A 72,089-nucleotide genomic window follows, 5' to 3' on the forward strand; every position below is an offset into this window, starting at 1 on the left:
ATGACGGGTGGTGGGTGGTAGCGAGTGGGTGGTGGTGGTGGTGGTGGCGGTGGTGGCGAGTGGTGGCGAGTGGTAGGTGGTGGTGGTGGTGGTAGTGGCAGGTGGGTGACGGATGGCAGGTGGAGGCGGGTAGGTGGCTGGTAGTGGTGGTGGTGGATGGGTGGGTGACGGTGGCGGGTGGTGGATGGTAGCGAGTGGGTGGTTGTAGTGGTAGTAGGTGGTGGGTGGCGGGTGAGTGATGGTGGTAGTGGTGGTGGTGGTGGTGGTGGTGGTGGGTGGTGGTGACAAGTGGGTGGGTGGTGGGTAGTGGATGGTGGTGGCAGGTGGGTGGTGAGTGGTGGTGGCGGGCGGTAGATGGTAGTGGCGGGTGGATGGTAGTGGCGAGTGGATGGCAGGTGGGTGGTGGGTGGTGGTGGTGGTGGTGGTGAGGGGTAGGTGATAGAGGTGGCGAGTGGGTGGCAGGTGGGTGGTGGTGGCGGGTGGTGTGTAGTGGTGGTAGGTGGGTGGCGAGTGGTGGTGGCAGGTGGTGGTGGGGATGGGTGGTGGTGGCAGTGGCGGAAGACGGTAGTGGAAAATGGTGCGGGTGGTGACTAGTGTTGGGTGGTAAAAAAAAAAAAACTCAAAACGAAAACACATTTTTTGAGTTTGCATTTTTTAGCCAAATTTATAAACTGAGACCACTGATTTATAAATCAAAAATTTACCAAACAAGTTTTTATTTGAGTTTTTAAAATTTTTGTAAATATAAACAGAAAACTGAAAACGTAAGTGTTACCAAACGGCACCTTATAATTCTCTCCGCCTTATTTAATTGATTATACTGTGCTGTTTCGTTCCTATCTTTTCCATTTTCATTGATGTAATACAATCTGGTCAAAGATTACAAAAACTTGTTCTAATCTGTTGTAATAACCCTCACCACTGTTTACTGATAAGCCATTGATTACTGTTAAACTGAGGCTAAATATATTAATTGATTGACTGACTGAAAACTGAAGCCGAATTGATTGAGTATATTAGTTAAATTGCAATTCTATCTGTTTGCCTGCCAAATTATCTGTTCATGTCTTTGTGTTTAAACTGCTAATTGAAGGCCTTATTGGCGGCCGGATCTGAAATTGATTGATGTTTTGTGTCAATTAGATTTTATGTGATTTTATGGTGTATTTAATTAAAAAATGTGTTTTGGTATGATTAAATTGGATCAATATTGATAAATGGCATAAGTTACATTATTTACCAAAAAGCCATATTGGTGGGCCACTATTTAAGACATATTGAAGCTTCATTACACCTAAACACAACATTTGCTCTGTCCATTTGAGAGACAAACCGACTGAGAAAGAGAGAGTTAGGAGATTGAATTGTTCTTGAGGGTTTTTCTTGGAAACTTGAGGAAATTGTAGAAGACTTGCAAAATTGAGCCTCCATACCTCTAATTCAAGACTTAAGTAGAATAATTGCCATCTTAATTGTGTATTTAAGTTCTATCTAGCATGGATCATGATAGTTTAAAGAGCTAAGTCAAAAATTGGAATAGATTGTTGAATTAAGGCTTAATTGTTGCATGCATGTCTATATCCTTGCATTTTGATGTTCATTTCATGGCAATTGGTGCATGCATGTTCATATTATTGTTATAGACCATGATTTCATCTTGTTTTTGTAAGATTTGGCTCACTAGAGCATGTATTTGAGGCTTGGAAGTTATTTAAAGTCATGCATGTCCCATGTTTATCTTGTTCATGATAATTGATTTGAATTTAGATTTATTTGAACTACCTTTGGGCCTTGATTTTACAAATTGAGCTTTGAAATATGTTATACTATGGGTTTTTAGGTGTTTTCCAGAAAATTGGCCCAAAAGGATCGAATTTGATACATTAAAACTTGATTTGAGCTTGAGGTTCAAATCTGGGAATTCCATATTTTGAACTCATGCTCGAGCGGGGTGACTGGCGCTCGAGCGTGAAATTCGTGCTCCTAGCACTTTACACTGTTTTGATGTCCGTTCGAGCGGAAGAATTGACGCTCGAGCGGTACCTTGTGTCTTACGTTCGAGCGGTTGTCGAGCACTCGTCGAGCGTAAATTTCAAGCATCCAACACTTTTGGCATGTTTTACAGTCCGCTCGAGCGGATTAGTCCACGCTCGAGCTGGTATCCTTTGTCTACATGTCTGCTCGAGCGTAGTAATCAACGCTCAAGCGTGACCCCTATTTTTCGAAAATTTTAAAAATGCTTTTAATGTGCATCTTTGCAGCCTCATTTCATCCTAGGCATTTTTAGGCCTAGTTTAAGGCATCTTAATGAGGATATAGATATAGAACCACAACGAGGCAAATTAGGGACTAAGTTTATATTTTTCTCAACTGTGTAGCTTAGTGTGTGTTCAATCTGTAACTGTGTAGGGTTGGCATCTGGGGACGCGCTCTAGCTTAATTGTAGCCTAGAACTCTGTGAGTAACAACTGCGTAAAGATATGTTCAAAGATGAATATTTTCTGACTGTTAACTGAACTGCTTTCTGAACTGTTACTTTTAACTGAATGAATGTATGTCCTCTATTCTGAACTGTATTGTGGCATCCATAGCAAATACTGTTTACTGTTACTGCTATTGTTACAGAAATCTCTGTCAGTTCCTATCTTGGAACTTCTGTTTACTGTTATAATGGCCATCATTGACTGCTCGGTCTTTTAAGACCTACTATTTACTGTACTGCTATGCTAATGGATGTACCACATATGACTGTTATGACTGAATGATTGAAATACTGATTTAATGAACTGTTTTCATTACCGTAAGAACATTCATTCTTAACCTCTTTACGCATTATGTTATTCACTGGATTTTAGCTCACTGTTTATATATATATGTAGGTGTACAGGCGCCAGACCGGAGCTAGGAGCGTGGGTTAGACTCTTTTTTTGTCAAGCCAACCATTGTGCCTCATTGCGAGGTTCCGAGCCTGTCAAGCTATGGCTTAGGGGTGTTTTAATTTCCCCCGTCTGTCCCTGTATCTGTTTTGTAATAACTATATAGACTGATAGCATTGTACTGTACTGTTTAACAAGGATTAGGTCTCTGTTCTGATCGACTGTAAATGTTGTACATACTGTTCTGTACTGTTCATGTATATACGTATGAAAAATCTTTTTGCATACAGACTCACAGCTCATTGGACATTGTTTATTTACTGTTTTGGCTTCCGCCATGCCCCTGTACTCTGTATTACTGTCTTACTGTTAAGCAGGCTTTCGGTAATCTCGGATTACTAGCCGGTTACGGTGCTAAACCCATAGGGACGGGTTTGGGTCGTGACATCTGTTCATTTAAGAGGACCTAGATAGGTGAACACCATCCCCAGTTAATCAAAGAAGAAGATGAAAAACTGAAAGAATATGGAAATAATATTTTAAGAAAAGAATAGGGAGTTTGTTGAGAGAAATAGATAAAAAATGATTCATGAAATAGGGAATGAATTTTTTTAATAATATTTTAGGATAAAATATACGGGAGCCGATAAGAATGATCTAATAATATTTGAAGCCATCTAAAAAATATCACATATACTTGAAGAATCATAATGAGACTTTTTTTAAAATATAATTTCTTTAATGATATTTCAATCAAAACATGAAGTAATAAATAAACCCACCATAAAAATGAAAAAAATGGTTATTGAAATAATTTATTTTTGATTAAATAATTAAAAATTGATAAAAATAGTGAATATTATCCTAATAATTAAAAAATAATATACTAGTAATTATATAGTAAAGATAAATTATTATTTTTGACTTCATGTAATTTAATTAATTTTGAATAAAAAATAAAAAATAAAAAAATGAGGTTCAATGAAGCAATAATTTTTTTTTATTTATTTATAATTAAACAAAATTAAAAATTAAAATTTTACCTTAGGAATTTACAGCCAAGTCACCAAGCCGTTTTCCGAGAATTATATTGGAAATGGTTATAAAATTCTGAATAAAATTAGAATTTTTTTTTAAGTTTAGTCTATTTTTTAGGTGGGCCCCGTGCGTCGATTTTCACGGGTCAAAGTGGTAACGCGTTCTATGCCGCGTTGTGATTCACGTGGTATATTTGGTTGCTCAAAACCATTACCGAGGGAATGAAAAATTGAAGCCAAAGTATGCTCCATGGAAATGAAGTTTTAGTGAAAAATCCTTAAAGGTATTGAATAAGGCTTGTCCCACATTAATTTGGTGGGAAGTTTTGAATGGGTTTATAAAGCTTGGGTTCGGTACTTGGGGTGTGCCCCAAGGGGTACTCAAGTGTTTTAGATGGAGAGGTTATAGGGAAAATGGACTGGACCCATTGGATCCAAAAATCACCACACGCGCGGCGCCATCCGTCCGGTCGGACGGTCTTAAGGCTGCAAACGAACCGAGCCGAGCCGAGCTTTGCTGAGCTCGAGCTCGGCTCGGCTTATTAATTTTAATAAAACTCGAGCTCGGCTCGGCTCGGCTCGGCTCGATAATTTTTTTTAATATTATTTATATTATTTAAATATAAATATTTAAATAAAAAATATTATTTATATTATTCAATATATAAAAAATGTATTTATATTATTATTTTTATAATATATTTATTATATAATTTAAATAAAGATAAACGAGCCAAGCCTAACGAGCCGAACATATGCGAGCTCGAGCTCGGTTCGTTTACTAAACGAGCCTAATATTCGAGCTTGAGCTCGGCTTGTTTACTAAACGAACCAAGCCGAGCCGAGCCGAGCCGAGCCGAGCAGCCGAGCTTGTTCACGAACAGCTCGGTTCATTTGCAGCCCTAGGCGGGCTAGGCTGGGCCTGGGTGCGTGGTGTGTGGTTGGGTTGGGCTTGTTCGGCCCAATACTAATCTTTTTTGGCAAAAAACATTTGAATTTAATTTTATTTTTGGTAAAATAAAATCCAAAATTCAAATTAAATTGGAAATAAACTGGTCTGGTTTTACTGTACATCCAAACAGGGCCCTTCCCGTTTTTTATCTGTTTGAATTATAAACCCAACAGATTCAAATCTGTTTGAATTCAAAACCAACAGGTTTGCACCTGTTCAATTCAAAATCTGCAGCCACCATTACATCTGTAAATAGATCAGCCCCTCACTTGGATTTATTAACTAATTTTCGTCCATAAAATTCTGCATACATAATCTTCATCTTGCTGCATTATTTTCTTGTCATAAAGAGTATAAACACTTAGTGTGTTCGACGAACGAATAAATTGTAGTGTTGCTTTTATTCGTTGATAGATCATTTCATCCTGGAAGATAAACGTCCATATTCTGAAAGTACCGAAGAGAGAACGAATCTGTCTTAAGGACACAGTGTCAAACACTGGACTTGATCAGATAATTATTCAAAGAAATTAATCAAGTATGTTATTTAATTTATTATTCTGCTTTATTTATTTGTTTAAATCTGATTTTAATTTTGTTTTTGTAACAAAATAAAATCTGTTTTTATTTATTTTATTTTATTTCTAGTTTGATTTTTGTAATCAAACAAATTCCCTTATTTCCTTTATTTCTTTATATTCTCGTTATTATTTAGTACAAAACAGAATTTAATCTATTTAAATACAATAAAAATTGTCCAACAAATTATTGCATCATCTTCGCATGAAGATCTATAATGATGCAACTTGCAAGTAATACATGAGCATATTTATGAAGTTTATTATTGAATTTATGGATAATTACATCAATATCATGTCAATTATATTAATCGCTGTCTTCTAGTGAAAAAAAAAGAATATATATATATATATATATATAATAACATTATCGTCACCAATATAAAAGATGAAGATCTGTACGATTTTAAAATTAACTGAGTGAAATGTCATTTCAATAATAACTAAGAGAGTGTTCATGTAATTAATCTTTAAATTTATAAGTTTTATATAAATAAATATTAAATATAATAGTAATATTACAAGATGGTAATAAAAATTATTAATTAAATTAAGAAGAAATAAGAATAATACATTTTATTCCATTTATTATATTTTTTTATGGGTATTGCTAATGATAACCTTGGGAACGGTCAAAAAGAAACACTAATAAATGACAAAATATTTATAATTTTAATTCGCCTTTTACATATTTCAAAATATTTTTACATATTTTAATATATTTTTTACATTTTTTTTTCAAAATTAACAATAGCTTAAAAATTGTTTTTAACATTTTTTTAACTAATTAGTGATGTCACCTAAAATTTAAAAAAAAAAAAAAAACTACGACAACTTTTAAGTGAGTAGGATTTGAGTCTAAAATCTTGAGGAAACTTGCATGATGGGATGGATGGGAATAAAGCTTTTTGATTGAATGATGAAAATGTTTTTTTGAGCAAAAAATGATGCAAATGTTGAATGAAGAAAATCTCCACAATGTCAGCCAAAAATCTCTAATGTTTGGAGGGAAAAATCAAAATGCTTTTTAGTCTGTATCTTTGTCTTTGTTGTGAGAGTGAGAGTGAGTGAGCCCATCTTGAGAGATGAGAAAAGACACCAAATAATCACAAAAAGAAATGTCCTTTTTCTTTTGGCTACTTTTTGGAGCGTCACTTTTCGGGTTATGTAAAATCAAAAAAAAAAAAAAAGTAACTCAATTTTTTTTTTATTTTTTTAAAAAAGGAAGAAAATCTACCAATAAATTTCATGAAAAATGTTTGGGGGCCCTAATTCTGTGGCTCAAATGTGGCTCAAATGGCCAAAACGACGTCGTTTTGGCCATTTTGATGTTGTTTTGTACTCAAAACGACGTCGTTTTGGCCATTTGAGCCACATTTGAGCCACAGAATTTGGGCCCTCTACCATTGCTCAAATTTCATATGGCAAAATGATTATTCATTTAGTCTTAATAATTTTTTTTATAGGCTAATTAGTCTCATTCATTTTGGTAAGATTATTTTGACATATTTATTGACATGTGATGTTACGGTTATACTTTTAGTAATAATGTGGGTATCTATCTTTGCTCTTTATGCTGAGAATGTAAGATTTATAATATATTTTTTTGGAAATTTAGAATTTGAATGATTTCAAATTGTGTTGGGCGGTTACCTTATTGGGTTTTGATGTATCAACTACTATCAATGTCAATGTGAAACTTAAATGGAAATTACATATTATTTTCAATACTGTGTAAGTTTAAACAATATAAACATCTACACCAAAGATTGTGATATATATATATATATATATATTCAGATTAACAATCCCCACATCCACATTAACACAATATAAGCAACATAGTAGCTAATGGTACATTCTGATAAATGTGACTTCAAAATATCCGAATCCACCTGTATATATGTTCACACTATGATCATATCTAGCAATTAAAAGCCTCACCAAAACACAACCTACCAACTTAGCCACTCAACCACATTTATCCATTGTCCCACATTATGCACATTGCCAAAAACCTGACATCAACTCCAAAATAACATCATAGATATAACCCCATAATGTCACCGCAACATGTCAATATAGAATTCTACAATACACCACCAAAACAAACATGTTCACCCATAACCACATTAAACATATGTTACCCACATTCATATTATTCGAACCATGAACAACTCACATCTTACTTACCCACATTAATAAACCCAACATGCCATCACAATAGGGATAATCTGGATTTGTGTGACCCATTACAAATTAAATTCAAAATAAACAAATTGTGCAGGGTGTCACATTGATGCAAACAAAATAAAACAAATCGTCCAATATTAGGTGTCACATTAACACCAACATTACGACAATCATTGACGATCCAAATACATATTAACACTCAAACAGGAAAAAATAAACATTACATCAACCTTACAACATCAGCCACATCAATAACGATGAAGGGACACACATACACCTTAAACATCAAAACAAATATTGCGCATAAGCAAAAGGAAAACCTACAACATTCTAATAGGCACACACCAACCCTAACATGACATTCACATTATGCTGCCAAAATCACACATTACATACGTTCTCATCTCATTGTCATAAATCTTTAACACCAACACCGGCGGCCACTGTTCAAATCTACGTTTGGCTACGTTTGTCCAATTTCATGTGTCAACGATATATGGTGTGCATCCCTAATGTTGAGTGTGAATCGGTGGTTCCAATTGACAATCCCACGTTTTAGAAATGTTTGAATAATGTTTGCATCACTGTGACTATTGGATTAAGAGTCTAGGGTTTCGACAATGTAGGGTTTGTACCCAAGATTTGAATGTTTAATCGGAGATTAGAAGCGGAAATCCCTCGTTCCATTTATGATTTTATTGAATTCACAAGGAAATCCAACAATGTCACCGTGGGGTTGAGAATCTTTCCATGTTCATCTCTCAACACAATAAATATGCTTGTTTTATGATAGCCCTTTTGTGTAATTTTTACTATAATATGGGACTTTTGAATTCATAAGAAAAAATAAAAGACTAAACCATTCATAAGATTACTAATTAGGATTACTAATTAGGATTTATTGGTGGTTCACCCAAAAATAAAATCTCATCTCCCCCAAGCATTCAACAAATACTGTTTGATTAAGATAGTTATGATAAACTTTTCTAAATTGTCCATTTGCTAGCAATTTGAAGATGATCAATCTAAATTATGGTGGAACTTTTTTAATGACTCGTCATACAATTTACTCAATAACATTCTATTTGGTTTTGATTGGTTTTGAGTTTTAAAATTTTTAATTCGTACTTCTGTAATTTTTTAAAATATTTTAATTAATTTTTTTACTTTTTAGCTCCACTTAATCATTGAATACAACAAAATATGAAAATATACTGAATTTATATATATATATATATATATATATATATATATATTTGTATTTGATGATTTTTTTTTTTATAAAAAATTTCACAAATATTTATATTTTTAAGTATACTAAATTAAGTGTTTTTAAAAAATTTGCATAAAATATTTAAAATTTTTACTAAAAATAAAAAAAAAAAACAGAAAATAAAAAATTTAATTTTCGAAAAAACAGTGTAAACTTAACAAGTTTGTTTTGATTGTATTTATTGTGTTAATTGAGTGTCTCCAATATTCAACATGTGTGCGGATAACCTTGAGAGAAAAGACGGGAAGTTGAAAGTTGTTTAGGGAGTTAGAGGGGGGATTGAGATTGGTAGTGAGGTGGAATTCATTAATATTGTGTTTGTTTTGAAAGATGGAAAGGGGATTGATAGTGAGTTCTGGATTAGGATGGGCCTCCCCAAGGGGATTCGGATGGGCCTCTAGGACTTAGTATTAGAAAAATAATCGGGCAGACTAGAAAATTTTTATTTTTATTTATTTTTTATATGTCAAGCATTTTTTTTGAACATTAATCTTTAATTTTTTATATTTTTTGTTAAGTAAAAATCATTATTTTATTTGTTTTATATTTTGGGGGAAATTTTTTATTTTTAAATTTTTTTTTACATGTTGGGCATATTTTTTTAAAACATTAATGTTTAATGTTTTTGCATTTTTTTTATTTGTTTTATTATTTATATAAAAATAATTTAACAATCTTTATACTAACAACTATCATCAAAATAAATATAATTTTACTCAATTTTCTTACTATCAATCCCCTCCATTCTACCTCTAAAAACAAACGAGAGTTACTGCTTTCAACTGCTCTTTCATGGATTAGAAGTCAATTGATGGATAACACTAGAAGGGCTTGTTACTCTAATTTTATTTCTATTTCACCCAAAAATAAATAAATAGATAAATACAATTTGATAATTAAAACTTGGTGGATAGCATAAATTGTTCTTTGAATCGAGACAAAGGGGTAGGCCAAATAGTAAGGACGTCATTTCTCAATTTGTAAGTCTGGGTTTCTTTTTTTTTTTTGATTCAAATAAAAAGTTTAGGAGGAGGGGAGGCTGTCCCATTTTAGAGTTAGGGAAAGCATTACGCAATATTGTCCATTAACAATAGGTTTCTTTTTTTTTTTTATTCAAATAAAAAGTTTAGGAGGAGGGGAGGCTACCCCATTCCAGGGTCAGGGAAAGGGTTACGCAATATCGCCAATCAACAAAAGATTGTCGGTAACAGGACTCGAACCTAAGTCAAATGGGACGAAAGGAACAAGCCTTACCAACTGAGCAAACCCTTATTGGTGTAAGTCTGAATTTCAAGTCTCATCATTTTCTTTCCTAATTTAGAATGTATCTTTGTATCGTAAATAATATAACAATCCTTAAATAAATAAATAAAATTGTTCTTTGAATCACTACGGCCCGGAAAATAATTTTGTCAATTTTATTTGATGGAAGTGTCATTTACTAGATAATTAGAACTAAGTGATTAACATGAATTGCACTACTTTAAATTGACAAATATTTAAATTTGAAATCACTATTGTGTCTTTTAGAACAGGTGACACATCGTGGATTCGCTACAAGTTTATTTTTATGATCTAAATCATTCACATTAATTTTAGGAGCTGTCAACTAAATTATGCATATAAACTTAATCAAATATCGATATTCACAAGTGGCTTCAAATATATCTAAAAAATATATGTCTAATATAATTTTAAAATAAATTATTAACTTTTTAAAGATAAATATAACCCAATTGGCTTGCTTTCACAAGCTAGCAAAAAGCTAGCTTTTAGTTTTTTTAACTAAAAAATCTAATTTTTTTACCCAAGTCACTATCCAAAAAGTAAACTTTTTTGACTAAAAAAATCAAAAATTAACTTTTTATAAACTTCCCAAAACACCACATTATGGCACAAACAATGACCCTACTCCCCAAATATTTTTGCAGTGTTCAAGAAGACATTAAACCCCCCACCCCCAATAGAATTCGGTGATTCCATATGGACTAGGAACCACATGACATTATTGTTTCACTTTTAATTGTATTTTTTGACGATCTGTTCATAAAGTTTTCTCAATGTTTTGAATTTTGAATATATAGTTTGTGACAACTTGACCACAATGTGCGTAAATCAAATTCCTATGATCATAATTACCGAATTCAACAGTAAAAATAAAAAATAAAAAATTGGACTGACCTGGAAGCAAGTAACCATATGGTTTTTAACTTTGGATGCTTTGATTTCAGAATCATTGATTTAGACATGCTTAAAAATGACTACTTAAAGAGGCTTTTAGGACACAAATCTCAACCCCTTTTTGTTTCAAAATTCTTTGAAATGTTCTTTCTTCATCCCTTTGGAATTTTGCCTACTTTTCTTTTTTTCTTTTTTTCCATCTCTTTTGCAGAGAGTATCACTAGCAAAATTCTCTTTATTTTGTACCAAAATATGAGGCCATATGGACCCTGTCAGGGCCGTGTATGCTTATTGTTACTTTCAATGACTCATTTATTTTACTCTTCTTTCTTTTTATTAGCCAGAATATTTTATGTAACGAGTATGATATATTTTGTCTCTGTTTGAGAAGTGGGTTGATTTTTTAATTTTTTAATTTTTTTTTTGACTATTTTAGTCTGGGTTAAAAAGTTTAGTCTGGGAAGGGCTTTTTGACTTTTTTGACTTTTTTTGTGAGAGAATAGTGTAATGATTATGAGTTGGATGTGATGTTTTGTTTACTATCTATACGTAAGACTTTATCTTAATTAATTTTTAGATACATAAAATCTTTCATCTCATATATGTTAAATAATTAACAAGTCTTAAAGTTGTGAAAAATGACCTCAAACTCAAAAATGAATAAAGAACGAATTTTTAATCATTGATCCACCACTAAATATTTGAATTCATAAATTTTAATACACTCCATTCCTGTTTAATGAAATTTTAACAACTTGAAAACTAATAATTAAAAAATATAAGTTAAAAACATCTCTCCCATTGGTTTCTAATAATCTTATTTTTTTCAATTTATATAAATTATTTATATCTATAAATTACATCAAATACTAACATTAATTTTTTTAAAAATAAAAATAAAAATTAAGAATTAATTATAAACTGTTACATAAAATGGACCAAAACAACCCCACTATTTAAGTCTGGTCTAAGCACTAAAAAGAGAGTCATACTGGTACTATTTGAGATCCGAGCTCTACAGAGTGTCATTGACCCCCACTATCTATATAAAACTTACCTCCTCTTGTTTTGTTTTGTTTTTTTTTTTTACTGCTCCATCCCCCAATGTTAGGTCATTTGACCATATTCCTTCCCCTCTCTTTCTCAAAATGTATGCATTTCTCTCCATGTATGTATGAGTAATGTTATATATTTAGAGAAAAAAAAAAAAAAAAGAAATGTGTAAAATTTAAAATGTATAAATAAGATCGATTTGAGTGTGACTATACCAAATAAATTTACATATACACCATAAATTCTAATTTTGAATTTATTTCCTAATATACAACATTTCTGATATATATACACACATACATACATACCCATATATCTTAACACACGAAAATAATTTGCAAAAAAATTATACAGAAAATATGTTCAGAATAATATGTCAAGTGACATTTTTTATATTAGGAGGATAATATTAGATGTTTTTATTGAGAATGAAGAGATCGACTCACAAGATGCTATATAATTTTGTATAAATATTTTATTAACATACCATTATTCGTCTTAATATCGATAATGGGGTATGTATATACGAGTATGGTACTTCCAATTAGTCTATTAGATCATTCTGTATTTTTTTTTTTTTTTTTGGAGAAAAATAGGAGAAATGAAATTGCATTTGTAAATTGTAGTAGTAAAACACAAATTAGGGTATCACACCTAATAAATGAGCCTTTTTTATATTATTTTTTATTTTTTTACAATCAATAGAAGGAAAATAATAGGAAAAAAATATTTACATTCATAACAACTCACAAGGCCAACCGTCTGGTTTTCACCATTTCAGATATGTTTGTAATCCAACATCATACATGCATTGCAATTCGTTTAATCTCCTCTCTCCCCCCTCCCCCAAAATATATATATATGCTAACTTATATTTCAGTATCCATCAACTTAATAGCCAACAACATATCACAGTAAAAGTTAACATATAAAAAGATCAAAGACTATATAGGAGTATTTGTTTGGATATACTGAAATACAATAGACTGTTAATCCTGAAATAAATAATCTCTTGACTATTTAACTGAAAATGATGTATATTTGATTATTAATTCAACTTTCACATTTTTATCCAAATGATGGACTAGGAAATCCATTAAACATGGTGTCCAAAATCACTTGCCTCAATCCTATGAAACACCCCCTATATATATATATAGGGTTTGGACGGTTTTCAGTCCAGATTTGGAATAGTCCGGTCCAGTTCATCCCATTGTGTTCACTTTTGGACTCTTTTTTGATAATCAGAACCGTTCATATTTTAGAGTTTATTGAGTGCATTATTCCTATAACAAATCACGTTGGATAATGGATGCTATGTATTCAGATCACTTTTGTTTAAAAGAAATGAACGGTTGGAAAATCAACGGTTCATAAAAAAGTAATCCGAATACATAGTATCTGTTATCCGATCGACGCGATTTTTTACAAGAATAATATACTCAACAAATCTTAAAATGAGAATAGTTCGGATTATCGAAAAGGGGCCCCAAAGCAGGCCCAATGAGCCGGACTGGACCCTCCAGTCTAGATGGTGGATTGGAGGCAAGGCCCAGCCTATATATAATACATGTGATCGTATTCATATTCAAATATATTTTATTCTATAAAAATAGTAACATTAGAAGTATTGAATAGAACAGTATACAACAATATCTTTAACTCCAAATGTGACAATGGTGATGGAAAAATATGTATAACACCATATAAAAAAAATTCCATAGAAAGATAAAATGCACAAGAATTACTGCATTTTCAATATAGCTTAGTACGTAGTAGTAGTAGAAGTACGTGGGTATGTAATAAAATGGAGGAGAGGTCCCTAAGGATTCATTCATTCACTCATTCATTTATGTTTATTAAAAACTTAGGTCAGTTTAATTAATTGAGATCAAATCAATGACATTGGACTCGCACTTGCACGCCACCACCCCCTCTATTCTCATCAACATAACTAATACCATAAAATATACCCCATAGAAATTCCAAGGCATCCTTCTCCTTAATTTAATTACTCATTTCTCTTCTCCTACCTTGTTAATATTTGGAATTATCTAAATGAGTACATTTTTTTACTTTTCATAAAAAGATGTACAAAAAAGTAAAGAGATGGTGCGACCTAAAAAAGATAAAAAGCGCGTTTATATAGCACACCCCAAACAAAATTAACCCAAAATAAAAAATACAAATTTTGTCAGCATTTGAGATTATTATAGCAGTTTGGCTACATATATAGGTAATATATTCTGAGGGGAGGGGGGAAGGGGGCATGTGCAACCAATGGAACACCGTGGTCCGCCACCACCACCGATCACACAGAGCCACCCACAACATCCGCCGCATATTATGTGTCTCCCAGTCTCCACCACCACCACCCCCCACACCCATTAACCTCTAAATTAGTCTCACTTTTACACATTCAATAATGAATTAAACTCAAAAATGTCATCTAATCCTATGTTCTCATTGGCCATTCACATTCTCTAATATAATCCATTTCAATCTGTTTGAGCTGTCAAAGTCGCTTCTCTTGGCTCCACCTATGTCTTTATCAATGAGAAGTTGCATCTCAACCCTTAATTGGTGTGACTTAGAATCCTAGCATAGGGATGAACATATATATTAATAATAAAATAAATAAATAAGAGTATCGACTATTATATCAATTTTCACTAGTGTAGAAAATGAAAAATAACATGAAAACATATGTAAATAAGCATGCCTTTTTATATTTATGTTTGAATTACAAAAGATAACAACTGTAATATAATTTATCTACTAAAATTTGACATCTTAAATTTTGTTCAACATTCTTTCATATCATTACAAGTATCTCAAAATACATTTGGCATTAGAATTTTCAATAATATCTTTCTCAATTAATTAAATTATTTTCCTCATTTTTTTTTCTCTTTTTTGCATGCTTGTAATCATCGCTTTTTTATAATAAATTTAGAGCAGACAGTATAATTTAGAGATAATTAATAAGTAATACTACTATTATAAAGAGATTTTTTGAAATCCTAAAAGAACGATTGCACCTTCTTACCCTCTCTAGATCTATCATTGTCCATGCCGATCAACGGCTAAGATGCTATGTGCATTAATCCAACATATGGCAATGAATAATTTTTGTTTAACCAAAAACCAATATATATTAAGAGAAGGCATTTGAGTATGCTTTGGGAGTGTGGATGCTAGAGAAGAAAAGGACCACAGGGTTGGGTAGATGAGTGAGAAAGAAAAAACAAGAAAGCAAGTCTACTGTTCAAAATTCAGGGACTCTTGTCCCTATGGGCCCTTTTTTCTTGTTTTTTTAGTCAGTTGTCCTATTGGCCTTGTTTGTGGGTCAATCTGCATAAAATTTGTGAATTGTAAGAATAGTCAAATGCACTCTCAACTATCTCAAGATATGCCAAGGCATGCAAACTATTATAATGGGTAACTTGGGAGGGAGTTTTCATTTTTTTGATTTTGGAGTTTTCATGCTTTTGGAAGCAATAGTTATGTGTGATTGTGTGTTATTAGTGAGTTCAAATTCTCTAGTCCAAGCCCCATGGTTAAGGCTCAGCAAGACATTTGAAACTTATTCAACTTAAATTCTTTTAAACTACATAGGCAGTCATATTTTGAAAAATTAAAAAGTTAAAAAAGAAAAAAAAAATGAGTATCAAATTTTCGACTTACTTTCCTTTTCAACTCAAAATGTTAAATTTTTTAAGCTGAAATTGCCTTACTTTTTCTATACTGCCAGTTAATTTTACACTCTTTTTGTTTTTTTGGTAACCCTTTAAGAAAAATTTAGCCAAAACTCTGCCATTGAATCATTAGTTGGTGAAAAGAACAGTTCAATTTATTTTGCTTCATAAATCCCCTAAAGAGGAGATGCATAATTGAGTAAGGACAAAGTAAAATATTCTTTTTTTTTTGGACAATATTGTCAGAGTAACATGTTACTGTGAGACAAAGTAACATGTTACTGTTTATATTAATTTCAATGATAATAATTTTTCTTTTAAAGAATTTCATAGTCCGCATGAATCTTATTTGATAGATCCTGATAAAAGGATTTTAAAAATATTAATTTTATTAAAAACCGACATCTATATCATAAGTTATATTATTTTAAAGTTTAATATTTTCATAATAACGATATGTGTTGAACTTTTAAATTTTTTTTTTTTACACTTGTCCTTAATGGATTAAAATTTTATAATATTTTTTCATGTTTATATATACATTACATGCTCATTTGGAAACTGACTATTTTAGTTAACTTTTTTGTTATTTTAGACTAGTTAAAAAAATTGTGCTTAGTAAGTTAGGTGATTTATTTTGTAATTGATTTAATTGTTGTGAGAAAAAAAATAAAATAATTATGATTTGAATGTGACATTTTTTTTTATTAACTATCTTAACTTATTTTATCTTTATTGACTATTATACCTAAAAAAACCTCTAACCCAACTTACCAAACAGCCCCTTAACATACAATTTATTAGAACACTCACTCACTCTCTAAATTAACAAACACACAAATTAATCCCACTTTTATCACAATATTTGTCATCTAAGACTAAGACACACTTTAACAAACCCATCGGAAATACTTTATAGATCTTAGGTATAAAACCTTCCATAATTATTAATAAATTTTTCTAGTGTATATGTATATAACCAAGTCTAGCTGATTAGTAAATTGTTCAAATTTAATTATGAAAACTTAAAAAAGTGTTTTAAAATATATTGGGTAAATTACACTAACACCTCCTAAAGTTTAATCCAATTACATCCTACCTTCTGACGTTCTGAAAATTACAATCTCACCCCTATAGTTAATATCACATTTCAAAAACCCCTCTGTTTATATGAAAAGTAACAACTCCTAATAAAAAAATAGAATAAATTACATTGAAAAAAAAAACAGCAAAGGAAAAAGGAAAAAAGAAAAGAGAAGAGAGTAAAACAAAGCAAGAAAAAAAAAATTGCATCAAATCAATGTTTTCATTCTATCTAAATAATTATAATGACAAAAGGAGTTATTGTAATTTTCTAAATGTCAGAGAATAATATGTATTAAACTCAAATCTGAAAAGATTTATATATAATTTACCCAAATATATTTAAATTTCAAACGAACCTATCTCAAAGGAAAAAAATTGGCACAAGCTAGTCGAGTAGCTTGGTTTGTACATTTTACGGGCCTAATTAACGACACACGAGACTAGAACCATACTAGTCCAGAATCAATATCATACTACAAGATTAATGCCAATTTCCCAGAGAAATGTTACCCCAGACGATCAAAACGGGCTGCTAAAAAAAGAAAGACATAAGTAGGAAATCGAGCCAAATAGAGATATAACTAACGCTTTAAATAGCAAGAAAATAAAGCAGTTACAAAAGATCTTTTTCTTCTTTTTCTTTTTTTTCTTTTTCTTTTTGTTTTGAGAAAGTTATAAAACAGTTACAAAAGACATGTCAGATCTAAATATCACTCCATTTTTTTTTTTTTTTTTTTTTTTATGACCCTTGATTTTTCATTTATAGGAAAAAGGGGTAGTAATTTTGAGCTGGAATCAAATGCAACAATACTGCAAATATAGGAACCAGTACTTTGAGCAGAGCATTGCAAGTCACTATAAAATTTTAAAGCAAGTTTAAGTTGGGAGTATGGAACATCAGTTTCATGGGGTCCATTCACAATCAACACACAATTAGTCAGCACAAACAAATGACATTCAAAGCCCACCTCCTCCAGGTGAAGATAATGACTGGTCAGCTTGAAAGATGTTTAGGACTCATCTATCTGGTCCTGCACCAAGACCACAGAAAATTGAAGTTAAATCTTCAATCAGCCTAGTTCTGCAATTATAGGAATTATGCAGGAAGATATCTAATAATCATGAACATGATGACATTGTGCCTTAAGAGAGAGAGAGAGAGAGAGAGAGAGAGATGACTAACCTGCATGTCTGAAGTCCAAAGAGTGAGATTGTCCCTTAGCAGTTGCATAATGAGAGTGCTGTCCTTGTATGATTCTTCACCTAGAGTGTCAAGTTCAGCTATTGCTTCCTCAAATGCCTGTACACAAGGACAACAATGAGTTGCATCAATAGAAGTCCAATATGCTGCTTTGAAAATGAGAACCTCTGTATAACACCAGCCTCTAGTATAATTTATAGCAACATGATATGCAGTTATGCACAAGAGGCAGACTGAGGGTAACTCACAAAAGGTCACTTGATTCCACAATTAGAGAAAATTTTAATCTTGGCATGGAAAAAACACAAACATGCACACATGCAGACGCTTGGATATACTTAACAATTCATTTTGACACAACATGCCTTAATCCCAAAGGAAATAATAATCCATTACCAAGCATACTATGGAGCCCACCAAATTACAGCAAAGAGAAAACACAACTCCATCCATAATGACATATAAACAGCAATATAGAACAAATAATCAACACAAGGATATCCAAGCAATCATTTGAGTCTTTATATCCAAGTAAGACTCAACTGTTTTTAATTTAATAAAAAAAACACAGACGTACAGCACTCATCTGAAATGATTGAAATGAGTCAATATGCCCACCAGGCCCCGTGCTTTATTTTATCGTTTATTTTTTATAAATACAATAGAGTCCTATGCATGTGAAAACAAAATTAGAGAACTTCAATTGTAAGTTTAAATTAATAGGCCAAAGAGAAAATAATAAGTTTAATAGTCACAAGTATCCGTATTTATATTGGTTGTACCGACCTTCTACATTATATGAACTCGCGTACGAGTGTCGGGTGTGGATATATATTTAGGAGTCAGACTCCGCAAACCTCTAAATGAAGGATATGCGGGTACGTCTAAAAAGTATCCAAAAATTTGACATGGGTACATGGATACGGCCAAACATAAATGTGTCACAAAAAAAAATTCAAAACATTTTTTTTGATTTTAGATGGCAACTCAAAATATTACACTTGATGTTAATTTTTATTATTATTATTTTTTTTAAGTGGGATCACCTCATTAGTAACCTAACCAATGTTTCAATAACAGAAAGTGAAAGAACTAATCATAAAATATTAAAAATAATAAGTAGCTCATGAGACTAGAGAAGGAGTTAACACAAAGTTGGAGATTTGAAGAAAAGCTCTTGAATCTAAAGGATTTCAGATAAGCAGAACTAAGACAGAGTACATGGAGTGTAAATTTAGTAACAGTAACAATAAAAGCAGAGGAGAAGTGAAGATTGAGAACCAAGAACTGCCTAAAAGTGAACATTTTCATTATTTAGGGTCGATTATCACAACAGCGGGAGAGATTGATGCAGATGTGGCCCATAGGATTAAGGCGGGATGGTGTAAGTGGAGAAGTGCGTCTGGGGTATTGTGCGATAAACGAATACCCACTAGACTAAAAGGTAAGTTCTATAGAACGGCTATTAGACCAGCTATGTTGTATGGGACGGAGTGTTGGGCAACCAAGAAACAACATGTAGATAAGATGAGTGTGGCTGAGATGAGGATGCTAAGGTGGATGTGTGGTAAGACTAGACAAGACAGGATTAGGAATGAGTGTATTCGGGAATGGGTAGGAATAGCACCGATAGAAGATAAGTTGAGAGAGAATCGTTTGAGATGGTTTGGTCATATTCAACGGAGACCAACAGAGGCAGTAGTGAAGAGATGCGATGCTGTAACGGTAGATGAAAGTGTTAGGGGACGGGGTAGGCCTAGATTAACGTTGACTAGCGTTATAAATAGAGATATGAATCTATTTAATTTGACTAATGAAATGGCCTTTGATAGGGCTGCGTAGAGAAAAGGATTTATGTAGCCGACCCCATTTGATGGGACTTAAGGCTTGGTTTGGTTTGGTTTGGTTAGCTCATGAGAGTAGGAAACATTTTATTGTCTTCTCTCTCCATCGCATTCTCTCTCACTCCATCTCTCTCCATTAGAAGCTCTCTCTCTCTCTCTCAAGACCATCTAGATTACAGCTTTGAATCGAAGCCCTAGGGTCGTTTTCTGGGGGGAATCAATTTCGTGAAGTTGGGTTTCAACCTATGTTACCAGAAAATGGTAATACCTTAACGAATTATGTATAGGTAATCACATTCCAAAACATGGTACTTTTCCATTCCAAAATGATAAATTTAGTGATCCGAAGCGATCTTCAAATTTTTTTCCAATATATTTCCTTAAATGTAAACTTAGGAGTAAAAAAATCAAATATATGAACTAAAATCTAAGGTGAGTTACGCTTTGACAAGACAAAAAATCAAAAATGGGTCATAATTATCATAGAAATGATTTGCAACATGAAAGAAGCAAAAAATTTATTGGATAGTTAATTGTTAAAAAAAAATTACTCTAGAAGTACCTTAAATTCTTAAGTGTAATATATATAAGTCTACTCCTGTCGTATCACATTTTAGAGCATGTGACATACCACGTTCCCGTTTCATGTACCGGAACAATCCACGTTCTATGTAACATAGGTTTCAACTCTCCTTCGATTCGGTTGAGTTCGCGACTAAGGTTCGCATTTCAATCTTGCTTCGTGAAGTTGGGTTTCAGCCCCTCTTTGGCATTCCTATTCAAACCATGAAAAGCAGCCATATCCGTTTGTATTTAGCCGTATCCAGCCGTATTATGCACCTGTACCAGTGTCGTGTCCACAGGGGTAGCACTTAAAAAACAAAGAGTCCATGTAACATAGCCAACCTTCTCATTTCTCCTAACCATTATTTCCAATAAACATCTTGTGACATATATCACCACATAGCATACATCAACTAGAAAACCTAGAAAGGAAGGAAGCAATTTATTTCAAGTTCCAAATCAGCTAATTACCAACTTGCAATGTAAGAAGCAACTTTTTTGTTTAAAATCTACAACAAAAGTGGGTGGAAGAGATTATTTATCAACAACAAAAATAACAACAACAACAACAACAACAACAAAAAGTGGATGGAAGAGAACCACCATACGCAACTTGCAAATAATTTCTCTTCCATCCGGCCATCAACAAAACAAACCAATTTTTAATAACCGGAGCAGACCAACCAGTTCAACCGGTTGGCCAGTCTAGGTTCCAATCCAGATGAACCATTAAACCCATTTCAAGTAGAGAACCGGCTTATTTTTAAATAACCGTTAAGTACCGGGTTTGAACCAGCTACCCATTCAAAACAGAGGCCCAGCCAAACATCTTTTAAAAAACAAATGCTGGTGTTGAGGCTTGAACGTGCAACCTAACAGCTGGAAGCATAGGCATGAACCACTACACTACCTTGTGAATAATTGGTAACTATGTAATATTTATTGCATTCACTGAACTTTTTCAAGCATCCAATGTAATTAGTTTTTTCACTAGCAATGAATCTAAAAATAATTTAAATAAACGTATTTTATGTAAATATATATGAATTTTAAAATATAAATATACACATCGGGTTAAACCAGTGACCAGTAACCTTTTTGGCTTGCTCAACGGTCTATGTTTCAAAACATAATAACAATTAACAAACCGTCAGCATAATATCATTGCTCTAAGAAAAGTAATGTAATTCAAGCCAGATTATCCAAATCTGGATCATAATAAATCATAATCATGCATACACATAAGAAAGCTTGACCAACATAACGAAGTTTCAAATTAGAGGAGGTAATCGTAGCACAATCTAATTCACAGGATTGCCACAATGATTGAGTTTATGCCCATTCGAGCAAAACAAGCATTTTGAGGACTATTTGAAAAATAATACTCATGTATGTATAACAACTCTTTTGAGTCCCAACCAAAATAGGTAACTCGAAAATGACACATTCCAGAGTTTTGAAATGTTTTCAATTTTGACAATTACCAATTACAGTGGCGAAGTCCCTATTTATTGATGTTAAACTTCAAAGTTCTGTAATGGAAACCCGTCCAGTGTCTTTGCACTTAAAGGTCTGCAGTCTTTGTGCATGTCAGCACATATGCACACGGGGGAGAGAGAGAGAGAGAGAGAGAGAGAGAGAGATTCTGATAAATATCTAGCTATAGATGGACTTTTTGGGTCAGTAATCTGAACCTACATTCCTCAAATTGAGGGGGCAATTTTCAAAAAAATGGATAAAAGAATCCTCCCAAATTTATATCATTCATTACTACAGCAATCATTGAAATAAAAACATCTGGAATTGCCCACAAAAAAATTTCCCACTTTGACAAGTGAAAACTGAAGTAGTAAACTCTTCTAGCTCTTCTATGGAAACACGAAATTGTTTCGGCAATTTTATCAGGTTTGCAGAATGTAGATAATAGATATGATATAATTGACAGACTATACTTCCATCTCTAAAACTCATTATTAAAAACTAAAATACTTACAGGGGGCTTTAACCAAATTATTTGGAATATATCACTTGCTAAACCCTATTCCTAATTGAAAGGCATAAAGCAAGTCAATGGACAGCTGCCACATCAAAATCAAATCCCCAATGATACAGGAAAGATTCATTAAATCATTTTCATTTCCAAATGAGTCCTTCAGTGAAATTCTTACCAAACCCCCTCCTAACCAAGCCATATACACAATAATTATCTTATTATAATAAATTAATGCCATCACAAGATAAGGTAAGATCAATTCATATCAGAAGAATTTGCATATGAAATCACAAACTGAACAAACAACTTGGGAAATTTAATTAATGGAAAGAAGAATACCTGTTTTGCCATACTACAAGCCTTATCAGATGAATTGAGAATCTCGTAGTAGAACACCGAGAAGTTGAGAGCTAAGCCCAGCCTTATGGGATGTGTCGAAGCCAGATCAACCAGTGCAATATCCTTCAACAACATCAACAACACAAAATCAAAACTCCAAACTTTCATATCTATTCCTAGCCCTGACTTCACAATCTAGTATATACTTTCAAAACCCACATGCCCAAATGTGTTATCAGTCCTCATGTTCATTGCTAAATCCAGAATATACAATTATCTGAGTCACTCCAAACCCCCTAGTCACTTTCTGACCCTATATTCAAAATGTCTAATATACTAAGCCCCCCAAAACCCTAGAATAAGAAGCAAAATTCAACACACAATAACAGTAGATGAAGCCCTAACTTCAAAATTTCCAAGAAACAATCATCGAAAACCCTAAATTCAATTACCTGAGCAGCCTTATAAGAGTTCATAGTGTCTTCACCAGCCTGCTTTCGCTCATCACCGACCTTGAACTCAGCAAGATACCTATGATAATCGCCCTTCATCTTGAGATAAAAAACCTTGGACTCGCCAGTGGTCGCGGAAGGCACGAGATTGGAGTCCAACAGCTTCAAAATCCCAGCGCAAACCTGAGAGAGCTCGGACTCGACCTTGGATCTGTAGTCCTTGACCAAAACCACATGGTCCTCGTTCTTGCGAGACTCTTCCTTCTGCTCGATCGACGATACGATCCGCCAAGCGGCGCGGAGAGAGCCGATCACGTTCTTGTAGGCGACGGAGAGGAGGTTACGCTCCTCCACGGTGAGCTCGCCGGCTGGAGTGGCGCCGAGGACCAACTTTTCCATGAAGTTGACCATCTCTTCGTAGCGCTCGGCTTGCTCGGCGAGTTTAGCCACGTACACGTACTGTTCTCTCGTTAAGTTTTCTGGTACTGACATGGCCGCCATTGATGAGCAGATGTAGAGAGAGAAAGAGAGAGAGTCGTCGCCGTCGTTTTCTTTCTCGGTATTTATAGTTCCCGATATGGGCCTCGTTCAAATTGGATTCGTCAAATTTTCATTGGTCCTGGGATTGAATTTGTTAAAATTTTACATATTATGGAATTGTTTGAAATGTCTTAAACAAACGTGTTTTTTGATTTTTTATAAAATATAAATTGAATTTAAAATGATATGATAAAGGCTTTATTTAGTAGGGTTTATTTTTAATTTATTTTAGTTTTTATTTTAATTTAAGATATTTTGATGTGTTTGGTTTAGTTTAACAATACAGTTTATAATTTTTTGTAAGTCAAAAATTAATTTATTTTTTGAGTGGAGGAGTAGAAGCTTAATTTATAAGTTAAAAATTAACTTATTTACAGCTATAAGCTATAAGCTGTTAAGTTATGAATTATAGCTGCACCAAACAGGCACATAATCACTTTCTCACGGCTCTACTAAACGGGATCAAAGAGGTAATGTGACTTGAATAAGATAATAATTTTTTAACTTTTCGACTTTTTTTAAGAGAGATCAAACTTAACATAAAATTTCAATTTTATATTTAACATTTATTTAAATAATAAAATAAATATATTATTTATATATTAAATAATTACCACACAGGTATAACTTTATAATTTTTTTAATTTGTTATGTTGCTTCGAATTCAAATCAAATCCAAGTTAATTCAATTCGAAGTCAGTAAAAATTTTATTAAATTTGAATTTAAGTTTAAACTTATTAAAATTTTAATAAATAAATCTAAACCTAATAAAGTTTTCCACCAGACCCGTTTCCACTGTTACTTGTATGTGTGTGCGCGTAATATCAGACGTTGATTACATGTTTCTTTGAGGTTGACTCGTGATATACCTTTAAACGGTGTCGTTTGCGGAGGGTAAACTTCCAACACCTCCAACCCTGATTCTGCAACCAAGCTCTTTCCCCAGAACTCACCTCCGTCTCTCTCTCTCTCTCTCTCTCTCTCTCTCCATCGCATTATGGTTCTTCCAATTCAGGTATATTTCTCTCTCTCTTTCCGTGTTTTTTTTTTTGTTACAGAGAGTTTGAATATGTATATACGAACTGATATTTGTTGAGTGGGTGACAATAATTCTAGTTAAGAAGCTCAATTTCTTTAATTTTATCTGTTTGATTACTTTCTTAATTTCAGTTTTTATGCTATCAGATTCAAATTCGCGGTTCTAAACTTGTATTTGCATAGAAATATATGGGTGGTATAGATTGTAGAGAGTTTAGTTTTTTTCATGGAAAACGATTGATTCATCACTAGGGTTTTTATCAGGGAGCTTGAAAACATCTGCCCAATTTCTCAGAAATTATGGTGAACAATGTTCCCAGGCTTCCTTTATATTGTTTCAAGATTATTTGTTTGTGTCCCTTTAGTTGAATGTAATTTCTCAATACATGTTATTGTTGTTAGAAAGAAAGAAAAATAAAATAATTGACAAAATATTTCTTGTCTTCTTCAGATGATGTGTGTAGGCTATATTTAATAACCCAGGCAGTTTTCATATAATGAAAGTCGCTTACCATAATCACCGCTGGTTCTCTACGTCGCCTTCTATGGCGTCTTCTTCAATTCCATGGATTTCCCCACTTCAGTTTCTCAAAACCACCTCCCCAAAACCAGACCTTCCTACCGAAACCATGACTAGTTTAGTGGAAGCTCGAAGGAAACCCAAATTTATCTCTCATGAGTCTGCCGTCAACTTGATCAAGCGTGAGAGGGATCCACAACATGCCCTGGAGATATTTAACAAGGTATCAGATCAAAGGGGTTTTAATCACAATAATGCTACGTATGCAACTATTCTTGATAAGCTTGCTCGGTCCAAGAAATTTCAGGCAGTTGATGCGATTCTTCATCAGATGAAATACGAGACTTGCAGATTTCATGAGGGCGTATTCCTTAATCTCATGAAACATTTCTCGAAATCCTCTCTTCATGAGAGAGTGCTTGAGATGTTCAATGCCATCCAGACAATTGTTCGCCAAAAGCCCTCCCTTAAAGCCATCAGCACTTGTCTCAATCTCCTGATTGAATCGAATCAGGTTGATTTGGCAAGAACGTTCCTTGTGAATTCAAAGAAGAATCTCAACTTGGAGCCTAACACCTGCATTTTCAACATCTTGGTTAAACATCACTGCAAGAATGGGGATCTCGAATCTGCTTTTCAAGTGGTGGAAGAGATGAAAATGTCTAAAATTTCTTATCCTAACTTGATCACCTATTCAACTATGATGGATGGTCTTTGTGCAAGTGGAAAACTCGAAGAAGCAGTTGACCTGTTTGAGGAAATGGTCTCAAAAGATCAGATCTTGCCTGATGCTTTAACATACAATGTTTTGATCAATGGGTTTAGCTGCAGGGGAAAAGTTGACCGGGCCAAGAAAATAATTGAATTCATGAATAAGAATGGTTGCAACCCAAACGTGTTCAATTACTCGGCCTTAATGAATGGGTTTTGTAAGGAAGGAAGATTGCAGGAGGCCAATGAAGCTTTTAATGAGATGAAGAGGATTGGTCTGAAACCCGATACAGTTGGTTATACCACTTTGATTGATAGCTTTTGTAAGGCTGGGAAAATGGATGAAGCTATGGAGTTGCTCAAAGAGATGAAGGAAAAAGAATGCAGAGCTGATACTGTAACCTTCAATGTGGTAATTGGAGGATTGTGCAGACAAGGTAGGTTCGAGGAGGCTCTTCGGATGCTTTATAAGCTACCTAATGAGTGTGTTTACCTGAACAAAGCAAGTTACAGGATTGTGTTGAATTTTTTGTGCAAGGAAGGGGAATTAGGTAAGGCAGTTGAGTTGTTGTGTTTGATGCTGAGTAGGGGATTTGTGCCACATTTTGCAACTTCAAATGAGTTATTGGTTCGTCTCTGTGAGGCTGGAAAGGTAGCTGATGCTGCGATGGTATTATTTGGATTGGTAGAGATGGGGTTCAAACCAGAGCCTGATTCATGGAGCCTTTTGGTTGACTTGATATGCAGAGAAAGAAAGTTGTTGCCTGCATTTGAACTACTGGATGAGTTAGTTTTAATGGAACAGTGAATTAGTCAGTGATTTACTCTAGAGAAGTGACAGGAATTTTGGTTTTTGACATGAATAAAGCTGATAAAGATGGGCAACAGTAATGGAAAAGAAGAATAACAGCAGGCGTGGTTGGTCACATGAACTTGCACTACACCACCGACTTTTGCCTCCGACTCCACCTTGTCGTTGCACTACACAGCCTTGAACAATTACTCTGGATGTGCCCCATTCAATTGAAATAGAGAAGAGGTTGGAGTGCAAACAATAACCCTGGTACGTAAATCACTCTAGCTGTGCCTCTCCTGATATTCTTGCATTGTGTTTTATGAAATGCCTACTTGGATGTTTTGGATAGACATGTTAGAGTTCTATCACGGTTATCTCTTCTTTTGTACTATGCTTCTTGATTTCCCTTTCTATTCCTTGTATTTATTTCCATATGATTTTGTATCCCTATTCTTTAATCAACCTTCTTTTAGCTGTTCTTGTTTGTTTTGAGTTGGTAGTTTAGTTTCCTGCTTTTAAGTTGTACTTGCAGTGTTTGGTTTATGAGTAATTGTTGGAGTAGGGATTGAGTCTCTCACTGTCAACTTTAGATGGACCTTGCACTATTTCCTCTTTGTTTTTTTTTGTTTTTTGTTTTTTGTCATATTGCATTCTTTTTTCCGCCAAAGAGTAAGGAGGTCCCCATGCTCTACTTCTGTGGGGGCCAACTAGTATATTTTTAGAAGGTGCTGGTGAAACCACCCATCTTGTTCCAACTTGCAGCTTCTCCGAAGTAGAGTGGCCACATTAACTAGCATCACTTCTGGTTTTGTAGTGGGGTCAATGAGAACTGCATTGGAACTGGAATTGGAGTGTATTCAAACCCCTTTTCAATGTACAAATTCACATTTTTTATTTTGTTATATTTTATATCAGAATCGTTGAAGATGTATGCATATCTTGACCAAATCCAGGAGAGTTTGTTCATCCATTACGCTTTTTTACATTAACACTGGAACAGTTTTTTAGGGATGTTTTTGTGAATCTATAAAATATTGAATATTACATTCCATTCTGACAATTTTCTAAGTACAACAGTGACCATGACATCCTTTGACAAAATAAGGTCATATAAGAGACTGAACACTTCGGTAGCCCTAGTGTAAATTTATTTCCCATATTTTTACTGTTTCTATTACCGCCTCTGATATTTTCTGTGTGGGCAGATATTATTTCATCCTCGAGTTTTATTGGTTGGATGTTCGAATTCATTTATTACCAATACAACACTGACACAGTGACACCCATTGAGCAAGCAGCTATCAGACTTGGACTGTAGTCATATGTAATTCAAGTCAATTCTCACCATGCCAGAACTTCAACATGCCAACATTGTCAATGCCAATGAAGTTACTTTTGTCCTTCCTTTTTTTCTTAAGCATTGTTCTACCTTGATTCTCTGTAATCTAATAGTCCAAACTCAATTTATATAGTTTTGCCTTTTCTTCTTTTATCTAATTTTTATAGAGATATGGTGACTGTTATGAATCAAAATTATTCAGCTGGTTCATACTAATTTTAAGTGTATTTTCCGGAACTGAGGCAATTTTAAGTAATCATTGATGTTTGCAAACCAGCTTTTCTCTCAGTTCACATAATTGCAAGCTGGTTTTTTTCTCGGTTCACACCATTTTATTTGTTCGGATGTTAATTGCAGAACAAAAATTAATTATTGAAAGTCGAGTACCAAACTGAATTTTCATTCCGTAGTTGATATTTGAACTATTAATTTTTATTTAATAATTTATCCAATTGGGAAAATGGTGTGAAGTGAAAATTTTAGTATTGTGAGGATAAAAGCTCCCCGTACATGAGAGAAATAATTGTCGTCTTCCGTACATCTTGCTGCCAAGCTCGTCTAGCTCCAAATGAACTCCGACTCACTACGAACAAAACAATAATGAGCTACTCGGCAGGTGGTTTGTTGGAAAACTCCTCTGACGGTTAAGTTAGTTTACTTGAACAAGAAGAGAGAGTGCAAAATGCTAGAGAGAGAATTAAATTGTATTGGAGAGAAATAATCATCGTCTTTTGTATGCCTTGTTGCCAAGCTCGTCTTGCTTCAAATGAACTCCGACTCACTGCAAACAAAAATAGTGAGCTACCCGGCAAGTAGTTTGCTGAAAAACTCCTCCAACGATCAAGTTAGTTTACTTGAAAAAGAAGAGAGTGTGCAGAATGCTAGAGAGAGAATTGCTAATGTTTGCCTACCCATTCTGATTGTCCATGTGCGCCTTATCTAGTCTGGCCTTGTAGTCCAAGATTGTGTGCGCACTACTTCTGTCGTCCTTTGCTGGACACGTGACAATATTATCCTCTCTTTCCTTTACTCATGTGTGTATCAATACCGCCAAACAACACCGGCCAAACTGCCAAACGATATTGACGCGTATTTCAGGCAAATTCCTCGCCCTATTCTCCATTAGGCCACGTGGAACATCCTAAACCCTCACGTGTGCTCACTCCACAAATCCATACGCCGAGCTAATACACGTCGGTCTCAAGAGTAGCATCTTATCTCGGCCATGATCCTCGCAGCATTGATCTGCAGCTCGGTCAAGGGTGGTTGGCTCACCCTTGAACCAACTCAACTCGTAATCAGAGCACCTTCTACACCGTGGCTCAATCTTAACCGGCACAGCCAACGATTACGATCCAGGTCCTTCCTAGCTCAGCCTAACTCCATGAACAATTTAGCTCGCTTAATTTACACAGCATAAATTTCCCCCTCCCTCCCTAGAAAGTCTTGCTCAGTGTTGCGACTGCTTCCGTTCAAAAAAATAAGTGTTGCAACTGCTAGCTAGCTTGAATTGACCAATTAGCAAAAACTACGACAGACCCTCTAAAGCAACAATACAAACCGATCCAAACAAATTTATTCTCAACTAGGGCCAATATAAATTTATTTAAATCCACCACAAACAAATGGAAGCTTGTATTTGCACACTCATATTTCTCAATTAACACTTTTTTTTCGTTCATTTATCAATAAATCAAACATCAAATTGGTTATGTTCCATAGTTGATATCCAAATCATGAATTTTAGTTCATAACCACGTCATGAATTTTTGTTTGGTAATTGATATCCGAACAAAACAATAGTGTGAAGCGAAAAATTTTGTGATGTACAAGTAGAAGCTCCCAAAACAAACCTGCATTCGACATTCAACATTACCAAAACCACCCATACCGATCCTATGACAACCTGAAAAAACATTGCATGTTGCTTTCTCGTGAAAGATTATTCATCAAAATTGCTCGTGTATCTCACAACAAAATCATTAAAATGTGGATGCTACTGAATATTCCGCATTGCAGGAGGAACCCAGAAGCTGAGAGATTTTTATAAATACAAATCATCCAGAGGTTTCAGAGCAACCTTGAGATATACCGGTACTATAATGGTAAAATGGATTACTAGTTATTTATTTCCCATTTACACAAACACAAAGTAACTTTAAGCCCACTACTAAGCCCAAACTGCTGAGTCATCAATCTAAACTCTACCACACGAGTACAGTATAGCATGAAGGATCATCATGGATGTACCAAGAAGGAAATCTGTGCAGGTTTTGAAATTACCAGATCGAATGCTTGATTCCAAGGCCATTGCATGTTAAAATAAGGCCTTTGTAACGGTTAAGATACTCCTGCACTCCCAAATTTAAGCAAAAAGAATATAAATTGTTAGAAACGTTTTCATCACAAATGAACAAAAGCAAAAAAAACAATAAATAAATCAATGACAAAAAGGGCAAAATTCTTACCATTATATTGTAATCATACATGTCCAGCATCCCATTCTTGTCATATTCTCGCCTTTGGATAGGATCACTCAAAACTGTTACGTAGAATCAAAATAAGCTATTTGTTGAATTGTTTTATTCTACACTGATATAAGTATTTTCTTATTAGGCCATTAAAGTAACTGAAATTTTTGCTAAGCTGCATAGTGCGCAAATGGTGACATTATTCTGTCTTTTTGACTCCATAATGATATGAAAAACAACCTCAATCCCATGGCCCGAGTATAGATGAACAATCATCATTTATGTCAAAATCGTGGAGCTAATAATTGTAATTTCTCTAAATCTTACAGGAGGTTGGTGTAATTTACCCTCGATTTTGTTGGGAAAATGGGTTTTTGGTGACTTTGGTTCTAAATTCCTTGTAACAAGATCTTTATACCACAAAAAAGAATGACCAAAAACCATTGAGAATTGAATGAGAAATTATGTCATAAAGTTGGCCTCAAAATGAGAGATTGAGAATGATGATTGAGCATTTTACACGTGGTCTAACCATAAGAGACACATGGCCTAACTATGAAGAACACATGGCCTTAATAGTGTCTTAGACCATGAGACACACATGGCCTAACCATGAAGGACACATGATTTTGGAAGCCATGAGGTATACATTGCCTTACCATATGTGTTGCCAAAGATGCCTATATAAGGGCATGCTCATTGTGAAGAATCATGTTCTCTCCTCCTCTTTTTCCCGTTGTGTATAAAAAAAAACCATCATCTTTGGTTGGAATACAAAAATCTTTTGCTCTCATATTATAGTCAGTTTGCTCCTATAATATTCTTCATGTGTGAGAGAGTGTTGTCATTGTTAGTTCGCTGGAGCTAAAACAGAAAGTGTTTCAGTATTAGCGAGTTCTAAGCCGACATACCTCCAACATTCACGGTGAGGCGGCGAATCTGATTTAAGGAGACTGTGGTATCACACAGGCTTCGGTTTGCTTTCTTTTTTTTATTTTTGTTATATGTATTTGTGTTCATTAAGTAGAGTGATTTAGTCCCATGATTTCTTATTTCGTAAATCAATTTAATTAAATATGAATCTGTTTATTTTTTATGTAAATACGTAATTTTTACAACAGATTTGTACCTCCTACTAACCCCGCATTCCAAACAAACATATATACAAGTTCAATTTCTTCTTGTGGGAAATTAAGATTCCCATGCATACCATCCCCTGAACCATAAATCAACTTCACCGCCTTTGCATCATTTTTAAAATTCAGAAACATAATCTAAAAATTAAGATCTACACCAAATTATTCCAACTAACACACTCATGCATCCATTTCTCATATCAAATTAGCTTTCACATAAAGACATCCATCAATTTTATAATTCAGTCCGTCTTTCCTAAACCTGAATAATTTCTCCGAATTTCTATAGACATTTCCTCAAAGACTGTCTCTCCCAATCCACAACCTCAATAACTACTCACCCTACTAGTGCTATACATGATAAATGTCAAAAACAATTTTCTAAACCTGCGTCTTTCTTGGTACAAACAAACTTCCCTATTTCAGTTGCCCAACCACCCCCAAACTACTAGAATAAACATTGAAATTTTATTGAAACAACATGTTACATATCTACAGGATTTATAAACCATTAACGAATTCAAGGCCAGAAAGATATACCCCACATTTTCCAAACTGAGCTTTATAATGTTAGTATTTAGCACTTGACAAGGACCAATGCACAAGTTTTGGAATATAAGATGGAATTGAAATTATTCAGTGTTTAACCAAAAGAAAACGATAAAATACTGACCCTGATAAGCCTCGTTTATTTCTTGGAATCTTGACGTAGCATTATCCTGATCCTTTTGCTTGTCTGGATGCCATTTCTGTCCAAACCAAGCCAATGTGAGTCAAGAAAGAAGAAAAAAAGGTACAGTTCAGACCTTGAATAAGATTCTACAAATAAACCCAAGTCCGAAATCCTTTCAACTAAAGTCATAGCTTGATAAAGAGAGTGATGCAGAGTATAAGCTCAAGGAAGGCTAAATTTAAAGAAGCGATGATATTTGGACATTGTCATGATTTTATAGAAAAACTGATAGAAATCTTCTATAATTATGTTTCTAGTATTATTAGAATCTTATTTTATAATTATATTTATGTTTTCTAGGATTTTAAGCTTAGGGTATTTTGATAATTTTATATTTGCTAACATGGGCTGTAAGGGATGCTCATGGGTCGTCTTGTGAGTCAACTTATTTTAATTAGTTTTTATTTATATTTCTTATTTGGTTTTAAATTGATTTTAGAAGTCAAAGATATTTTAATAGTTTTCTTTTTTAGTTCCAGTTGGTTTAGGAAGTCTCTAAAATCTATATAAAGTCATGTAATTCTTCTAATTCAATAGAGTTTATATTTTAGAGAATTTTTCAGAACTTTTGAAGCTTCTTATGGATTGTGTGATGAACCCTAACCCTACATGCGATACCTATGGAATCTAAGTGCGATACCTAGACCTATTGTCTTCTCTTCTTTCTTTTTCTTTTTTGTTTTAGTTTACTGTTCACGAGTTACTGCTCACAGCCTCATAACAGCTCCTAAACAGTGCTAAAATCCCATCTTTTCATGCTTAAACTCTTACCTATTTATTACCCTGAACAAACCCTACTTGTTCCCTATATCCTTATTGCAATTGCAGCCATAAAATCCAATTAAAATCAGCCCCAAAAGCCTAGATTTGCTGGTGTCCCTAATTGTCCTGCATCAGTTTGGTATTAGAGCTTAAGGTTCTGCCATGATGTTTTCACATTGTGGGAGATCCAATACAAGTGGATTAACTTGGGAAGAAGGTAGAGCGCTTTTTAGAGAAAAAATTTGTCTAAAGGATCTTCAAGATGATTTTCTTGATCAATAGCATGCTCTTGGGCAAAGTGATATGCGTGTGATTGATTATGCAAGAAAATACAAGGAATTATTTATCAAATCTGAAGTGGTAGAAAGTCAATGGATGACTATTGCTCGTTTCAAAAGTGGGTTGAGATCTAGAATTAAAGAAGAGATGTCTCATGCATATTTGAAAAATCTCGAAGATGCTATTGAAACGACTATGCAATTTGAGTTTATCATAAAATTTAAGGAGAAATCTACAGTTTTGAAGCCTACTACAAAGGGAGGATTGCTGCAACAACCACAAAATTGTGTGAGACATGCATCACAAGTAGCACCAAAACCAAAGATTGTTGTCAAAGATGCGCAACTGAAGTCAAAAGTGAAAGAAACCAATCAGATTTTGTCCAAAAGACTAGATTATTATGGATAAAAAAGGCTCCCATTCATGAGATAAAAGTGCTACAAGTGAATTCTCAAATTGTTCAAGAAGAGGCTAGGGATCAAATTAAAGATTTGGATACCATACAAGCAACAGACGCTGAAAAATTAAAGCAAGCAAAGCCTGATTCTGAGCAACATATGCCTTTACAGGTCTCTAACTCATCACCTGAATTTTTGGATGCGGTGCCAACCAACTCATCTAATGAGTCTCTACCCATGACTAGTGTCCAGCATATAACAAAGTCACAAGAGGATTGCAAAATTGAATTGCATGATGACATTTTGGTTGAGGTAAAGGTTGAGAATATTAAATCCCTGGTTGTTGATGCACGCAGTAGCATTCAAATTGATTGCAAGCAAAATATTGCAAAGCCAAAAGAGAATGGCATGGATGAGGGGGCTATTCAACACTAAGATCAATTCAAGGGTTCACATTCTACATCAATTGATTTTGTTATTCTAGAAAAATTTAGCTTTAGAGTTGAAAATATCATATTGCTTCCATTGCTACCTCCAATGAGGAAGAAATGATGCTACCAACTTGAAGATTTTAACGTGAAGCCATGGATGCAATTTCAAAGCTTGTGAATCCTTATACTCAAACACTTCAAAACTCAAGATCGAGTTTTTTCCAACCAAGCGAGAATGATATAGAGTATAAGAAGTTCAAGAAATGCTAAACTTAAAGATGCGATGATACTTGGACATTGTCATGATTCACAGAAAAACTAATAGAAATCTCCTATAATTATGTTTTTAGTATTATTAGAGTCTTATTTTATAATTATATTTATGTTTTCTAATATTTTAAGCTTAGGGACATTTTGATAATTTTATATTTATGGTATCTAGGTGCGATACCTAAACCTATCTTCTTCTCTTCTTTCTTCTTCTGTTCTGTTTTAGTTTATTGTTCACGAGTTACTGTTCACAACCTCATAACAACCCCTAAACAGTCCTAAAATCCCATCTTTTCATGCTTAAGCTCTTACCTATTTATTGCCCTAAACAAACGCTACTTGTCCCCTGTATTCTTATTGCAATTGCAGCCATAAAATCCAATTAAAATCAACCCCAAAAGCCTAGATTTGCTGCTGTCCCTAATTGTCCTGCATCAGAGAGTTATGCTTTTGCTGGCTTATAAGTAAATTTAACAAATTAAGCAGTCAAAATATGCATTAGCACCTTCAACCCTTACCAAAATCTTGACTACATAAATTTGAGAAAACACCCACTAAAATCCTCTCCACTCCTTTACTCAACAAATTGAGTTTTACTCAAATCAGGGCAGACCCATTCCATTTACTCAAATTTCTATCCAATCAAAACTCAACACATAAGTGCTTCTACCCAAAATTTTCAAATTCTCCTTTACTCAACATCCACTCAAAACTTGACACTTAGAAAATTTTACTCAAATTTGAGTTTATCCATTCCATTGGAGTGCTTCATATCAATTGAAGCGTTTTACTCAAACTTCTCCTCAATTTGAGCAAAATACATAAGGGCTTTACAGGAATCAAATTTAACTTTGAGTAAAAATCCCCCAAAACCATCTCCAATACTTTACTCAAACTCATACCATTATGGAGCTTTTACTCAAGAATTTGCTTGAATCAGAGTTTTTCCATTCAAATGCTTACGTGTAAAAATAAAACTTGTACTCAAAATTAGATAATCCCGTGCAAAAAATTTAAAAAATTAAAAAACAATCCAAAAAAATAAGAAGAAGACGAAGTAGATGAAGCAAAGACGAACCAATGCAAGACGGATATAGTTGGATCGAATGGCATCATCGGCAGCATCATAATCAACTTCCAATATTCTATAGTAATCCTACACATATTACAATTACAACAGCAAAAGTCATAATCGGAACCACAATTTTCAACATTATAAAATGAATGTCTCAAAAAAAACCCTAATTTGTACAAAAACCTTGGGCTTGGAGAGAACAGAGAAGAAATCGAATTTGAGATACGAGTCTTGTTGATCTTCTTGTTGTTGTTGTTGTTGTTCAGTGTCTTCGTTTTCAGGAGCATCGTCGTCGTCTCGGTACCATTCGTCCCACATCATGTTTGTTGATTTTGGGATTCCAGAGGCTCTGCACAAAGCGTGAAATTGGAGATTTTTTCAGGGTTTGGTGATTTTTGGGATAGTGAAATGGGAAGTTGAGTCAGATGATATATTGCGTGTTTTTGTATGTCAATCGGGGATCATAGAGACACATGGCATTCCTATATGCATAGATGTGTCCCATTTTCCTTCCCTACATTTTTTATGTTTTAAATTTTTTTGTTACACTATTAGAAAGGATAAATTACAAATAAAAAATCTCAAATTCTTTAGGTCTGTTTGTTTTCAGAAGTAGAATGGAAGGAATTCATAGTGAGGGGATTGATAGTAAGGGGATTAAGTAAAATTGTATTTGTTTTGATGATAGTTGTTAGTGTAAGAATTGTTAAATTATTTTTATATAAAATAATAAAACAAATAAAAAAATATAAAAAATTAAACATTAATATTTATAAAAAAAATTCTCAATATATAAAAAATAAAAAAAATAAAAAAATTTCTAATCCCCTCACTATTTTTCTAATACCATCTCCCCAACCTCCATCTCAATCCTCTCCCCAACCTCTATCTATATCACCTCCACCATCTTAATCCCCTCCCCAACTCTACAAACAAACACAACACTAAATAACACCTCCACCATCCTAATCCCCTTCCATCTACATAACCCAAAACAAACGGACCCTTATATCATATCAATCTACTAGCGTATGCCCGTACCTGAAGGCACGGTGCAATTAATGATGACATTAGGGTTGGTTTGGGGTGTCCTAAAAAAGTGCACTTTTTGTCTTTTTACGAAAAGATGTGCAGAAAAGTAGAGAGGTGATGTGATGGAAAAAAGATAAAAAGATGGATTATATAGTGTATGCCAAACTATCCCTAAAATATAAATCAAAATTAGAGAGTGATGTATTCAAATTTTTTGTTTTGTTTTGTTTTTTTCTCTTTTCAAAGAGTAGGTAATGAATTCACGGGAAGAAGAAAAATCCCTAAATGAAGACATGAAACTTAAATGAAACACCAATTTATTAGAAACCCAAATAAATTTCAGGAACCCCCAAAATTAGGAACATCCATGACTCTCAAAATGATGTAAACCAATCATATATTTTTATTTTTTTTCTTTCCTTTCTAGACCAATCACAGGTGATTGAGAGTTATAAAGTTGTATTTTTTTTAAGAATATGTAACATTTTTGATATTTTTAATAAAAAAAAAATCTTCCCAAGATAAATTGCACTTCTCCCAAATTGAAACACTTCCTATCAAAACACAAAATATACACATGTGTGTGTACAGGTAAGTTAAACTTGTGTTTTGTGCAAATAAATAAAAATTAAGAGAGGATGTTATACGAAATGGTTCATTTAGGGTTCATTAACATACCCTGACCCTGCTTACATTTAGGGGTGTGCATAAAAATCATCCTCTCATCATTCCGCGCCAACTCAAACCAATCTGAGCAGCTTGAGAAGACGCAAGCAAGTTGAGCTGATCGGATTAGTTGACTTGTAGTTTAAAATTTGTTGACCTGCCTACAAAACCAATCCAATAACCCCTGAGCTTAGGAGTAACAAAGGAAAACTCCAGAAGAAGCATTAGCTACTTGGTTAGCCATCAAAAAAGCTTTGTGCACAGCTAAAGCCTCCGATTGGAAAACTTAAGTAGCTGAGACATGTTTGTTGATAACATTAATCCAAGATCCAAACACAGCCTTAGAGTGGTGACATCCACTGTCCATGGATTAAAATAGCCTTTGAAAGCAGCACTGCCAGTTCGAAGAAAGATCTGTCATGTTCTTCTTTCTCTATGGGAAAGGGAGAATGTTATACATGGTCTAAGTCTTTGGTGAGAATTAGAAAAATTCTCCTAACAGTAACATCTATTAACTTCAAAAGCAAACTTGACAACATTGCACTGTACCAGCTAATTCATATTTCAATCATCTGTCAAATGTATACATACATATTGTGTGATTTCAAAAAAATTCCATTTGGAAATACATATTCTCAAGCAACTAATTGAAGGCAGACGAAAAGAGAAACTGAAAAAAAAAAGTAAGTAAAAAAATAAAAAAGATTGTCAACTTTATACAACAATTATGATAGCAAAAACTTCCAATTATGAATTGGCAACATGTGACTTCAGATGCCAGATGCATTACATTCTTCAAGCAGTTGAAGGATGTTATGTTCAGGAGCACTGATAGATGGTAGAATCATGCGGTTAGATGGATGCCGTGGTTTGGGTCCCACAGACTCAGATTCCATGGGGGTCCCCTCCTGCATAACTGGCAAATCGGCCCTCCTCTGCACCCTTGTTCCTGCAGATACTCGCTCCTTCCATATTCGTCCCCATCCTGACATTTGAGGAAATTAACAATATGATTTCAAACACAGTAGGTTTTATCTGAGGAGGATTCGCATGGACATTTTTTCTTCTATCACCTTCAAGATTGTTAAGTATTTAACGATTCGGCATGTTAAATATTAAAAATAAAAAAAACAAATTTAAATACAATAATATTCTAAAACAATAGTAATACAAATTTGGTGACCAAGTGAACTATAGGAGTATAAAATTGTTAGAAGTTAAAATAGAAAAGATTGTTTGAATAACCTGAAACCAACGTTTGAATAACCTGTTCACAACCCGATAGAGAGAACGCAAAACAGCCCAAGAAATCGCGAGAAAGTGATAGAAAATAGTAGAAAAATAGGGTAGCTGGCCCTCATTCCTTAAAACTTCATAAACCAAAGAATGAATATGCATACATCAAAGGAAGAAATAAAAAGAAATCAAAATGAGTTACATTACATATGATTCCAAAATTTCAATATGAGTAACAAAACTAATGCAATATTGGGACAATCAAATCTGGAAGAACCCATTAGGTATATGATAGCAGCCAACATCAATTTAAACCATAGAGACAAAATAAAAATAGAGCAGATTGTTTGAATAACCTGAAACCAACATTTGAATAACCTGTTCACAACCGTAAAATAACCTATTCACAGCCTGATAGAGAGAATGCAAAACAGCCCAAGAAATTGTGAGAAAGTGACAGAAAATAGTAGAAAAATAGGGAATGCAGAACAGCCCAAGAAATCGCGAGAAACTGACAGAAAATAGTAGAAAAATAGGGATCTAATAAACGAACTCAGAACTCATAAAACATGATAATTAAACCAAATAAAAACCATTTCTCATTTAGAATGAATGTCCAACAAACCTAGCATCAACCTTCCAAAAAAATAGATCACACAACAAAATTACAAACAAAGAATCATTTTTTTCCCGTCAGATCAATACCCATAACCGTTAACATAAATAAACAATCCAAGCATAGATTCAATACCTACGAAACCCCTCATACGCCCTTAATCAGAAGTTAAACCCAACAAAACAGTGAAGTTTTGAGAAAATCCGGATCGTCAAATGAAAGAAGTGACTGTTGGATCTTCGAAATTGGGTTCCAATAAATGTAATCTATCTTGTTTGCTTTCAATAAATGTAATCTGTTTGCTGTGTTCTAGCTTCTAATTTATTTTAACAATCCCAATTTCTTTAAAGGCATAATTCACTTTGTGAAGCTTCATGCTTTATGCTGAAAACCTTTAGGAAGGCATTGTCAGATAATTAGTCTAATAGTTTTTATGCTGTCCTTTTTATCAGCTCATATATTATCTGATTCTTTTCATGAAGTATATTCAGACCGATGTTTTAATGCTTCGTACATATTTTTCCTTGCAGTACAATAGCGGTCCTTCAACTTGTGCTCTCCATCGATATTAACAATGTTTTGGCATTCTGTCACAGATGTAAAATGTCATTCTAATATTTCTCCTTTTGGTTAATGTTGACTGTAAATAATATACGTGTTACAAATTTATTGCCTTTTTATTGATGTTATCGTTTCTGATAATTTACCCAACTGATAAAAGATACTTCATTTGGTTTTATGTATAACTTAAGTGTAAGATTTCTGGTGGTTAAAGATGAGAGTCTTTACTTTCATGAATATTGAGTTGATGTTTGCTGATGGTTTTGGTGTTTCAGGTTTTGTATGTTTTTAGAAAGCCTGAAGTTTCAGATATCGTGATTTTTAAGGCTCCTCCAATTCTTCAGGTGTGTTTTGAATTTGCAGAATGAACAATTAACAATTGAACCAATGCATTAGAAACTAACTATATTTGTTGCATATATAAACAATTGAACCAATGCATATATTAACCCAAATTCTAAACTAAAATTATAACTCAAATTATCAACAATTGAACCAGATAGAGAGGAATGAACAAAGGGGAATGTTTTTAACTTCATCATGAAGAAGAAAATTTCCTCACATAAACCAGCATTTACTCTGATACCAAACAGTGGAAAGTTATCTGTCTATATTTTTTTCTGTACTAAAACCAGGATTCCAGGAGTGTCCTTGGATTTGCACCATGTTTAATGCAAGGCTTTTTTAAGAGGCCATTCCTGGTTTAAATTAATGTCAAGCTTTTCATGTTTATTCATGCTAGTTTGAAACTTGTTAAAGGGGGAAAAATATCTTTGAATTTTTAAGTTCTAATAAAAAGTAGAAATTCAGGGAAAATAAATTTTAATACTGTTATTTTAAAAAAATAACAGATTTTAAGAATGTTGAATTTTTTAAAAAAAAAACACACATAAAATTAAGAAAACAAAAAACCAAAAAAAAAAAAAATTAACAACTCAGCAGTATAAATTGGGAATATAGGATATCAAACAATCTTTCAAATTGGAAGCAAACCACAAGTGTAGCTCATTCAACAAAAGCAGTGTCCATGAAACAAACTGTTGATCATTCTTTTGTAAAGGATAATTTGACCAGATCTAAGGTCAATAAAGTGCTTTCTGGTCCACAGGACAACTTGAGTGGCTTTGGAAATTCTGCTACCAAAAAGTTTCCTGCAACTGTTAATGGAAAAATTGTTAATAAAAGTCAATCCAACGGAAAGAGTGGGGATTTGAAACCCTCAATTTCTATGGAGAAGGGTGAGAAGAATATGTCATCAGTAAATGGAAATGCTGTTACAAAAAGTAAAACAGTTGAAGCAATTGATGGTGAGAACAGCCATGCATTTCCTTCAGCAAATGGGAATGGTAAAAGCCAGAGTGCACCTGTTAAGTCTGCAGAAGCAGGCATGCCTGAAAATAGTCATGGAAGAAATGGGTTGACAACAAAAAGAGAAGCCAATAGGCATGAACTGCAGAATGGTGTTCACTGCCCCTCCAACATCTCAAGGTCAAAGAGAAAATCACTGGATGGAGATTCATGCATTTTGTTCGCCAAAGATATTCATTCTCAGGAAAAACTTAAAGAATTCAAAGAAGTGTATGTTCCTTGTCTTATATGCTTCTGAAATTTTATTTGATGAGATATGAATGGATATGAATGGATATGAATTTACCCTCATTATATGTTTGAATTTGATTTAGATGGTATATGCTTATGCTTGCTTATTTCAACATGATTGTATCCAATACAGTTGTTTTGTTGAAGTAGTTTTTCCAGCTGGGAGTCATCAAATATGACCTACTGGAGTGTTGCATCATTTATTGAATAAACAATGTGAATAATCTATTGAATAAATAATTTAAATAAACACAAAATAAAAAATAAGGGTATTCTCAAGAAACCTCTTCTGATAATTTCTTTCTGCTTTTTTTCTCTTTTCTTTTTGTTTGAATTCAATTTCAACAGCCCCAAAATGGAAGAAAACCAGAACTTCACGCCACCAAGAATTACAAATTTACAATCTATCCAATATGCAGATTTTATATATATATATAGCACACACTCTATAAATCTTGGAAGAAGATTGTTCACCACAACCAAAAACTAATAAAAATTGTGATCAGTTGATTCAGATCAGTTGATTCAAAAAATTACCTCTGTAAACTAATTTAGATCAGTTGATTCAAAAAATTGTGGGTTTTACTATGGAGCCCAATGTAAATGACCCATAAGTTTGGCTTTGGCTTTGTGTCCTTCATTCAAATTTGCAATCTCCAAATACAGCAATCCAGATTGTAGCATCTATCTATCTATCTGTTATAACATGCAATGCGTGCACATTTTTTCCTGAATAATGAACACATTTTTTTTTAATTTAAGAATTATTAAGGTCATTGCAACAAAAAAATATAATTAAATTTATCGATGAGTCAATTACTTTCACAACTGTCATTGAAACATACATAGTTAAATTCATTAATTAGTTCTAAATAATGCACTCAACATCAATTTTTTACATTCATTGTTCATCGCTAGAAATCCAGATCTAGGGTTTCGAAATGCAGAAACAGAGAGAGACAGAGAAGTAGAGGGAGAAAGTGATCGAATTTAAGTGGGAGAGAGATTACCTTTGCCAGTTGAGTCGTCTGATTTCTTTTCAGCAGCAAGATCTGAATCTTCTGTTACAAACCCAAAAAACTTAATCGGTTGTAGAGAGAGTTATATAATATGATAATCTAATCCACAAAACAGAGAGAGAGAGGTTTTACTTTCGGGTATGGCGAGGGTTTTGGAGAGAGAGAGCTTCTCGTCTGGGATTGGGACCAAACTTTTCTCACCGTCGAATTAGCTTCTGATTCAACTTTCTTGCTTGCTGGGACTCTGTTGCTGCTGCTCTCTCTCTCTTTCGCCTATCATTGAGGAGGAAGAAGGTCTGTTAAAGCAGAAGAACAAAGAGTGAGAGAGAGATAAGAGGGACAGTTGCGAGAGAGAAAGACAGAGGGAGTTATAGAGACGTGTTTGGCAGACGTGGGAGAGAGAGAGAGAGGAGAGAGTGTTTGAGCGAGAAAAAAACTGATCTCAACCATTGATATAAATTTCGGATTAATCTCAGCCATTGGATCAAAATGTATCTCACATACATTTTATACATTTTCAAAAACCTTCTTCCCTTATTATATAGATACTAGGGTATACCCGTGCCTGAAGGCACGATGACCATTAATTGAATATAAAATTATTGGGTTAAAATGTAATTTATTTAATTTGTTTTTCAAAAAAATTTGAGGTGAAAATATAAATAGATGATCCGTATGGTTTTAAATTTTCAAATAAATTTTATAATTAGATTTTTGAAAAGAGTTTGGTGTATTGTAGTATTTTTGTTTATGTAACCCCACTTGCAATTTGTAATAGAAAATAAGCATTTTATTATCCTAGCCAATAACAGTACCCAAATAAATTTCTATATCCACATTTTTTTAGATAGTGAGTTTTGGTTGAAGTAAAGAAGAGAAATCTCAAAGCTATAGTTTTGCATCAATTTTAATGTAATGGTTAAAATCTATCAATTTTTATGGTTTGGTGGTCAGTTTATTGTGTAGAAAATTAAATAAATGAAAAATAAATAAATTGTTTGCTGCTTGGTGAATAAATCAATTTGAACATAAATTTTCCAAATTTATAGGTAAACGAAATAGTGAAAAGTAAACACATAATTACGTAAAATTCAAGCACAATAAAAGCATAAGATTTTAAACAAACAACAAAATGTAAATCCCATAACACAAAAACATCTATATAAAAATCAGACGAAATACGCCAGCCAATGCTATGCAATAGAAAAAAATAAACAAATTAAGCACACCAGCCAATGCTCTACAATACAAAAAAAAAAAGTCAAATAACAAATTAAGCACCCCAGCCAGTGCTCTGCAATACAAAAAAAAAAATGTCAAATAACAAATTAAGCACACCAGCCAATGTTCTGTAATACAAAGAAAATGCAACACCCTTCCTAATAAAAAGATAACCAAATAAAAATATGATTAGTTTTGTTTAACCTAATTCAAGAGCATATTAGGAAGAAAAAATATCTAACATTTACAAAAACATATATCACCTAGTGTGTTACATTTACAAAAACAAACTCATAGCATAAATCAATAATTCAAATGAAAATTATCTAACATACTGTAGACACCCCATTTTTGACCGTCCTCAAGACTTGGACGTCACCGTTTGAACACCCGGTGATCATCCATGTTTGTGTTCGTTTGGAGTTCCCGGAGGTCTTGGCTACGCGCCTTGCCTCAGGATCCCCGAACTCGACTATTTCGTGTCTGGTTTTGCACCAAACACTTGTGTTTTGTTTTGGAGGGGCAGGAAATGCCTTGTGAGGCATCCCCACACATCACCGGCCATGGCCAGAAGCCACTGGCTGGTGTTTTGTTGCCATCGGCAATATATATTGCCGGTTGGCACTATTTGTTGCCGGTCGGCACTCAATTCTGTCAAAATGGCATTTTTGAGGAGCCGACTACTGTTCATCTACTTTATGTAGATATTTTGTGCCAGTTGTGATAGCTGGCACCAACTCTGTTCCCCTCCATACACGTGTATGGAGGGATTTCCCTCTAAGCAAGCTTATTTGACAAGCTTTACAAGAGAGAGCTCTATAAGAGAGAGTCTCCTCTCTTGGCATTAGGGTTAGACAACATTTCAGAGGGTTTTGATATTAGGGTTAGGAATTTGTATCTATCCTATATATCTCTCTCTCTTTCTTGAGCTTAGTGTGTGTGTTTTGTCTTACTTTTGCTCACAAGCACCCACCATTACACCATCCCTTGGAGCTGAGACCTCTTGAGGGTTGTTTTTGAGGTTTTGAAGCTGGTTTCAACCTAAAAGAAGCTGCTGGTCCACCATTGTTGAAGGGGTCTTCAAGGGTAAGAAACTAGTCCCTTTATTCCCCATTCTTGCATACTTGTTTTACCTATCTTAGAACTATTTTTGCGCTTAGTGTATAATACAAAAAAGTTTTGTTTTTAGGCCCTCTAAATAGTTTATTTAGGGTGTTTTGTTGTTTGAGGTTGTTTGACCCCTCCTAAGCCTTGTAAGGCTCCATTTTGTGCTATTTTGTGTAAGCTCCGAGACCTTGGTGTTTGGGCCTTCTCACCACTGAAATCTTGAGGGATTTCAGAGGTGAGGATGGTGCCTTGAGGTCCCAAGAAGGAGAGGGCCACCCCCTCTCCTTGTTGTCCTTGAAATGAACCATTTTTGGCCTCTTGAGGGAGCACCTAGCTAAGCTTCATGTTGACCATGCCTTGGTTGTTTTTTGTGCCTATTATGTCATAATATGCCTCTGTTTTTTGTTGGTTTTGGTACACCATGCATGCTTAGCATACCTACCTTGTAATGCCACTTTGTTGCCTTAACATGCCTTAGGTTGTAAACCCTTATTCTAGCATGTTTTAGGCTTAGCCCTGTGAATCTTTCATGCTTATTTTGCCATGTTTAAGGTCTGTCCTAGGTTGTTTGGGTCGGCTTTGGCATGCTTAGTATAGCCCCTTTGCATTCCGGCTTGTTGGCCTTAAGTGTGTGAATGTATAGCATGACATTCTTGCATTGATTTAGTGGTTTGGAACTATCCACCATGTCATTTCAGTCCCCTTCGCATGCTTGTATGCTTGCCTTGGTTGTCTCTTTGATGCCTTATGAGCTTGTGTTATATGCTCCATGTTTTGGCCATTGTACATGCCTTTGAATTTGGGCCATTTAGATGCCATCTAGGGGGTCCCCTTTGCATGGTCTAGGTCTGCCTTGGACCTGTTTTAAGCCCCCTAGGCCTTGTGAGGCTTGGTTGGCTTAGCCATGGTTCAAGTCCCTTTGACTTGCTTCAAGTACTTGGGCCATTTATTGCATGCTTAGCCTATCTTGTTTGCTTGGTTTAGCACCATATTCTTGTATAATTTTCAGAGCTTAATGCATGTCATTTATCCATGTTTGCATCCTCTTAAATGTGCTTGAGAATTGCTTTTAAATGCTTGAAGTATTGGACATCCTTTGCATGCATGTGTGTGTGTGTTTTAGTCCATCATTTTGGGCACTATGGCCACTGTTTTGGGCCTAATTAGAGCTGTCCAAATCATGTTTAAGTCCATTCCTTGCTTGCTTGCATGCTTACCTTGCATGTTGTTTGCATGCTCGCATGTACATCTTGCATTTCCATGTTGCATCCTTAGCTTATACGCCTAGGTCGCATTGCATCTAGCATGCATGTCTTGTTCCTTGATCTAGTGATAGGAATTGGACTTTGGTTTGTTGGTTTGCATTGCATTTGACATCAAAATGTGCACACTTGGTCCCTTGGGCCATCACGCATGGAAATACGTGATTGATGGTCCGAGAACCAAGGAGCATGTTCCTTTGAGTCATTAACATGATAAGGGACAGGATTGGTGCATATATGGCTTGAATTGCATTGCCATGTTCTGCCTTGCCCTCTGTTGCTGTCAAATGCAGATTCTGCAGGAACCTTCTGCCGACCGGCAATCTTTCCATGGCCGATGGATGCATTCATAGCCGGTGATCACATACCACTGCCGGTGGCCATTCTGTTCAGCCGGTGGTGTCTCCCAATGTCCAGGGAAGCAATCCTGAGACTTTGGCAGTCTTCAGAGGAGCATAGCATGGAAAACAGAGGCAACCTATGCATGGCAGTACACTTCCGAGCAAGACCCGAGCACGCGTGCACCGAACTCTCTTCCCGAGACGGTTTACTGTTTTTCCTAGCTTAGTTAGTTTGTTAACTAATTAGGTGATTTGTAATAATTAATTAGCTAGGTTAGTTAATTCGTTATTTAATTTGTATTATTCTTTTGGTCCCTCCGAGCGAGGGTAAACTTGTAATAAGTGTGGGTGAGTGTGTGCATGTCTTCCAACCCCCACTTCTTTCTCCCTTTTACTTACCTGCTTTGATGGTTAGTAATAGGTCATGTTTAAATTAGCATACCTTATGCTATGCATGCGTGCATCCATTCATTCGTCTCGCATGCATCGGGCTCGGTACATCATGCTAACTGCATTTGTACTTCAATTCCAAATTGAATACGTGCATCAACTGATTGCATTTCACATGCCATGTTTAGGTTAGCCGAGCCTATTCTAATTGCATTCTGTATGTGTTGCATTAGACATTCAAACATGGACTTGGATCATGCATCATTTACTAACGAGTTTATTGTTTTGGCTCGGAGTACGATGTAAGTATTTTCATGTTTTAGCATATCGCATGCATGTGAATGCTATCATAACAGCATGTTTACCATGTGGCTAGATGCTTATGTGATAAACTGTTTGAATGCCTGTGGGTGAAGGTTGGATTGCCTGAGTTGGAAACACTCGTTGAAATCCGTGTTTTAGCCTACTTGCGAGTAGCAAATTCCAAAACATTTTCCCAAGACAAACGGATATGCAATGCTTATTTCCAAATTAGGCAATCTAGTCTATACTTGTTTGTTGTGCGCATAACGTAGTAATTCTAGGCTAATAATCGGGATAAGAACACATAACATTTTCAAAATCGGATATCACGGTTAGTAGAGGCCGATCTTCGGATCGGGCGAGAGGGGGTGCTCATAGCTGACCTTCCCCAATCGTACCCAAGCTCCCGAGCCGAGGCAACTCTGGTGATGACGGACATGTGGCCTTCGGCACCGAGTTAGGGTTTCCTAAATTCCCCCATAAAAAATATTTAGGTGGCGACTCTGTGTCTGGCAAAGCAGTCCATGTTTGGCACTTTTTTTCTAAAATCTGTTTTCTCAAAACGATTTGCCAGATTTGGACTCTTTGGTTCAGATTAAGAACCGTGACGCAAATCGAGTCCGAACTGTAGCAGCGGGGCCCCCCACGCGGGCGCGTCTACACATACATCTAAACTTAGTTATAAATTTCACATAGATAAAAGGCTTTACAAAACTATTGTAAGTAATAAATTTCACATCGATCGGAAACTTTACAAAATATGGATCGTAGCTAGCATATGTATGCTATTCACAAAAGTAAATATGAGATTCAAACTTGTTCTTTCTTAGAAATCCTAGGAGCGCGTCATCACTTTCCAAAAAGTCCTCGTATCAACTTGTATGTATCCCTAGTGAGGAACATGCACGACAGTCTATTAATTTATGAAAATAAAAAAGTTAGTATATTAGCAAATAAAAAAGTTATATATCAAAACACTTTCAAATTACCTTGTTACATCCCCATCGAAGCAATCTAGTTGTATTTATATTTTTGAGCTCCATATATTTTTTAACCCAATCCTACAAAAGTCGACACATATAGTAAAATATTTTTAAAACAACAAATTTATCAATAAATAAATTGTACCTTTTGACAAAGTTTTTCTTGGTGAGGAACATGCACGACAATCTATTAATTTATGAAAATAAAAAAGTTAGTATATTAGCAAATAAAAAAGTTATATATCAAAACACTTTCAGATTACCTTGTTACATCCCCATCGAAGCAATCTAGTTGTATTTATTTTTTTGAGCTCCACATATTTTTTAACCCAATCCTACAAAAGTCGACACATATAGTAAAATATTTTTAAAATAACAAATTTATCAATAAATAAATTGTACCTTTTGACAAAGTTTTTCTTGGAGTTGATAAAGGTTACAATTATTTTTTAGGAAATGTTAAAGAGAGCTAAAAATACTTTGTTTGAGTGTACAGAAAACAAAGAGCACACAAAAAAAATTGACAACATAGTTTAAATGATCAATGGTCACTTAAACAATATGATTGGCTTTGTTTTACTCGATAAATATTTTTTTAAAGATGTTGAATATATACCATTGGACATGCGTTTTCCTTCCATTTGTCAAAAGAAGTTGCCTTTTCTTTTCCTTTAGACATTGCCTTGGCCTTTTCCTTTTCCTTTGCCTACCAAAAATAAATAAAATTTATTCAGAATACGAAAAAGAGCATGTATTTATAGAATTTATTAAGATTACGAAAAAAGAACATTTTGAACTTGATATTTATACTTACCTTAGAATTGCGGATAATATTAAGATTGCACTCATCACGAATAACAACACTGATATTCCTAGTCTCATGGAGCAATGAGTTTGCATGAGTAGGCCTACAAATATTTGTTGTGTAGAAAATAAAATTTGTTAAATAAAATCTTAACAATAAGAATATGTATTTGTATAATTAAATACAATTGTTTACCAATTCCTTTGTGAAGCTAAAGATGTGCTTGGCGAAAGTAGATGTGTAAACATTACTCCTTTCTGAGCCGGTGGAGTATTAGTTGTGCTTGGTGGAATCAATTCTCTCGATCTTTCTCGTTCACGTCGCGAACGTTGTCCCAATTGATATGAAGAACTTGCCTTATCATTTCTTTCGCGTTCTCGCCGTGCACGTTGAGCCAATGCAGCTTTCGATATAACATTATTGTTATGTGCCTAAAACATGAAGATTAATTTCATAAGATGCCTAAATTTTATCATCTACTGTTTTATACTTTTCTCTTCATTTTTCATTTCTATTAATTTACTTTATCTTAATTCCCTTTCCTTCTGAGATTTTGTAAAAAAATTGAAAACTTTTTCATTCTGTATCCCTCCTCCCCTCATTCCTTTTTTGTTATATTCCTTTTTTATTCTCTTGTCAATAGCAAAAAGCCAAAAAAGAATAATAATAATTTAAAACAAATATATTGTTTTTTGTACAAATCCTATTTTAGTATGCTTCAAAAAAAACATTTCCCAAATTTATATGAAACTGTTTACTATAAGAACAGTATATGTCACTATGCAAGTAGTATGTCAATTTTACATTTACAAATAAATAAATAATCAAGGTTCATGGTCCAAAATAAATATTTCAAAAAAAGAACTTTAAATGGGAATGTTGAAGAGCCATACTACTGAACATGCATTTTCCTTTCCCTTGCCCGAAACGGTGGTCTTTTCGTTTTTCTTCAACAATGCCTTGGCAATTTCTTTACTTTTGCCTACAAAAAAAAAAAAAAAATTATTAAAGAATGAAGAAAAAATCTATATATGTAGAAAGTTTTTAAAAAATCTATAAATAAGAATATACGGTGTATACGGTGTTTTGAATGAAAAAAAATCTATATAATTAAATTGGGCCTACCTCTCGAACACGGATGACATTAAGGTCACGCTCATCGCGGATAACAACATTAACATTTCTTTCTTGAAGAAATTGGACCTAAAAATACAAAAGAATTAGAGGTAAAAAAAATAAAAAAATTATACATGTAAGAAAATGAGTAAAAGGAATCAGTATTACAGTTCGACGTAGGTCTCCATCCATCTGTAAATTATAAGAAAAGAGAATTTTGTTATAAGGAATTAGATAAAAAAAATTATGAAAAGAAAAGAAAATTGACTTTTGCTTATAAGAAAATTGTTTTTTTTTTCAAATAAATAAAAAAGAAAACAACTTACGTGACCAAAAATAGTAATGTTGTCCATAATTAGCGGTTGAAGGTCAATGGTGTCTTAACCTGAAAGTGCCTGGTTATGTAAATTTGACAAAGATAACTGTATGAAGGCAAAACGAGGTTTAATAATTGCCATAAAGAAAAATTAATCGCTACAAAATTAACAGCCTCCTAACATATTTTAGTTAACAACCTAGTTTAAGAAGTTCGTTTGTGCATGAATATCACAGATGGAGAAAAAGGATAGAAGAAAAATTAAATAGTCTCATAGAAATCTTCATAATTTTTCTCTATTGACCAAAATGTAGAACTATAGCAATACATGATTTTGTGGTTGATTCTATATAGCAACTTTGCACTGACAAAGGTTAATTCTTATGGATTGTATTGCCCATTTTTCCTACTAACAACTAAGTAAATTATAAAAAAAATATAAATTATACTAATGAATAAAATTTTAGCAAAACTTAATTACAGAAATTTAATTACTAAATTTTTATTTTAAAATGTGAAAAAAAAATATGTAAAAAACTACAATAAAAATTTATAAAAGGGCTCACCACACTGTAACTGAAAAATTACAAATACCTTTTGTATGATCTGTATAATTGCAAATGCCTTTTTCAAAAAAGTATACTACACAGTAGCTTATTTACTCCAAGGAGTAATACTCTCATAAAAATCATTAAAAAGTTAGTAAAACAAATTTTTAAAATAAGTTTAAGTTTTTTCAAAAGTCCTGATAAACATCTAAAAAGTCTTTTTTTTTGTTTGAAAAATTCTATAAATAAAATTGAAACAGCAAAATAAACTGGACTCTTTTTAAAGAGAGAGAAGCCTAAACATTTTAAAATAGCAGTTTAATAAAAAACCAAATTAAAAACAATTCACTAAAAGCAAAAAAAATAAGGGTCATCAAATAAAAAGGATTAACTTTTTAATATTCCCTTTTCCTTTCAATCAACAAATTCCCTTCAAATCCTAAATCCAAATACAGCCTAAGAGAGATGGAAAAAAAAAGAAAAGAAGAAGACCTATCATATTACAAAATTAAACTGTAACAAAATCTTTGTAAAAAAATAAAAAATAAAAAAATAATAGTTATTCAGGCCCAAAAGTTTGACTTATTTTATAGGTCTATTGATATGTTTAGAAGAGGACTGGTTGATAATTAAATATTATCTAATTATCAACCAATCATCTTCTTAACACATCACTGGGTCTATAAAATGGGTATAAAAAATGAACTTGTATAAGTATTCACATAATTCATCATACATTCCAAAAAAAAAAGTATTCTCTAGAAATTGAACAGCTATATACCAAGATACATAACTATACCAAACATTAAAAGCTTAATGTGTAATCTAATTATTGAAATGGGTTTGAAATGGTTTCAACTTTGAATCTGTGTCCAACGGTAAAGATAAAAGAGACAAAATCTCAACCATTCAGTCTCATGGACACTATAGCGATCCCGGTATTCCCTGTTGTTGTTTAACTGTAATCCAGACTTGGTTCCATAGATTTGTTGTTGTCTTATCCTCTTTTCTATCGCTTTGTCTTTATCTTAGAGTTTTGGGTTGTGTTGGACTTGTTGGGAATAAGTTGGTGATGTTTTAGAACTTAGAATCTTTGCCCAGTTTTTGGCCTCTCCGCTCGAGCGGGGGTTTCGGCGCTCGAGCGGGGAAATCACCCATCCAGTATTTCGTCTGCAGTGGTATACGCTCAAGCGGGGGATTGGACGCTCGAGCGGGAGTATGTGTCTGACGCTCGAGCGGGGAGTTTGACGCTCGAGCGGGCATCATGTCTGTATAAGTTCTGGGAGCGTGCATCCACCGCTCGAGCGGGGGATTGGACGCTCGAGCGGGTATCTGTGAGTGACGCTCGAGCGGGGAGTTCGACGCTCGAGCGGGGCGACTTTTATATAAAGCCGAGATCCGACCTTTTTGTTCACTTTTTGATTTCCTTTCTCTCTCTTACTTTTTCAAAACCGCCATTGGAGAGCACCTCACTCTAAAACCTAACTTCTCTCTTAGGATTGATCTAGCTAGAGTGTTTTCCTCACCTTGGGCCTTTGTAAGAAGTGTGTTGATCGTCGAGGGCTTCGTTGTGATCCAAGAAATTTGGGATTTGGAGCACTTTGATTTCGGGTCATCTTCTCTATTTGAGTTCTCCATTTGAGGTAGGGATTCTCCTTGTTCTTTTTCAATACTTCGTCTATAGATAGACATGTGGTAATTTTTGTATTGCATAAAAATTGTATCAAGTTGGATTTGTTTGAAAATCATGAAATAAACCTAGGGTTGGTTGTGTGGAGAATGGTTTTGGCTTCATTGATTGTTGTCTTGGCTAATTAGAATATAAATTAGCATGTTGTAGTTAATAGAAGAAAAGCCCTAAATTATATTTTGGTTGGGTAAATTATAATGGGGGTTTGTTGACCATCGTGTGTAAATCTCTTTTGTCAAAATGAGTGTGGTAAGGGTGTTAATGCCTAAGGGATTAACCATCGCTTTAGAGTTGATTTTATGGAAACAAGATTAGTGGAGTTGGTTTTGTGATAACAAAAAGGAAATGGAATCGTTTTTTGTGAAAATGAGGGAAGTGTTTTCGAAATAAGTTTGAGAATTGGATTGTTGTATCTTGAGTGTTGAACACACATGTAGAAGTTGTATCTTTAACTACCATGTTAATATTGTTGTTGGGTTTGTGATTCATGATATTTGAGTCTATTAATAGATGTACTAACTATATGCATCTAGAGGTTTTGTCCTTGGTCATCGGTGGAGGATGACACGGTTGTGTGGAATTGTCGGGTATGCATTTTACCATTGATTAATTGAACATCGTATGTGATGAAGTGCTAGATACATTATATATATGTATATTTGCTCGAAAGGAGATAGTCATGTGTTCATATGCTTTAACACATTGTTGGTGTCTTGATAGTTTATGTATATGCATTATACATGTTGGTTATGCCTTGATGTGCTGTGATTGTTGATGTTATGCCCCGCGCTTAGAATCAAAGGTATCATACCCTTCCAGCTAGCGCCTGGAGAACTGACCGCGCTTAGAATCAAAGGTACCGTTACCTTCCAGCTAGCGCCTGGAGAACTGTCTGCGCTAATAATCGAAGGTACCATACCCCTCCAGCTAGCGCCTGGTAAACTGGCTTGTTGTTATGTTGTTGAGTGGGGTGTATTGTTGGCTTACTATGCACATAGCTAGTAGAGCGAAATGGGATTGTTGTTGTTTCGTTGTAACTGAAAATAACATGGATTTGATTGGTTACAGTTCGGAGGACCGAGTTACTCCATTGGTTGATTGTATACATGTTGGTGGGTTGTAAATTTATTTTTTTTACAAAGATATGCATGTATAGTTTTGATAGTAATGGAAACCAAAATGTCATTTTTGTCTTTTGGAAAGTGTGGAGGAGAACGAATGTTTTAAAGATAAACATGTTTGAAAAGGTACATCTGAGTATGTATAGGAAATGGAAAAGAGTATCGGGCTTAGTGTGATTACTTCCTAAGTATTTGTTAATGTTAAGAAAGATTGGGAATGGGGGTTAATGAAAGGAAAAAGGAAAGACAAACCACTTGTAGCGTTGAATGAAACAGTTGTTTTCGAGAAAAGTTCTTACATATATATTTTGTATAAACTGTCACTTTACTATTCTAGTATGAGAATGAGTGTTCATGATCATAGCTATCTGTAAGTTGTTATTGTTGAGGATTATAGCGATCCCGGGTTTACCCTTGTTGTACAGTGATCCGGACATGTGTCCGTGGATGTTGGTAGTTGTTTATTATCATGTTTGCATCCTCTTTACTTTGTATATTGAGTTATAAGATGTGTTGGGCAGGTTTGTTACAGGTTGGTTGTGTTTGGGAGCCTAGTGTTGCTGCCCAGATTTTTGGACCTTCGCTCGAGCGAGGAGTTGGTCGCTCGAGCGAGAGTGAGGTTCGTGTCTGGTGGGTCGAGCCAGGGTGGCTTCGCTCGAACGAGTGTTGCGTCTGGTTCTGGACCTGAGAGTTGCCTTTCTTGGCTCGAGCGAGCTTCCTTCGCTCGAGCGGTCTGGGTTTTTCTTCGCTCGATCGAGAACTTCTTGGCTCGAGCGAGAGTTTTCTGTGTCTGGTCGCTCGAGCGACAAAGTCTTCGCTCGAGTGAGCGTGTTTTATATCAGCGGACAGTAGCGTTTTTGAACATCACTTTTTCACTCCCTTTTTCTTTCAAAACCTAGATCCGACACCCTCTCTCTCTAAACTTACATTCTCTCTAAGATTTGATCTCCCTAGAATGTGAATCTAGCCTAGAGCCTTTGTTAAAAAGATAGAGGGCGTTGAGAGCTTTGATTTAATCTGAAAAAGTTTGGATTTGGAGCAAGTTGATCTTCGAGTCTTCATCTCCTTTTTGGCTTAAACTTCGAGGTAGGGATACCCTACTCCTCTCTATGGATTTTGTCTTTAAATTTTGGTATTTTGAGATGTTGGGCTTGGCTTGGTAATTTTGTGAAAGTTTGGGGCTTTTGTGCAATTTTACAAAAGTTGGGGTTTTATTCATAATAAACCTAGATGCATGTTTGGCATAGAGAAATGGAATAAATGTTGAATCGTTAATGAAAATGGGACCTAAGGGTTGAAATGGTAATTATGGATAACGACCTAATTACATTGTTTAATTAATTGGGATAATTAATTGTGAGAAATGAGGAAATGAAATGTTGATTGAATATCCATTGTGCATTTATTTTCTGTTTAGAAATAACTGTTTTGGGCTATCGGTGGAGGATAGTCGTGATTGTTGTAGACAATGCATGATGATTAGGCAAACTGAAACTAATCAATGAAATGTGTCATGGAACTTGACGGTTGATAGAATACATCAACTGTATGTATTGGGTGATTGTATATAGAACCAATGTGTTTATATACGTTATGTGTAGAGGAGGAGATAGGGGATGTACTCCGCGGTTTAGGGGAAGATAGGGGATGTACCTCTAAACCGGATAGTGTTGGGAGAAGATAGGGGATGAACTCCGTAGATACAGCTAATATGCTTGTCTAGAGAAGTGAAGATAGAGCTTATATGCTTATCTTGGTAAAGTGTGGATACAGCTTATATGCTTATCTGTGAATGTGGGATATTGTTGTTATACATATCTGTTGAGAATATGGATATAGCTTATATGCTTATCTGAATGTGGGATATAGTTTTTATACATATCTATGGAAATGATGATAGAGCTAGCATGCTTATCTGTTGAAAAAGGGAAAATGAAAGGTAACTTAGACTCGTAAGTTGTATGACATAAATGTGTAATTTATGTGAATGTATCTGTGTTAGCCATCTATCAATTGCTAATCTTTTAGTCATTGTTCATGGTTGGTTTAGTATATTTCTACTGGGCTGTGGCTCACCCTATATGGGAATATCATTTTCAGGTGCAGGAAGCATGCCACCTCCAAGGACATAGCTGGGAGGCTAGAGGCGGACATACTTTTGTCGCTTAACTTTTGATGTATTACATGTAACTTCAAGCCAAGGGCTTAATGTGTAAACGAGTTAGTACTCTTTTGTTGTAACCAAGTGTTAACTTGGAAAGCTGTAAGCCCGTAGGGCATTTTGTTTTGATGTTAACATGTAATACATATGTAATGGAACTTTAATGAATAAAAGAATGTGGTTAGCTTATATGTAAATGCATGTCTTATCTGATGGGTTTAATGTTGCTATTTTGAGGGCGTTACAAGGATCATGTTGAGTTCCCTACTGGACTATATGTTCATCCCACGTTGTTGAATCTTTTTCAGGTATTAAGCAGATTGAGCTGCAAGATTTTGGATCTACTTATTTACTGGCCACGGGGCCTCAGTTATGTTGGCGGAATGCCATTGTTGTAAAAGGGTTACACCCTTCTTCTTGTGCCTTAAGTGATGTAAGCCCAAGGGCAATTTATTAAGTATGTTCATGTAATCTTTACTTTGCATACGAATGAGAGTATTGTTAATCATTTCTATGGATTGAATGTATGAGTTTATTTCCGCATGTTATCCTTGAAATTGAATTAAGTTAATGAATTTGGTAATGACTTCGAGTAATAAAAGTGGGGCGTGACAGACACTTAGGATAGATGTCCCATCTGGGAAAAAAAACAGAGCTCCCTTATTATATAGATTGGCACAGGTTTTGTTAGACATGGCTTTCTTAGACATGGCTTCTCAATATATATATACATACTGGAATCATACATAAAGAGAGGGCTTGGGGTTTGAAAAATACGAAATGTGGTTTAGATTTCCATACTTACCACATCTGTAGATTAATTTAACTCCTAATAGATTAATTTTACTAACTAATAAAATTCAAATGTTATCGAATGTTACAAACTAATAAATTCGAACGTTATCAAAATGCTATACAAACTAATAAACATGTGTTTTATGCAATAAATAAAACTCAAACTAAGGCCTTGTTTGATTAACAGGTTAATAAAATAGTACCACTAATACTACCAATCAAACATGCCCCAAGTGTCATTCAAGGAGAAAAGAAAATAAAAAGAAAAAAAAAAACAAAGATTAATTTAACTCATATCCATATTGGTTAAATTGAAACATTAGATAAAAAGTCAAAAACTAATACAAAAAATAAACCCATTCAACACAAAAAACATGCCCTAAGAGGCAAAGGAAGGTATGTTTATTTTCTTCTTCCAATTTTTCATTCTGTTTATTAAAAAAAACAAAAAACGCCCTTTGTTTGGTTTCCTAGAAAGCAGAAACCCACTTCAATTTGTTAAGTAATTGGCACAGGTTTTGTTAGACATGACTTTCTTAGACATGGCTTCTCTATATATATATATATATATATATACATACTGGAATCATACATAAAGAGGGGGTTTGGGATTTGGAATCATATATACATACATATTAGAATCATATGTATAGATATATATATACATTCATAATCATATATAAAAATAAAAGATTATTTACCTTGTTTGGATATGAAAGGTCTTAAGGAAGTCCACAATGCTTCAAACTCAATGCTTCAAACCTGTTGTCAATATTATTGAAACAAAAGATTATTGAAGATTATTAAAGATATCCAATTCATTAATATTTTGAAAGATTATTAAAACAAAAGATATCCAAAGTTCAGATTTCCATTTGGCCAATTGTTAGCTACTAATTAATGCTTGGTTGGTTGTGTATGAATGACATTTAATAAATCGTAGAGGTTATTTGTAAATCAAATTTGAATGTTATGAAAATGCTATACAAACTAATAAATCGGTAGTACCTTTGATTAATAAAATAGTACCACTATTACTGCTAATCAAGCATGCCCTAAGTGTCATTCAAGGAGAAAAGAAAAAACAAAAAAAAAAAAGATTAATTTAACTCCTATCTATTTTGGTTAAATTTGTTTGCGAATAGGAAAATTAGCTAAAAAGCCAAAAACTAACACATAAAATCAACTCATTCTCTCTATTTAAAAAGCCACAAAAAATAAAATTAAATTATGGACGTGTATCACATACATACATACATACATAAAATACAATTATACACTTGTATCCAATCAAAACTCAGTTTTCCATTTTCCCCATTATTTGTAAATCAAATTCAAATGTTATCAAAATGCTATACAAACTAATAAATTCGAATGTTATCAAAATGCTATACAAACTAATAAATAGGTGTTTTATGTCCATGCCTGAATGCATTATCTAATAAAATTCTTATATTACAATCTATGTGTTGCAAAAATGTTAACGACCATAAAAATGTTTTATGAAAAGTGTCTCAAAGTTGTGATCAAACAACCAAAAATGTTTAGGATCAATCAATCAACCAACAAAGGCTAGATGATTCTTCGTAAAACTTTTAAGAGAAATTATGTATTATGTAGCATACCCAAACAAATATAGCCCTGAATAGTATATCAAAAAAACCATAGGAAGACCACTATATCAAAAGTTACATTGATCACAAATTGTTCTAGGACCATCTCAGATGAAACAAACAAATTTAGATGAGTAAACTAAACCAAGCCTTAAGTCCCATCAAATGGGATTGATTGCAAAAATAAAAATGTACACAATAAAATAATCAATTTCAAATTAGTTTAATAAAAATTAAAATTAAAATTAAAAAAGACATTGCCTATTTTGAAGAGTGATTATGGTCAGCCACCATGACAAAATAAGAAGCCACTTACACACAAATGTAAAAAATATATTCTTGAAGCCCCAAACACATTTCTCATGTGATGGCATTTTTTGATGCCCAAAATATTAGAGTGATTTCATGTGGACAATGACACTTTTTACCAAGAAAGGTAATATATCTTGTATATAAGAATAGCACTATCACATTCTCTCTTCTTCTTTTTTCATCTTGTCGCACTCAAATGCCTCTCCAACTCACAGAAAATAATGCAGTGGAATGGAATACATCTATTGATCCTCCATAGCAAATTTTGTTTCATAAAGTCAAAAAGCTAACAAATAATTTCATAAAAATAGTACCACTTTGATTAACAGGTTAATAAAATAGTACCATTAATACTATTAATCAAACATGCCCTAAGTGTCCTTGAAGGAGAAAAGGGAAAAAAAATTATAATAATTTAACTCCTAATAAAATTAATAAAATTCAAACTAATAATAGATTAATTTAACTCCTAATAGATTAATTTTGCAAACTAATAAAATTCAAATGTTATCAAAATGCTATACAAACTAATAAATTCGAATGTTACCAAAATGCTATACAAACTAATAAATAAGTGTTTTATGCAATAAATAAAACTCAAACTAAGACCTTATTTGATTAACAGGTTAATAAAATAGTACCACTAATACTGCTAATCAAACATACCCCAAGTGTCATTCAAGGAGAAAAGAAAAAAAAAAAAAAACAAAGAATAATTTAACTCCTATCTATATTGATTAAATTTGAAACATTAGATAAAAAGTAAAAATCTAATACAAAAAATAAGCCCATTCAACACAAAAAACATGCCCTAGGAGGCAGAGGAAGGTATGTTTATTTTCTTCTTCCAATTTTCCATTTTTTTTATTTAAAAAAAAAAAAAAGCCCTTTGTTTGGTTGCCTAGAAAACAGAAATTAATATTAATATTCTTTCAATTTTCCATTGGCACAGGTTTTGTTAGACATGGCTTTCTTAGACATGACTTCTCAATATTATATATACATACTGGAATCATACATAAATAGGGGGTTTGGGGTTTGGAATCATATATACAGATATATATACACGTCCATAATCATACATATATATATATATATATATATACGTCCATAATCATATATAAAAATAAAAATAAAAATAAAAGATTAATTTAACTCCTATCTATATTGGTTAAATTTGAAACATTAGCTAAAACGTCAAAAATTAATACAAAAAACCAACGCATTCTTTTCTCAACCCACAAAAAATAAACCCATCCAACACAAAAAATGTATGTTTCTTTTCTTCTTCCAATTTCCATTTTTTTTTTAAAAAAAAAAACACCCTCTATTTCGTTATGTAAAATTAGAATTCTCTACTCAGAAAGACCCACTTAAGTCTTCGTTCCAATGATTTTATCAATCAAAAGCTTTTCAAAACCATAGAAAATCAACACCCATTTCCCATTAAAGAATCAAACCCATTGGATGATGTTTCCACAATAGATGTTTATCTGCCACTATAGATGTGGTAGATACATAAATAATTTCTATGTATAAACATCAGATGTAGATGTTTATCCACACCCCTAGGACTATAGATGTTGGAAAAATAATTTTATAAACATTAAAAATAATTTCCCACAATTGGATGTGGCAGATACATAAAACCATGTGATAAATCAAACATTTCAAATTAATTTTATAAATGCATATCAGATTGGGATCAAAATGCATATAAATAAGGCAGAACTCAATGGATACAAATGAAAGCACAATCAAAGAATTGGATTAAATCACAATACACAGCAAAGGTCCAATAATTCAAACCTTGGGGACATAATTCATCTCCAGAACATTCCTTTCCTAAATGAAAGAATTAGATTAAATTCAAATTCAATTCTCTCTCAAACTATCAAATGTATATGGTATTACACATACGTATCAGACACATGAATTGAACTGAATAAACAATAGGATACCTTGAGTTCGGCCTAAAGTTCTTCACGTTCATGACCTGTAGCAATTGGCATAACATCTGCAACTGTCTTCTTCCCCTTCAGAATAATATTTGCCATCCATCAACAACTAAATGATATTTCGAATCCTTACTCCTCTTTTTTCATCAAATTCAATTGAAATCTTGGTTAAAAACTTAATTTGATAGGAGTACTCTAATCCTTACTATTTTTTTTCAGCAAATCTTTTTGAAAAATTCCAAACTCCAATCCTTAATTTGATGGGAGTACTCCAATTATATTAAATTTACTGTGATATTAATTATAATATTAGTTTGATTATGTATGTCTTACGTAATATTTGATTATGACTCAATTTTTTTTCACGTACAACATTAAAAGAATTCAATTATGACATTTATAATGATTAATTTTATAAATATCATAATTTACATATAGTACATATATTTAAAAAATGGGGGAATTACTTAACAGTGAAACAGAAAAAAAAATATACAAACATATGAGATATAAGTGATTCTGTTATAGGGATACAAGTCTCATTTGTGTTTTTTTTTTTTTCCCTATTACACTATTAAGAAATTAAAAAAATAAATAAAAAACACTTCAACACATATTTTCAAAAAAGTAAAACAAAACAAAATAAATAAAACACTCAATCAGTGAGCCAAACAGTGTTTCATTCCTACCCTAAAACCCATCCCTCAATTACAGGGTTTCTGCCAAAATCTAATCCTTTTCTCTGTTCAGTACGTGCATCATCTCCATCACCCTCCTTACTGTCTCAATGACTACTATCATAATAAGGGACTTGGGGAGCATGTTGTGCCATGTGAGGTTCACTGAGACTTATAAGTATATTTTGATGGTTTGAATCAAATATAATGGCCTTGTTTGGTTTAATCAGAACCATGTTCAACATCAAACATTTCAAACATATCAAACATATCAAACCCATTACATACATCTATATATATCAAACATTGTTTAATCAGATTAACCATATATCAAACATTGTTTAATCAGATTAAACATTTCAAACATATCAAACCCACCATATCAAACATTTCAAACATATCAAACCCATATCAACATCATCTATATTTTTAATCAAATTAACCATATCAAACATTTCAAACCCATTACATATATGATATATATAATACACACAAATACATACATGTTCAACATCAAACATTTCAAACATATGAAACATATCAAACCCATTACATACAAATTGTTTAATCAGATTACAAACCCATTAATCAGATTACATATCATCAAACCCATTAAATATATCAAACATTGTTTAATCAGATTAACCATATATCAAACATTGTTTAATCAGATTAAACATTTCAAACATATCAAACCCATTTCAAACCCATTACATATATGATATATATAATACACACAAATACATACATGTTCAATATAAATCATCAGACCCATTTCAAACCCATTTCATAAATCAAACCCATTTCATAAATCAAAATTATGTTCAACATCAAACATTTCAAATTAACCATATCAGATTAACCATATCAAACATTTCAAACCCAAACATTTCAGATTAACCATGTTCAACATTTCAAACTATATATATACATCCAAAATGCAAATTATATATATTATACACACAAATACACACATATTGGCTTAAGAGAGAGAGAGAGAGAGAGAGAGAGAGAGAGAGGGGTAACCGGGGACAGTGACGGTGATGCTCTGGCCGAGGACAGACTTCGGTCCGGTTCCGGCAGTGACGAACCCTTGTTGACGGCAGAGAGAAGATGAAGACAGGAAAGCACGGCAAGGGTTGGGTTGGGTTTCGACAGGGAAGCACGGGAATGGCTCCAATGGAGGTAGAGAGAGAGAGTGTGTGTATGTTCAAAATTTGAAAACACAAAGAGAGGAGAGGCGTATCTGTGAGAGAGAGAGGGTGTGTGTTGAGAGAGTGTGTGTTGACAGAGATGAGAGGGAGATGTTTTTGACCCTCAGATTAAATGAATCTAATGGTCAAAATTTGGACAAAGGGACAAATGTCCCATCTGATTTGAAAAACAGAGCTCCCTTATTATATAGATTATGAAAAATAGAATTTTCTTGGAGCATTATGGGAATTCTAAAATTTCATAATAAATTTGTAAATTTATTAAATTAAAAATATATTTAAAAAATAGTATTGACTAATCCATTAAAATAATAATTTGTGATAAATCCAATCCGAAGAAGGTTTAAGGCAAGTCTAAGAGATATTTTATATTGATGAGAGTTCCATACTTTGTGAAATAGTTTGGTGAGAAATACTGAAGAACATTTTGTTTTCAATTTTACCCTCTGACTTTCTTTATCTGTTTGACTTTACGTTGACTATCTATTCAAATTTATGTCTATATATTCAAAAAAATTTCTACCTATTCAAATTATTTTCTATCTATTCAAATTTTTTTCCTATTTGTTCCAAAAATTTCCCAATCTATTCAATTTTTTTACCTAACTATTTGATTTTTTAATCTTTTCAATTCAATTTTTCCTTATCTGTTTGAATATTTTATCCAAATAAAATTCTATCTGTTTTAGTGCTTTGAAAATTCCACCCTATATGTTCTCAATTCTTCGAAGATTTCATCCAAAGAACAGTCTCCAATTAATTTACTTTTTTTTTCTTCTTTTTTTTTTTTCTATTTCACCCATCTCTCTTTATCTTTCCTTCTTCACCATTTCATTACTCTCTACCTTTCGATCTCTTATTCAAAGTATAACAAATGACTTCTCTCTTGTTGACGATTAAAGATTCCATGTTGACAATTATTAAAAAAAAATCCCGTCGAAAACACTCCGACCAAGTGTTGATGATATCTCCTTCATGCATCTTTTTTTTTTTTTTATCTACTTCTTTAGTTTTGGGTTTGTAAATAATTTTTTTGTGATAATAGATTGGGTTTGTATCATAGTTGATCTGACAAAACTATGTAATTATATCACGAATGTAATATTATTTCAATCTTATTCAATATAAGTGTTATCTTTCTTTGTTATTTACATACTTCTAATTTCTTTTTACCACCCTATTGCCGTCCATTGTCATTCCTAGTTGCTAGTAGTAATGGTATTTCTTCCTTTTGGATGGAAATTCTCCAAAAAAAGGAAAACGATACCTACAACCAACATCACTCCAACCATGGCAACCATCACACTCACCATATTCGCCTACACTTGCAATTACCTCACCCAAAAAAATAAAAAAAATCAAGTATTACTATAACAACTCGGACCCATCATTAACGTTAATCCATGCTTAATTATGCCTAATAAATAATTAAAGTAAATTGTTACATCATATGTTCCCTTATATATGTTTATATTTGTTTAACGTAGAAAGATTTGTTCATATTTCCATTTCAGTTGCGAATTGAAGGCCTTATCGGCATCCGATTTAGAAATTGACTTAATTTATGTGTCAATTAGAATTTTTAGAACTTTATGGTAGGTTTAATTGAAATTCAATTCGGAATGATTAAATTAGAGTAATTAGTACCCAATTAAGACTAATTGATGAATTCCACAGTCCAAGCCTAACTAAGGCACTAATGGACTCTTATATGCATCCATACACTTTCATTTCATTCTTTTTGAGCTAAAAATGTGAGGAAAGAGAGGGAGACCAAGTGAGAGTGAGTTCAACAAGGGAGAAGGGGTGAATTGCTAGGAATTGTTGGAAACTTGAGGAGAGTTTAGAAATTTAAGCCTCTACACTTGTGAATCCAAAGTATAAGATAAGAATTCAAGCCTTTAGTCTTGCTCTTGAGTTGGTAAGTTCATGAATACAAGAGAATTAAGTTGAAATTGAACTAGAATGAATGAGTATAAATCATACCATGCATGCATGCATATTTCATGACATTTTGAAGTTATCTTCAAAGATTTTCTCTCATGTGTGTTGTAATTCTAGCATGGTTTGAAGAATTCATACCATTCCTCACCATTGGACCTCATTTAATCATGTTTTAGAAGCCATGAACCCAAGTGAATACATGCATGTCATGTTCATATCATGTACTTACTCTCGGGCCTTGATTTTGTGAAAGGATCTTTAATTCTTAATGTTTTCAAAGTCTAAACTTGTTTTCTCAAGTTTTGGGGGCCAAGAGTTGTGTTTTGATGAGTTAGATTCGAGTTTTGAGCTAGGGAGTGCAATATGGAAATTATAGATTTTTCACTTCCGCTCGAGCGAAGGAATCTACACTCGAGCGACCACTCTGAGTGCGTGTACTTCCGCTCGAGCGACCAGAAGTCCGCTTGAGCGTGAAATGCAAGCTCCCAGAAGTTCTTATGTTTTGCAGTCCGCTCGAGCAACAAAAGTTACGCTTGAGCGAGGGTATGTCTTTCACGCTCGAGCGAGCATCGAGCGGAAAAATCAAGCAACCAGCACTTTTACATAAGTTTACAGACTACTTGAGCGACAGATCTTGCGCTCGAGCGAACACTCACATTTTGCATGTTCGCTCGAGCATAGGAAGTTGCGCTCGACCACTCTGAGTGCGTGTACTTCTGCTCGAGTGACCAGAAGTTTGCTCGAGCGTGAAATGCAAGCTCCCAAAAGTTCTTATGTTTTCCAGTCCGCTCGAGCGACAAAAGTTGCACTCGAGCGAGGGCATGTCTCTCACGCTCGAGCGAGCATCGAGTGGAAAAATCAAACAACCACTTTTACAAAAGTTTACAGACTACTTGAGCGACGGATCTTGCGCTCGAGTGAACACACACATTTTGCACGTCTGCTTGAGCGTTGGAAGTTGCGTTCGAACGAGGACCATGTTTTCAGCAAATTTTGTTAAGTATTTTCAAGTGCATTTTTGCATCCTCTTTCCATCCTAGGTATTCCTAGGCCAAGTTTAAGACACCATAATGAAGATAAAGAAGTAGTAACACACCAAGATAAGAAAGAACAAAGTAAATGTTTTCGGGTGTGTAATTCAATATGAATTCTTACCTGTGTAGGTCCCGCGCCACAAGATATCTGAGTTGTCTACTCTATTCGTCTATTTGGAGCCACCTGTTATTTGTGAGTAATAACTCTATAAAGTTATGTTAAACTTAATTATTTTCTGATGATACGACACGATTAGTTTCTGAAATGCTATGTTTTGTGTGAATGAATGATCATCCAAGTTTCTGAAATGTATTCATGGCATCCTTAACATCATATAATATGCGTCCCTTTATGGGTCATCGAAATGCCTTTACGGCCGTCCCTTTATGGGTCATTGCAAACGTCTCTGTGCACACGAGTTATCGGAATGCCTTATGATTGTCCCTTTATGGGTCATCAAAATGCCTTCACGGCTGTCCCTTTTGGGTCATCGGATTTGTTAACGCTAATGGATGTGCCACGTACTATGATGTGAAATTTATAAACTCTGAAAATGAATATGATCAAGTATATGAAACTGTTTTTGATTTGAAATCCGTATATGCATAAAACTCTGATTTCTAACTCTATGATGGCCATCATTCATTAAAATCTTTACCTTATTATTATTCACTGGGCTCCAGTTCACTATTTATATTATTTATGTATGTAGGTAATCAGGCGCGAGACCAGGCCCAGAGTTGATGGCCTAAGATTCCATTTTGTCAGTCACCCTTTGTGCCTCCCGAGGAGGTTCTAGATCATGTCAAATCTCGTGGCTATGTTTTTGTATTTAAGACTTTAGTTCTTTTGTTTTAATTATGCGTAAATTTTCTACTTATATGTAGAGTACTTGAAGTGACATGTATTAACTGTATCTTTTGATGTCACACACATCTTTATTGAAGTTTAAGAATATTTGTCTCATGTATGTCTTCACAGCTCAATGAACTATGTATATTTCTATTTATTGTTTCCGCAGCCCTTAATTATATGTTTTTCTGTTAAGAGGCCTTCGGTAATCCAAAGGTTACTGGCCGGTTACGACGCTAAACCTATAGGGGCGGGTAGGGCTGTGCACAATACCGCCAAAACTGCCAAATCCGCACCGAACCGCGTATTTTTTCAGTTTTGGCAGGCGGGTTGGGCGGGTAGGGGGTCCCTGCTTGGCGGGCGGCGTGGGTAGCGGTTTCAAAACTGTCACCCGCTGACCAAACTGACCTGCACCGCCTATGTATATATAAGGTTCATAAAACTGCTTTGGAAGAGAGAGAGAGATGGTCAATTTCTTTATAGGGTTTCAAGTGCCTCTCGATCTCGACCCTTTCGCCTTTGTCATCGATGGACTGGCCTTCATCGCCGATCAACTTGCCTCTCACATACCTGTGGTTGGTACTCTAACTCATCTCATTCATCAGATCGACTCGCCTTTTGTCTCCCCTTTTGCTCCTCCTCCGATCGACGCCGCCACTAACCTTGACCTTTCTGTTACCAGTGCTCACTTGCAGGGAGTTTTCTACAAATTTGGAACTATACTTTCTTGCAAGGTGGCTGAGGAAAATGTGAAGAGCAAGGTTTTGGGTTTGTTCAGTTTGACTCAGAGAATTCATCCATGGCTGTAACGCCCTTAAAATAACAACATTAAACCCATTAGATAAGACATGCATTTACATATAAACTAACCACATTCCTTTATTCATTAGAGTTCCATTACATAAGTATTACATGTTAACATCAAAACAAAATGCCTTACGGGCTTACAGCTTTCCAAGTTAACACTTGGTTACAACAAAAGAGTACTAACTCGTTTACACATAAAGCCCTTGGCTTGAAGTTACATGTAATACATCAAAAGTAAAATGACAAAACATGTCCGCCTCTAGCCTCCCAAGCTATGTCCTTGGAGGTGGCATGCTTCCTGCACCTGAAAATGATATTCCCATATAGGGTGAGCCACAGCCCAGTAGAAATATACTAAACCAACCATGAACAATGACTAAAAGATTAGCAATTGATAGATGGCCAACACTGATACAATCACATAAATCATATATTTATGTCAAACGACTTACAAGTCCCAATTACTTTTCATTTCCCCTTTTTCAACAGATAGGCATATAAGCACTACCCACATGCTCAACAGATATGTATAACAACAATATCCACATTCTCAGATAAGCAAATAAGCTATATCCACATTCTACAACAGATATGTATAACAACAATATCCACAGATAAGCATAAAAGCTATATCCACGCATCACAAAGATAAGCATATAAGCTCTATCTTCACTTCTTTAGACAAGCATATGAGCTGTATCTACGGAGTTCATCCCCTATCTTCTCCCAACACTATCCGGTTTAGAGGTACATCCCCTATCTTCCCCCAAACCGCGGAGTACATCCCCTATCTCCTCCTCTACACATAACGTATATAAACACATTGGTTCTATATACAATCACCCAATACATACAGTTAATGTATTCTATCAACCGTCAAGTTCCATGACATACTTCATTGATTAGTTTCAGTTTACCTAATCATCATGCATTGTCTACAACAATCACGACTATCCTCCACCGATAGCCCAAAGCAGTTATTTCTAAACAGAAAATAAATGCACATTGGATATTCAATCAACATTTCATTTCCTCATTTCTCCCAATTAATTATCCCAATTAATTAAACAATGTAATTAGGCCATTTTCCATAATTACCATTTCAACCCTTATGTCCCATTTTCATCAATGATTCAACATTAATTCTATTTCTCTATGCCAAACATGCATCTAGGTTTATTATGAATAAAACCCCAACTTTTGTAAAATTACACAAAAGCCCCAAACTTTCACAAAATTACCAAACCAAGCCCAACATCTCAAAATACCAAAATTTAAAGACAAAATCCATAGAGAGGAGTAGGATATCCCTACCTTGAAGTTTTAGCCAAAAAGGAGATGAAGACTCGAAGATCAACTTGCTCCAAATCCAAACTTTTTCAGATCAAATCGAAGCTCTCAACACCCTCTATCTTTTTAACAAAGGCCCTAGGCTAGATTCACACCCTAGGGAGATCAAATCTTAGAGAGAATGTAAGTTTAGAGAGAGAGAGGCTCGGATTTAGGGTTTAATCAAAGAAAGGAAGTGAAAAAGTGATGTTTAAGACGCTGCTGTCCGCTGATATAAAACACGCTCGCTCGAGCGAAGGCTTGGTCGCTCGAGCGACCAGACACAGAAAACTCTCGCTCGAGCCAAGAAGTTCTCGATCGAGCGAATAAAAACCCAGACCGCTCGAGCGAAGGAAGCTCGCTCGAGCCAAGAAAGACAGCTCTCAGGTCCAGAACCAGGTGCAACCGCTCGCTCGAGCGAGCCACTCTGGCTCGACCCACCAAACACGAACCCACTCTCGCTCGAGCGACCAACTCCTCGCTCGAGCGAAGGTCCAAAATTCTGGGCAGCAACACTAGGCTCCCGAACACAACCAACCTGCAACAAACCTGCCTAACACACCCTATAACTCAAATATGAAGAAAAAGGAATGTAAACACGATAATAGCCAACTACCAACATCCACGGACACATGTCCGGATCACTGTACAACAAGGGTAAACCCGGGATCGCTATAATGGCTGCTCTGAATTCTCTCCATGATACCATGTTTCAATGAAAAAAATTGTAAGTACTCTTTGTTCCTAATTAAGTCATTATCCTATCTTCTCAATGCTTCTTCGTCTACGAGTCAGATTTTGTTGTTTTTTTTGATATTGTGGATTCTCTGTACCATCTCTCTGTCTCTCTCTATATATATATTTATGTGTGTGTGTGTGTGTGTGTGGGTATATTTTTCTATATATATATATATATATATATATACTGTTAGCTACTGTTGCTCAATAATAAAAAAAAAGTGTAATTTGTTTACCATTGAATATATATTAAACTGTTAGCTACTGTTGCTCAATAATAATAAAAAATGTGTAATTTGTTTACCATTGAATATATATGAATTGTTAGCTACTGTTGCTCAATAATAGTAAAAAAAATGTGTAATTTGTTTACTATTGAATGTATATAAAATGTTAGCTACTGTTGCTCAATAAAAAAAAATGTGTAATTTGTTTACTATTGGTAAAAAAAACGTTTGAGAAATCTTAATTATGTGGGCAAAAAATGTTTTAGCTAAAATATTGAGTATTTGAATTTTTATTTATACTTGCTTATTATAAAACGCCAATCCGCCTGAACCACCAAGTCAAAACCGCCATTGTTTGCTGACCGAACCGCCGGTTTTTGATAAACAAAATGGCAATTTCTAATGTCAATTTTGTCAATCCGCCACCCGCCGTGCGGTTTTTATTTTACCCCTAAACCGCACCGACCCGCACCGCGCACACCTAGGGACGGGTTTGGGTCATAACAATTACTTACATATCTTTTTTTTTTTCTTTCTTTTTTTTACTGGAAAAATACTTTTAGTTTAGTTTAGTTTTTAGTTCTAGGTAGAAAAGTAAGCACTTAATAAACTATTTAACAAATTTAAAAGAATGCCATGAATTCATTTAACTATTTGTTTGTTCAGAATGGGCATTTACCCTCAACCCAAGAATCGCATAAACTAAGCTTAGTGTGAACTAAATCAAAGTTAAATGACCTACCAAACTGTATAGACAATGCCAGAGAGAATCCAATGTAGTGAAGTTGGTATCATGGCTAAAGAAGTTGGCCGCCATTTTCAAGTTATCTGTTCAAACCAAAAGAAAAATGCATAAGATGAGAGAATTTATGAATTGGTTTTGCAGTTGGTTGTAGAGATGTAAATTTGGCCTAGCCTGGCCCAACTTGACCCACCAAAATTCGGGTTGAATCAGGTTGGCCACGAGCTAGAAAAGTTATACCCAATCACATAGGGTATTCGGCCATTGGGCAGACTTGAACAATTTTTTTCTATTTTTTCATTGAAATTTTATTATTTTCCTTTAAAAATGACAGTAGGCCTCGGGCGGGTCGGACTTGGGGCGGGCCTTGAACGGGACGATGGATTGGGCCACAGACCGGACCAAGTTTCAAAATGATAGGTAGGCTCGGGCCCAAGCCTAACCAGGTTGAGCCTACCTGGGATTGTAGGCGGGGTTCGGGTTGCCCACGGACCGCAGGGCAAATTTACACCCCTAGTTGGTTGTTTTGTTTGAATCAATTATATTCAAAATTTAATATTTGAATTTTTGGATTGAAAATTTGATATTAACCGGTTTGCTTTTTTGTGAGAATAATAAAATATGAGTTTCTTGAAAATAATGAACAATACTTGAATTTCTTGGAAATAATGAATTATAGTTTGGTTTTAGAATTATAATTTAAGTGTAGAGTTTTGAGTTGAGTTTTAAAAGGGAAAATCTATTTGGTTAAGAGTTTTGAAAAGAGTTATTGAATTTCGAATTTTGAATTTTGAATTTTGAAAAGAGTTTTAAGTTGTGTTTTGGATTTTTTTGGATTTATTTTTAAAAAAAATATTTTTAAAAAAATTAAAAATTATTTTTATTTAAAATATATAATTGTTATTTAAATATTTTTTTAAAAAAATTATTTGAAATATTTTATTTTTTTAATATTTTAAACTCAAAACACAACTTCATACCACACTCAAATTGTAACCAAACACATAATTCAAAACTTATAACCAAATTCTTTTCAAAATGGAGATTTTTTTTAGGGTCCCTGATATTAAGATTTTATAGCATAAAGGACATTCAATATTTTCATAATGTCTAAGGTCCCTCAACATCGATCTAGAGAAATTTCAATCCAGAGAATTTCTTTAGACTTCCTAGAGAAATTCTTCCCAGATAAATTCTGGACTTCCCAAAAGATTTCTCTGGGTTCAAACTAGAAAAAGTTAAAATTTTTATGAGTTCAAACTTGGGAAATCCAGATTAAATTGAACAATCTAGAGAAAATTGAACAACACAGAGGAAATTAAACATGTTAGAGAAGAAAAATGAGAAGGAAAATGTACGCTACTATAGCGATCCCGATTTTCCCTTCCTTGTGTGCTGTATTCCGGACTTAGTTCTGTAGATGTGTTGTTGTCGGATTCTCATTTCCATCCTTTACTCTTTGTATGTGAGTCTTGGGTTGTGTTGGGCAGGTTTGAAAGAAGTTGGTTATGTTTAGAAACCTAGAGTTGATCCCAGAATTTTGCCTTCACGCTCGAGCGGGGATTTTGACGCTCGAGCGGGCCCTTTGATTTTTCTTCTCCGCTCGAGCGGGCATTTTGACGCTCGAGCGTGATTTTCCATCTCTCGGTATTTTGTCTGCAGGCCATTGGACGCTCGAGCGTCCACTTTCACGCTCGAGCGGGGACCATCGACTGCAAAACTTCTGGAGGTGTGCATCCGGCACTTGAGCGACGCTTTTGACGCTCGAGCGTGAGTCTGTGTTTGATGCTCGAGTGGGGAGTTCTACGCTCGAGCGGGGCGACTTTTATATCAGTCCGAAAAGTGACTTTTTGGATCACTTTTCTTTGACTCTTTCTCTCTCTAACTTTTCAAAACCTCCATTGGAGAGCTCCTCACTCTAAACTTCAACTTC

The 72,089-nt window shown here is 34.1% G+C and overlaps 3 protein-coding genes and 3 long non-coding RNA genes across 6 annotated transcripts in view; 2 read left to right on the top strand and 4 right to left on the bottom strand.

Annotated features, from left to right (window-relative positions):
• Positions 1-17,759: 17,759 nt before the first annotated feature.
• LOC114280220 (14-3-3 protein 10) lies at positions 17,760-25,995 on the bottom strand. The gene is made up of 5 exons (XM_028222562.2): positions 25,412-25,995; positions 23,321-23,939; positions 22,869-22,991; positions 18,111-18,227; positions 17,760-17,958 (listed from the first exon to the last, which is right to left on the bottom strand). The coding sequence occupies exons 2-5, from the start codon at positions 23,819-23,821 to the stop codon at positions 17,938-17,940; spliced, it is 762 nt and encodes a 253-aa protein (XP_028078363.1). The 5' UTR covers positions 23,822-23,939; positions 25,412-25,995; the 3' UTR covers positions 17,760-17,937.
• On the top strand, positions 24,724-28,541 carry LOC114280218 (Pentatricopeptide repeat (PPR) superfamily protein). Its single transcript, XM_028222560.2, has 3 exons — positions 24,724-24,876; positions 25,351-27,193; positions 28,132-28,541. The coding sequence occupies exon 2, from the start codon at positions 25,397-25,399 to the stop codon at positions 26,936-26,938; it is 1,542 nt and encodes a 513-aa protein (XP_028078361.2). The 5' UTR covers positions 24,724-24,876; positions 25,351-25,396; the 3' UTR covers positions 26,939-27,193; positions 28,132-28,541.
• Positions 28,542-30,247: 1,706 nt separating this feature from the next.
• On the bottom strand, positions 30,248-36,328 carry LOC114280219 (Chaperone DnaJ-domain superfamily protein). Its single transcript, XM_028222561.2, has 5 exons — positions 36,004-36,328; positions 35,824-35,901; positions 32,546-32,621; positions 30,734-30,807; positions 30,248-30,616 (listed from the first exon to the last, which is right to left on the bottom strand). Exons 1-5 carry the CDS (start codon positions 36,139-36,141, stop codon positions 30,545-30,547), a joined length of 438 nt encoding a protein of 145 aa, XP_028078362.2. The 5' UTR covers positions 36,142-36,328; the 3' UTR covers positions 30,248-30,544.
• A 1,688-nt stretch (positions 36,329-38,016) lies between these two features.
• LOC145823001 (uncharacterized) lies at positions 38,017-42,884 on the bottom strand. Its single transcript, XR_014365015.1, has 3 exons — positions 42,682-42,884; positions 42,541-42,591; positions 38,017-38,503 (listed from the first exon to the last, which is right to left on the bottom strand). It is a non-coding gene; the product is annotated as an uncharacterized LOC145823001 (long non-coding RNA).
• A 5,278-nt stretch (positions 42,885-48,162) lies between these two features.
• LOC145821222 (uncharacterized) lies at positions 48,163-49,102 on the bottom strand. Its single transcript, XR_014363255.1, has 3 exons — positions 48,971-49,102; positions 48,773-48,862; positions 48,163-48,234 (listed from the first exon to the last, which is right to left on the bottom strand). It is a non-coding gene; the product is annotated as an uncharacterized LOC145821222 (long non-coding RNA).
• Positions 49,103-69,126: 20,024 nt separating this feature from the next.
• LOC145822998 (uncharacterized) overlaps positions 69,127-72,089 on the top strand; it is a 3,944-nt gene continuing 981 nt past the window's right edge. The window contains exon 1 of the long non-coding RNA XR_014365010.1: positions 69,127-69,176. This is a non-coding gene — a long non-coding RNA (uncharacterized LOC145822998). The remainder of the gene's footprint in view (positions 69,177-72,089) is intronic.

Source organism: Camellia sinensis, chromosome 3 (assembly GCF_055761805.1).
Source record: "Camellia sinensis isolate YWXY chromosome 3, ASM5576180v1, whole genome shotgun sequence".
In the NCBI taxonomy this organism is placed as follows: domain Eukaryota; kingdom Viridiplantae; phylum Streptophyta; class Magnoliopsida; order Ericales; family Theaceae; genus Camellia; species Camellia sinensis.

What these genes read in the sequence shown, in the direction of transcription:
- LOC114280218 (XM_028222560.2), top strand. Translation starts at nt 25,397, where the DNA reads ATGAAAGTCGCTTACCATAATCACCGCTGGTTCTCTACGTCGCCTTCT.
- LOC114280219 (XM_028222561.2), bottom strand. Translation starts at nt 36,141, where the DNA reads ATGATGTGGGACGAATGGTACCGAGACGACGACGATGCTCCTGAAAAC. An exon ending in ACTATATCCGTCTTGCATTG is followed by an intron (nt 32,622 to 35,823) that starts GTTCGTCTTTGC and finishes TGGTTTGGACAG; the next exon opens with AAATGGCATCCAGACAAGCA. An exon ending in AATAAACGAGGCTTATCAGG is followed by an intron (nt 30,808 to 32,545) that starts GTCAGTATTTTA and finishes TCTACGTAACAG; the next exon opens with TTTTGAGTGATCCTATCCAA.
- LOC114280220 (XM_028222562.2), bottom strand. Translation starts at nt 23,821, where the DNA reads ATGGCGGCCATGTCAGTACCAGAAAACTTAACGAGAGAACAGTACGTG. An exon ending in ACTCTTATAAGGCTGCTCAG is followed by an intron (nt 22,992 to 23,320) that starts GTAATTGAATTT and finishes ATGTTGTTGAAG; the next exon opens with GATATTGCACTGGTTGATCT. An exon ending in CTTGTAGTATGGCAAAACAG is followed by an intron (nt 18,228 to 22,868) that starts GTATTCTTCTTT and finishes CCTTGTGTACAG; the next exon opens with GCATTTGAGGAAGCAATAGC.